The sequence below is a fragment of the Cervus elaphus genome, chromosome 22 (assembly GCF_910594005.1).
Source record: "Cervus elaphus chromosome 22, mCerEla1.1, whole genome shotgun sequence".
Taxonomy (NCBI): Eukaryota; Metazoa; Chordata; class Mammalia; order Artiodactyla; family Cervidae; genus Cervus; species Cervus elaphus.
Window position 1 is genome coordinate 20,486,202 of NC_057836.1, and position 72,089 is coordinate 20,558,290.

Here is a 72,089-nt window from a genome sequence, read left to right on the forward strand (position 1 = left end):
AAATTACTGAGGAAGTTTTAGAGTTTATTTGAAAACTAGTACCACACAATCCTACAATTTTCACCACTTTGCAAAAAAAAAACAATGGGGAAATAGCTTCAAAATTGCTCTCTTAGATATTCATATAGTTAAGATGGTTATCTATTAACACCCTCTGATGATCAACTAGCGTGTCTTAAATTGTCACCTACCACTTGATTGTGCCATGAAAAATGGATTCTGCTCTATAATCAATTGTCATGCAGATATTGGCAGAGGCCCATAAGATAAAGAACAAAAATGGGTCAGATTATAGGTCAATTAATAAAAAACATACCCTTGGAGAAGGAATGCAAAATTTTATAGTGGTGGTTAAGAAGAAAAAAAGATATCACAATTTCCAGACTCTCAACCCTGTTGATAAGAAGATAATTTAACTGCAATTGAATGGTTACTAGAGCCCATGCAGGGCAATTTTCAAAGTGGGGAAGTAGTTATTGAAAAGAATGATTCAGGTATAGATGACCTTATTTGCAAAGCAAAAGTAGAGAGACAGATGTAGAGAATAAGTGTATAATTATCAAGGAGGGAAGGGTAGTGGGAGGAATTGGGAGACTGGGATTGACATATTTAAACTACTGATACTATGTATAAAATAGATAACTAATGAAAACCAACTGCATAGCACAGAGAGCTCTGCTCAGTGCTCTGTGGTGACTGAGTGGGAAAGAAATCCAAACAAGGGGGATTTCTGTATAAATATAGCTGATTCATTTTGCTGTGTAGTAGAAATTAACACAACATTGTAAAGCAACCGCTTCCTGTGGAAGCAGATACATGACTCTATGCATTTGTCAAAGTCCATAAAACTGTGTATCACAAAGAGTGAATTTTGATGCAGACTAAAATAAACAAAAATCCATCAATCAAGATATCAAGGGATCCCAGAATGAGATGCAGCTGCTGCTGCTGCTGCTAAGTCACATCAGTTGTGTCCGACTCTGTGTGACCCCATAGATGGCAGCCCACCAGGCTCTGCCGTCCCTGGGATTCTCCAGGCAAAAACTTTGCAGTGGGTTGCGGTTTCCTTCTCTAATTCATGAAAGTGAAAAGTGAAAGTGAAGTCGCTCAGTCGTGTCCGACTCTTAGTGACCCCATGGACTGCAGCCTACCAGGCTCCTCCGTCCATGGGATTTTCCAGGCAAGAGTACTGGAGTGGGTTGCCATTGCCTTCTCCTAGAATGAGATGCAAATCATGACAAATGAATCTAACTATAATACAAATATACAAAACAACCTCACCGAAAGTGATGGGAAAAATAGGAGCTGATTTAAGTGGCTTTGGAAAATGGCATTTTGGTCAGAAATGATAAGGTTAGAAGCAAAAGGCACGTACATAGTGATCTAGTTGGTCAATTTGTTTCTCATGGTAGATGGGTTAACACTTCTGAACCTGATTTATGTGTACAGATGGAAGTTGGTAGGAGACAGATTTCACACTTTCTGAAAAGCAAATTACAGACCAAGCAGAAAAGGAAGGTTAGACTAAATATTTTGCCATTAGATTAGAGTCAGAAACATCTGTTTGAACTTTTGTTTCACCCAATGTATACAAAGATGATGAAATACACAAACAAATACACATATGTGTGTATACATGAGTTAATACAATGCCTTGCTCTGTCCACTTAAAAAGTCTAGAAGCAGTGAAACCCCAAAAGCAGCAAACATACCCAGTACCCAGATATTGGTTTTTAAATGTTATTCATCAGTAAAAGGAACTAGAGCTCTTTGGAGAAATGACTGATTCTAAAGTTGGCACAGAGAAAATGTATAATAAGCTGAGAGTATCTTACAAGGACAGAAAGTAGAAAGTGCTCAAAAATAAAAAGATTAGGGCAGATCAAATGCACAGAGGTGCTACCTAAAAGATCTCCCAATAGTCAAAAGTGGAACAATTTCTGCAACAAAATTAATAAAGTAGTATTGCATTATAACCCAAGAATAAAATTAATGTCAGTGAGCTCATGCTATTAAAAATAAGTGAATGAATAAGTAAATAAATGGGAGAGAAAAGACAAATCTTTACAGAAAAATTTCTGACATTCTCCTGCCAAAGAGGTGTAGTTTAACTCCACTGAGGGTGGACTGGCTTTGGTGACTTGCTTTCTTCCATAGAACAGAGCTTGGAAAGAAGAAAATGACAACTTCACAGTGGGAAAACCTGACAAACACAAATTAACCAAGTGATAGGTTAAGATTGGAGCAGGAGATGGCAACCCACTCCAGTGTTCTTGCCTGGAGAATCCTATGGACAGAGGAGCCTGGTGGGCTGCCGTCTATGGGGTCTCACAGAGTCGGACACCATTGAAGCGACTTACCAGCAGCAGCAAGGTTAAGATCACCATTGATACCTTGTGGATAAATGTATCCCTGATAAGATCTGATGATTAGGTTAGTTCACCTTTGTAGTAATTTTTCTGAAAATCCCATCTCTCTAGTCTAAACAAGAGAAAAACATCAGAAAAACAAGCTTAAGGGGCATTTGACATGAAACGTGACCGCAAGAAAAGTCTGGAAGTGTTATAGAACAAAGAAAACATTATGACTGAATGTCGGGTTATATCCTAAATTGAAACAACGCCATTTGCAGCAACATGGTGCTGTTCTATCAGTCCATCGTGTCTGACTCCTTACGACATGATGGACTGCAGCACGTCGGGCCTTCTTATCCTTGCAGCAACATGGATGAACTTAAAGATCAGTCGTTATACTGAGTAAAGTAAGTCAGACAGAGAAAGAGAAATATCATGACACTCCTTATATGCCGGAGCTAAAAAGAAATGATTTTTATGAACTGATTTACAAAGCAGAAACAGATTCTCAGACTTAGAGAACTATGTTTTCGGGAGCGGGAGGAAGGATGTGGGGAAAGAATAGCTAGGGAGTTTCAGATGGACATGTACACACTGCTCTATTTAAAGTGGATAACTAACAAGGATCTACTATATAGCACAGGGAACTCATGTGGCAGCCTGGATGGGAGAGGAGTTTGGGGAGAATGGATACATGTATGTTTATGGCTGAGTCCCTTTGCCGTCACCTGAAACTATCACAATACTGTTAGCTTACTCTAATACAGAGTAAAATTTTTTGAGAAAAATGAAAAATCAAAAGAAAAAAATTGAAAAGCACATTAATGGAAGAAGTGATGAAATCCCAAAAATGTTTCTCTTTGACTAATATTTAAATATATTTTTTAGCTTTTTAATTTCTTTACTTATTTTTTTATTGAAGGATAATTGCTTTACAGAATTTTGCTGTTTTGTTTCAAACCTCAACATGAATCAGACATAGGTTTACATATATCCCCTCCCTTTTGAACTTCCCTCCCATTTCCCTGAAGAATTTATTTATAGGGCAGCAATGGAGAAACAGATGTAAATAATAGACTTATGGACATGGGGAGAGGTGAGGAGAGGGTGAGGTATATGGAAAGAGTAACATGGAAACTTACATTACCACATGTAAAATAGATAGCCAACAGAAATTTGCTGTATGGCTCAGGAAACTCAAACAGGGGCTCTGACTAATATTTAAATATTTTTGAGCAATTATTGTCTTGTTAAAGTTTTGCTTGAACCCTGCTTACATGGTAAAAATATTTCTGAATACTAATAATTGTTACCTGTTAGCTCATATTATTCAAATACCAGGACAGAAAGCAAAATAAACTTCCAATGTGCTCTGTGTATAAAGAAAGTCAGAAAATACATATCGATTTTTAATTTCTATAATAGGAGAAATAGAGAATACATAATATTTTGAAAAATGTGATATCACCAAGATTATTTTCAAGAAGTATACTTCGCAGATGGCAAATACTAGTTTTCCAATGCTAACATTTTTTTAACATCATCCTCTTTTCTGTATTTTGAAATTTTGAGTTCTTTGAGCTTGTTTTTTTTGGTGCTAACTAAAAACTGAGGCTTATATGAAATAACAGGCTGTTCAATATTCCATCAGTTGTGAATGTGTTTGTGTTTTTCTACATGAGTGTGTTCTTGAAATTAAGACAAAAGAAAAGCCAACAAAAAGTTAACAATAGCTGTTAGGTTGTATTATCACCTCGTAAAAAAAAACTTGATATTTATTTTTCATAAACTTCAAATCCTTTCAGGACTAAATGAAGTAATATCTGCAAAGTGCTTAGCACAGTGCAGTAAAATATTCAGTAATCTAAGTAAATTAATTTTTAAATTTGGAGAAATCAATTTGTACGGTGAAGCGTAATCATAGTAAAGACCAAGAGAACTATGTTAAATATGAAAGATTAAAGAATTAGTGACATTTAGAAATAATGGGCACATTATATTGTTCGTTAAAAAAGAAATTTCTGTAGAGAGGTATAATATTATAAAGAAAAATGATCAAGAAGTGGGTGAGAGACTTGATTTTTTTGTTAAGTGGAGAAACTAGTGATCAGGAAGAAATGGAAATATTTGATGGACTTGCAAATGTGAGAAGCTAAGGCCTCCACAAATGTTTTCAGGTTCTAGTATTACAATTACATGGTGTTGAGTGTTGAGCTTACCAGATGGTTGTTTTAGATGAAGTCTATTGCAGTGGAGTAGGAAATGGCAACCCACTCCAATATTCTTGCCTGGGAAACCCCATTGACAGAGGAGCCTGGCTAGGTACAGTTCATTGGGTTGCAGAGTCAGACAGGACTGAGCAACTAACACACACACACACATAGCAATTGAAGAGAACAAGACAAAACTAAGAAGGGACTATTACAAAACCCCAAAGAACATATAACCAGAACATAAATAACATTCCTCTTTTACAGCCTACATAGAGTTACTTTTTAATTACACTCATTCTGTTTGAAAATTTTGTAACAAATTGTTTTTATATCAAAATAGTTTTCCTTTTATCATCATTTCTCCATACTGGAACTTAATGGAAAACTCTTACAAATGCACCACTCTCAAACATTTATATATATATATATATATATATGAATGAAATCCACAATTGAAATACATTTCTTATTGTGCTTTTCATTATTATTGAATGGTGACAACAGATAAAACTGTCTTTTTCTATCGAGTTAAAACTCATGTTCTTAAACTGCATTACCATCGTTATTCATTACACTATTGGAACTGCTACTTTATACTACTAAGAGGGTATGTGTGTGTGTGCGTGTGTGTGTGTGTGTGTGCTCAGTCGCATCCAACTCACTGTAACCTCATAGACTGTAGCCCGCCAGGCTCCTCTGTCCATGGAATGTTCCAGGCAACAATACTGAAGTGGTTGACATTTCCTTCTCCAGGGGATCTTCTCGATTCAGGGAAGATCAAACCCACATCTCTTGTGTCTCCTTTATTCTCAAGTTGATTCTTTACCACTAAGAGGGTAAGGTTTATCAGACGGTAAAGAATCTGCCTGCAATGCAGGAGACCAGGGATTGATCTCTGGGTTGGGAAGATCCCCTGGAGAAGGGAATAGCAACCCAATCTGGTATTCTTGCCTGGAGAATTCCATGGACAGAGGAGCCTGGCAGGCTGCAGTCCATGGACTTGCAAAGAGTTGGACACAACTGAACGAATAACACCCTTACTTAAGAGGGTAAGTCAATATAGTTCTACTCTTTATAATTAGAGTACAGACTGAAGGGGAATGAAATAAAAAAATCTCAAAACCTGAAGCTTGTATGTAGAGAATATATTTAGAGATTATAGTGTATACTTGTATTGGAATAAACTGAAAAGCAAACTATAAAAAAATTAATGTGCTGGAAAAAATGTTTAAAAAAATAAAGCAGTTGAATTTAGGTATATTTTAAGAGAATCAGGGGTTGACTGGCTCTCCGGCTAATAAATCTTAACATCTTAAAATGTATTATTTAAAATCCCCTTCAGAACAATGTGAAGAGAGATGGACTATTAGCATTCATATATTTTCACTGAGTTAACACTAGTGTAGTTTAGAAGATGAATTTAAATATATCATTATGTACAGTTGCTATTTAAAGCCCAAACTAGTGTCTGAAGCCTAAACTAGCATTTGATATAGGGATTATATTTAGAATCCTAGCATTTGGTGGTGGTCATAGTGGTGTTGATGACCCCCCCCCCCACTTTTTTTTAAACACGCAGTGTTTGCATTCTGTGCAAAATGGGTATGGCCCTTTAAATTATTTTTCTCAGTCATCTGCCCTGTTAAAATACCACCTTTCTCTATTTAAAAAAATGCAAATGGTAAAGCCTTAAGTTCAAATAGGAGCTGCTTTCTCACATCTTCACAAGGAGCTGGTAAATACTGAAGCTCCTTTGGAGCAAGAACCAGTCATATTTAGATCCCAGAAGAACTATCTTTTTTTTTTAACCTTTTTATTTTGTATTGGAGTACAGCTGATTGGACTTAGAAACTCATACTGAGTGAAGTAAGTCAGACAGAAGAGCCATCCTGAGTCCAGCTCACACATCTGTACCATTCGCCCACTGGGGTTTGCCTTTTCTCTTTGGACCAGACTTCAGCAGAAATCACCGAACTAACACAGGTATCACCAACTATACCTTTAGCTGTTGCTCTCAGTATATGTCATTATAGCCAGTGCTACTTGATTGCATATATGGAGCACAAAGAATAGAGATTTTAAAAAGTAATTCAGTAAATTTAACCTTGTAGGAAGAAGAGCTAAATCATTCACATTTAAAAATTACTTTACAAGGTAAATTACCTTATATTTTTCATGGTTTAGCATTGAATACAACCAATAGTGTTGTTAGCCAATATTTCAATATATCTCTTGGATTAACTGAGTGGATAGACCAAATGATCACATCAATGAAGGCAGGATATGAGTAATAAAATAATTATTTAATCAGTGATCAATTATTCTTGTCTGTATAACAGTGTGTATCTCTATTTCACACCTACATCCAGAATTTTCTTATATATGTGATGTTGCTTCCATATTCCTCATATATTCCAAATCTGGTAAAGAATTTTTAAAAGCATTATAAATCTATTTCTGTGCAATTGTGTTGTCTTATGAGAAATTAACTTTAGGAAATTTTAAATGCTATAAGTGAATATTATGAACACAGAGGCCTATATATTTTAATCATTTTGTAAAAGATAACAATGGAGCATAATTCTCTGAGGAAATTAAAATATATAAAAAGTATTTTATTTGATGATACATTGGCAAACTAGTGAACATAAGAATTTTTAATTTGCTTGTTATCAGAATTCTATTATATAGAACATTGTTGTTATCAAAATTATATTTAAACTATTTGAAGTAAATTAATTTTTCAAAAATTGCAAATAGTAATATTAATTTCATATAAATATATTAATATAAGTACTTATGTATAAATATTAATTTATTTCAAGGAAAATTAGTTGCTTTTAACCTATATTTTCAAATATTATGGACATAATGCCACACATCCTACAGGATTACTTGATTACAAATAAACCAATTCGAATCACAATTGTAGAACTTTCATTTTTAACAACTTGTTGGAAGAGGTTCTTTCAGAGATAATGGGAAGTGAACTACCTTTAATCATGAAAAAAGAATGAAGATAAAAAGATAGAAAAATATCAGGAGAACTGTGGAAAGAAATTTTAGAATATATTATGTTACACTATCTTTACAATGCAAAATGACTCATAAAAATTCTATTGGCATTTTTCTGGATAGAGAGAGTTTTTAAGTGTAATATGAATATTTCATGTATCATAGCACTGTTACCCTTTTAAAGTTGAAGTATATACAACATTTAGAGAACTCCAGGTAATAGGTGAAATGATATCTAAAGAGATGTTAACTGATAATTTTAAGAATGGGAAAGAAAATAATCTGAGATAAAAATCTTTCTTAAAAGAAAATTGCAAAATAAAATCATGCATCAGTAATTAAATAGCATGAAATCATGATGTCAGTAATACACAAAGAACCCAGAAAGATAGAACCTGAAAACTTAGTTTTAAAAAAAAAATGCAGATTTATGTGTCTTAGAATTGTTATTAAAATTTTTTAGAGATGAGTGGAAAAAATGCAACATATGCAACGGTGAAACACACTCCTTCCAAAAAGCCGACACGAAAAGAAAGTGAGTGTTTTTTTCTCCCAGTCCCTACTGAATTATGATATTATTCTTTCCCTTGGTAAATAATTTTTAGAATTTCATTTTAATTTAGCATATGACACCTTATGTCTAACTCATTCTCAAGATTTTGTCATTTAAAAGATTTACCTAGTGGACTTTACATAGTAAGAAAAAAAAAATTACATAAATCTCCTTTATTTGGAAAAAAACTTTGTCAACTCTATTCAAACATATTTATAACCTACTTGCTTTCTGAGAAATAGTGTGAGTATTAAAAGATTTCTCTTTTAATCTCCAGAGACAAAAGAGCAGCTAATTTACACAGAAGTGAAAACAGTCACTCCACAGTCCAACCAGACAAAGATAACAAGAACTGAATTACATAAAGAAAAAGGTAAAGTTTATGTAGAGGCCTAGATTGTTGTTGTTTAGTCACTAAGTCATGTAAGACTCTTTTGCGACCCCATGGACTGTAGCCCGCCAAGTTCCTCTGTCCATGGGATTTCCCAGGCAAGAGTACTGGAGTGGGCTGCCATTTCCTTCTCAAACCAGGAATCAAACCTGCGTCTCCTGCTTGGCAGGTGGATTCTTTACCACTGACCACGAGGGAAGCTAGCTTACATGTCCCCCAATTGCTCAGTTTATCATGGTACCAAATTATTAAGCCTGCCCAGTTTCATGAGGCTGCCTAAACTATATCCTATAACCTAAACAAAAAAAGTAGTATTGAAAATGAAATGTCCATATTTAGTATATTGCAGATAATTAATGTAGTTTGGGTGCTATATACATAAATTTGTAACTGAGCAATCAATAGGGAAAATTCATTCTTTTCAATTTGTTTGGAAACAATTGTGACTCTCCTGATGTCATTATCCACTTGTTCTATGAAGTTTCAAGAAACAATGCATGATTAACATTATCTGATACATGTCTGGAGTTATAATTTCTTCTACTGCTGAAACTATAGCAAAGTTCCAATGAGAAAATGATGGGTATTTATATATATATATACTTTGTATGCATGGAAGCACACACTATTTACAGAATTATAAATATACTCTGATCATGGGTCAATAAAATTGACTTATACAGATATGTTTTAGAAGTATGTTTGCATTTCAAAAACCAAATATCCATTTTTAATATTTACTTTGTATTCATAAATCATAGAGATGAATCACAGGATTATTTTGATAAAGTTAGAATAAGTGACTTTCCTAAGAGATACATGTTAACAGAACAGAATAACTCTCAGTTCACTGATGTTTCAAATTGCTCATTCTCCCTTTCAATTTATAATTTCAAGTTTGAAGACATTCAAGAGTTAGGGTCTTGAATTTATGGAACATGTCCCTCTAAGCCCTGCTCAGTAACTTAATCTTTCCTCTGCTGATCTCCTCAGCCTCTTTTTTTTTCCCCTCTGGACAGGGTCTTCAGTTCCATTTCCTTGGCTTTTCACGGTAGTGATTCTCGGAATCTTCTGTTTCCTTCTCCTTTTAACCACAGGAATCTTAGGATTTATGGGTAAGTTAAACAAGCCCTGTGCCCTGAACCAAATGTCTCCTCCCTTGGGAATTACTATTTTTACCAGTCTTCTTTTCCTAGTAGTTCCAAAGCTATGATCTCCAGTGTTACCCAAGAAACCTTTCCACCATTACCATTAATATAATCACATGGACAATTACCAAGTTCCTCAAAAGTTTCTAATGTCTTCTTTACTGACACAGTCTGGATCATATTCAGGACACTTCCAGGAAAGACTATATTTCAGATTTTATTGATAACTGATCATACTTTGTGAACATTAATTTCTCTGTACTCTCTGACCTTTCATAAATGGTCCAATCCTCCTGCAATCTCCATTCTGCAGTTCAAATTTACTTTTTTAAATTGTTTATTCTCACAAACACCTAATACAACCCAACAATGCTTTTTCTCCTATACTATTACAGTCACCTCCTAGAGTCAACAGACTTTCAAAACCCTATTGCAATTGCCAGATAAACTTCTCCAAGTATATCTATGATCATGTCACCAAAATGCCAAGAAACTGTCTCATCCTGTACTGAGTTATGTTAAAATCCCCCTACTTCTATTTGCTTTTGTGAATCACAGTTTTATTTCAACCAAATGATTTTGAGCTTTCCTCCCTATGTCCAAATTGGCTTCAGATAACTTTAGATCATTTGCTGGTCCCTACAGGTTCTCTAAGTCTCTCTGTCACAGCACGTTTGTTTATGCTCTTCTCTTCATCTGGACAGCCTTCCTCGTGTAGCCTGCCTCTGCCTATGGACATTTTAGACATCTCTCAAGGCCCATCCCATAGGACATGGATGACTTCTAAATCATCCATGATGTATTTTCTAATTCCCTAACTTGACATCAGTTCTCTGTCTAAAACTCATTTTGTGACTTTTATTATTATTTTCTATTGGAGTATAAATTGCTTTACAAAGTTGTTTTATGTTCTGCTATACAATGAAGTGAATCAGCTATATGTATAGATACATCCCCTCCCTCTTGGACCTCCATCCCACCCATCTGGGTCATCACAGAGCACCAGGCTTAGCTTGCTATGCTCTACGGCATGTTCTCACAGGCTATTTTATACATGGTAGTATATATTCTTCAGTCCTAATCTCCCAATTAGTCCAACTCCTCCCTTCTCCTCCATGTCCACACGTCCGTTCTCTACCTCTGCATCTCTATTCCTGCCCAGCAAATAAGTTTATCAGTACCATTTTTTTAAGATTCCATATATATGCATTAATATGCGATATTTGCTTTTCTCTTTCTGACTTACTTCACTCTGCATAACAGGCTCTACATTTGTCCACCTCAGTTTAACTGACTCAAATTCATTCCTTTTTATGGCTAAGTAATATTCTATGTTTATATGTACCACAACTTCTTTATCCACTCATCTGTCAATGGACACCTACATTGCTTGCATGTCCTGAATATTACAAATAATGCTGCAATGAACATTGGGGTACATGTGTCTTTTTGAATTATGGTTTTCTCAGGGTATATGCCCAGTAGTGGGATTGCTGTTTCATATGATAGTTTTATTCCTAGTTTTTTTAAGGACTTTCCATACTGTTCTCCATAGAGACTGTATCAATCTACATTCCTGCCAATAGTGCAAGAGGGTTCCCTTTTCTCCACATCCTCTGCAGCATTTATTGATAAACCAAACTCTTTGAATTGTATGCCTGTGTGTATACATATAATCATGTATATAACAGATATATATTACTTTTATTAACATACAATTCTCCGACCATATATTCCCACTTTTACTGAGTAAAATTCAGTGACTTCAAGCATATTCAGAGGTGTACAACCATGAAACAGACTGTTCATCATTCAGTTTTGTCTAATGCTTTTTGACCCCCATGAGCTGTGGGCAACCAGGGTCTTCTGTCCATGGGATTTCCCAGACAAGAATAATGGAGAGGGTTGCCGTTTCCTTCTCCAGGGGATCTTCCAGACCCAGGGATCAAACCCAGGTCTCCTGCATTGCAGGCAAATTCTTTACCATCTGAGCCACCAGGGAAGCCTAACTTTTGTCAACATTAGAGCACACTCATTAGCTATTGCTTCCCATTTCTCTCCAAATTTGCTAGCCTAAAGCAACCAATAACCTATTTTATGTCTCTCCAGATTTTCCTATTCTGGATATTTCTTAAACATGGAATCTATAATACATGGTCTTCTGTGACTGGCTTCTTTCACTTAATATGATGCTTCCAAGTGTCATTCGTGATAGGATATATCAACATAGCATTCCCTCTAATTGCCAAAAAATAATCCACTGTATGGATATAATTAATCTATATATTAATCTTTTATCAGATATATAATTTGTAAATATTTTTCCCATTATTTGTATTACTTTTCACTCTCATAGTAACTTTTCATGTGTAAAAGTTTTAATTTTGATGAAGCCCAGTATACTCTTACTTTGATGACTTGTGTTTTTGATATCATGTTCAAGAAACCATTGCCTAACCCAGGGTCACAACTTTCACCTATGTTATCTAATGTCATAGTTTTAACTTCTTCATGTGTGTGTTTGATCCATTTTGAGTTAATTTTCATATGTGATGTAAGGTGAATATGAGGTATCTTTCCATTTATTTAGGTCTTTAATTTTTAATGATTTTCTTTTTAAAGTACATGTTTTACACATGTTTGTTAAATGTATTCCTGAATATTTTACTATTTTTGATGCTACTATAAATGGAACATTTTTCTTAATGTTATTTTCAGATTAGCCATTGCTAGTGTTGAGATCACAAGCTTTACCTTAAAAATCCAAATATCTTAGCATTCCCAAAGGTTTTTCATGATGTAATTTTTTGTCTTCCTATATGGTGTTATCTCTCTAAAAAGCACAGGAATAAAACTCCTGAACATTAACTGACATATTAAAATTTGAATTATGCCTATTAGTCTGCCCCATGTTATGCTTTCCTAGAGCTAATGATGTATAGTAAAGTTTTCCAGGGTCGATTACCAGAGCCTCCACTGGTCAATGGAACACAAGAAAATTCCACATCTAAAACCATGACTCTCAAAGAGAAACCACTTAACACAGGTATGTAGACATAAAGACTGAAACAGACAAGTTTCTTCTCTGCCTCTCTCAATCACGTGATAACCTGCTCAAATTGGATTTTATTTTAGAATCAGTCAATTGTGGAGTCCAACTTTCATTTCACTTAATTGGGGGAAAAAAAAACTCAATCTTTCCCAGTAGTCAGATTCATCTGTATACATGATACATTCTTTTAAATCACTGTTTCACAAAATAATACTTTTTCTACCAAAAAGTTCTACCAAAAATTTATTCAGCACATTCTCTAATCATTATTATATGATCTCTGTGGATATGTAGATCAGATACTAGGTTTATGTACCTGATGTACATAAACAGTTACAATGTATCAATGCTAAGTTAAGATCAGCTCTGTACCTATAGAATTTACTTAGTCTAGAGAATGCTTCCCTTGTGGCTCAGCTGGTAAAGAATCCGACTGCAATATGGGAGACCTGGGTTCTATCCCTGGGTTGAGGAGATGGCCTGGAGAAGGGAAAGGCTATCCACTCCAGTATTCTGGCCTGGAGAATTCCACGGACTGTATAGTTCACAGGGTCGCAAAGAGTCAGACATGACTGAGCGACTTTCACTTTCTTTCTTTCAGAGAATACAAAGAAGTTTTTTTTTCCCCTGTGAACTTCTATCTGTAGAGATTGTGAGAAAAAACATCAATTTTCTAAGATATATTTCCTAGAGAATTTTAATAGTATTATGCATAGATTTGAAGGGATGTAAGTCATCTCCCTAAGGCCAGGAACTTAGAAATGAAGTCCATCCATCTCATGAAACCAGTGGTTTTACAAGGACTAGAAAGGATTCCTCAGTAGCTAAGTTCCAGAGCATTCCTTTCAAGATACACACTGAATGGTCGGACACAAAACACTCTTTTGTTTTCAAGGAAAGAAATGTAAAAGTAAATGGTCGTGTTGTGGACAGAAATGTTACTATTTTTCGGATGAATTGACGAGCTTTGAAGAAAGTAAAAAAATCTGCAAGGAAATGGGCTCCACACTTCTTAAGATAGAAGATGAGGAAGAACTGGTGATGTATTTCTGTTTTCCATATCACCCTGTATTCATCTGGCCATCTAGCCATTAGTTGTTGCCTAAATCTATTTTTTTTTTAAGCTGTGCTGGGTCTTCCTTGCTACCCTTGGGCTTTCTCTAGCTATGGTGACAGGGCTTCTTATTGAGGTGATTTCCCTTGTTGGGAATATGGGCTCTAAAGCTTGGGCTCAGCAGTTATAGTGCATAGGTTTAGTTATCTGTTGCATGTGGAATCTTCCTGGACTGGGGATCCAAGCTGTGTCCCCTGCAGTAGCAGACAGATTCTTAACAACTTGATCACCGGGGAAGTCCTGTTGGCTAAATCTTAATGCTTGGTAATATTTGAGTGTCCATAGTTTACAGTTGTAAGTTGATTCAGATCTAGACAGTTCTCATCTTAAGGTCAGAAATATAAGTAGAAATGAAATTAAAATTTCATTTAATTCATCCAATACATCCACAGTTAGAACTTTTCCAGTAGAGCAAATGTAAAGGGGAACATGAAACAATTTGGAAAAAAATTATACTTAAAATATATCATTTTATCCAAGATAATTGTATTTTCATACTGATAATTTCATGGAAATGTAGCTTCTCTCTGAAAAAAATGTCATTTTACCTTCAACAAAATCAAGAAATACGACAATACCACTGAGTTTAGGGTAAAAGGAAGAACTCAGTATGAATTTTAAATTGAAGATCAATTAATTCCAACTCATATTAAATTTTGACTCATACTAAGGCTGTGGTTTTTCCAGTGGTCATGTATGGATGTGACAGTTGGACTGTGAAGAAGGCTAAGCGCTGAAAAACTGATGCTTTTGAACTGTGATGTTGGAGAAGATTCTTGAGAGTCCCTTGGACTGTAAGGAGATCCAACCAGTCCATCCTAAAGGAGATCAGTCCTGGGTGTTCATTAGAAGGGCTGGTGCTGAAGCTGAAACTCCAGTACTTTGGCCACCTCATGCGAAGCGTTGACTCACTGGAAAAGACCCTGATGCTGGGAGGGATTGGGGGCAGGAGAAGAAGGGGACAACAGAGGATGAGATGGCTGGATGGCATCACCGACTTGATGGACATGGGTTTGAGTAAACTCCGGGGGTTTTGTGATGGACAGGGAGGCCTGGCGTGCTGTGATTCATGGGGTCGCAAAGAGTTGGACATGACTGAGCAACTGAACTGAACTGAACTGAACTTCGAAGAAAATTGAACTAAATATTTCATAATCTGTATCAATATCCTTGATTTGAATAGAGAAATAATTCACTATTATTCTTTCAAGAAATATGTATACTTACATTCAAAGTTAAGGAGTCTTTTAATATTCTCTCACAGATAAATAGACACTAAGACTCACTCAATTATTTGTAATAGTACAGTTACCCATATCCTTGGCTTTTAACAACTCATACATAACTATAAAAATATGAACTTGAAAACCATCAAGAAAATAAAGCAAATCTAAACCCATAAAGAAGACATTTGCAGATCCGAAGTAATCTCCTTTTTATTCCAAGGGGCTTCCCTGGTGACTCAGACAATAAATAGTATGCCTGCAATGCAGAAGATATGGGTTCGATCCCTGGGTCGACAAGATCCCCGGAGAAGGGAATGGCAACCCACTCCAGTATTCTTTTTTTTTTTCCTCTCCAGTATTCTTGCCTGGAGGATTCCATGGACAGAGGAGCCTGGTGGGCTCAGAAATTAGCATTAGAGTCTAGAAGCCCTAATCTTTCATGTAGGATATCTTCATCAAGAAATAACAGCATCTATGGAAACCATGAAACTGAATGTCAAATCTTATAAATAGATGATATATATGTAATTTTTTTCTGGGTAGAGAGACTAAGTTTTTGCCATATTCTCTATGGTAAAAGAAACAAAGGAAATTAAAAACAAACTAAGGGTAAAAATTAAAGCAGAATAGGGAAATACGAAATTTATAGTCATAAACTCTCTTTAGTTCCCTTTCACACATTACTTTGCTTGTAATAAAACTGGTTATATTTTCTTTCTAACATATTTTAGGAAGATCACATGAGGTAATATATGTGCATTGTTGTTGTTTAGTTGGTAGTTGTTTAGTTGCTAAGTCATGTTGACTGCTTTGTGAACCCTGCCAGTCTCCTCTATCCTTGGGATTTCCCAGGCAAGAGTACTTGGGTGGGTGGCCATTTCCTTCTCCAAGGAATCTTCCAGAACCAGGGATCAAACCCCCATCTCCTTCATTAGCAAGCAGGTTCTTTATCCCTGAGCCACCAAGGAAGCCCCAATATATGTGCATACATGTAAAAATTAAGTTACAAGATGAACTTCAGTTACATTTGTACTTACAACTAATTTTAAGATACCTGTGTAAACATCTCATCTGGTAGAAAAAGGACCACTTCTTCAAGATGCTTACTTCAAAAAAATAAGCACAGTAATTGTGAAACAAAAATTTAAGTGACATTGGTAAAAACCTCACATCCATCACACCTGGACCTCAAAATACAAACCAGTTTTGTTCTTGAGCTACAAGTGTCAGCTTTAAAAGTAAATTAAGATATTTTAGTCTGAGGATTAAATAAGATAGGTACAGGACTTCCCTAGTGGCCCAATGGTTAAGACTTTGCCTTCCAACACACGAGGTATGGATATGATCCCTGGTCAGGGAGCTTAGAGCCCACATGCCTCTTGGCTAAAAATCCAAAGCACAAGACAGAAGCAATTTTGCAACACATTCAAAAAGAGCTTTAAAAAAATGACCCACATCCAAAAAATCTAAAAAAAAAAACAGATAGGTAAGCTAAGAGAGTGTTACTTTTTGTCTCATTTATGCCACTATATTTAACAAATATAACTAAGATTCAATTATTTTATCATTTGAACAGAATCAGGATGAAGCTGATCTTTATACTTTTTGTTACTCAAAATAATAAAAATATTAAAAAGATTATTATTTCATTACAGAATTATGAAACTACTTTTTTCCTAATAGAATATATTTCTTTTTATTGCAGAATTTCATTCAGAGCCAACTATCCTATTTCTACTGGATTGGATTATCTCGTAAAGGAACCGGAAATCAATGGACATGGGAAGATAAGTCAAGGCCTTTTCTCAAATTGTAAGTCTCTAGAATAGATAGTAAATAATAAGTTCCATATTCTAGTTTACATTTCGAAAAGTATTTAGGGAAATGCACACTTTCAATATAGAGACAAATATGCATATATATATGGGCGTATACAGGTGGCTCAGTGGTAAAGAATCCATTGGTAATGCAGGAGACACAGGTTTGTTCCCTGGATCAGGAAGATCCCCTGGAGAATGGCAACCCACTGCAATATTCTTGCCTGGGAAATCCCATGAACAGAGGAGGCTGGCAGGATACTGTCCATGGGGTTGTAAACAATCGGACATGACTTACGACTGAGCACACACATTAGCATTGCATGTACATAGACACACACATACAAAGAATTTAAGTTCAGAAAATGAGTATATATAGAGACGGAGGCTTTTCAGCTTGACTGCTATAATCCTCAAAAGTATGCCTTAGGAAAGGTTTGTAGCTCAGTTGGTAAAGAATCTGCCTGCAGTGTAGGAAACCCAGGTTTGATCCCTGGATTGGGAAGATCCTCTGGAGAAGGAAATGGCAACACACTCCAGTATCCTTGCCTGGAAAATCTCATGGACAGAGGAGCCTGGCGGGCTGCAGTCCATGGGGTTGCAAAGAGTTGGGCATGACAGTGACTAACACTTAGGGCACCAAGGGATAGTTTCTTGTAAGGAAAGAAAAAAATATATATGCCTTAAATTTGAACCAATATTTCTTATGTTTGCATTAGTGAATGTCTATTTTACATTATTTATATGCTTTTATTTTATGTTAAGTGATTGGAAAGAGTCAGACAAAGGACACTGTGCAAGTATTAAAGCAACGAAGATATCTGCTTCCAACTGTTCCAGACTCATGCACTTCATTTGTGAGAAGTGGATAGCTTGTCTTGCTACCTAATGAAACAACAACCAAAGACACATACAACAACTTTTCCTTACAAAAACTCAGACCCTTGGAAGTCCAGTCTGTATATATCTCATTTCAGAATGCTTTGTTATGGGCTGCACCTGTATTCTAGCTTGATAGAGATACATTGTGGACCCTCCACTTCTGCCTCTTTCAAATGTAGATCTCAGATCACACTGGTTATGAGCACAGGTTGGCACAGTGAGACAGTAGCAGTGCTTCTCATGAACCTTAGGACTGTGTAGTCAATTTCTGCAACTCACACAGATTTAGTAAGTAATCTTGCAAACTGTTGTCACTGTCATGTTCATTTTACCTGGGATTTAATGCCAAGAATAAGTGAAGTCATTATATTGTATCAATTGTATATGCATTTGTTTGATTCCTTACTTTTTAGCAGAAAGACAGCATAGTAACAGAAAGAAAATAAATAGATCTGTGTTTGTGACCTATACCACAACTAATAGCTTGAATGCCCTGGCAAGTCCAGACTTCTGGGTATAATTCCATATTGCAAAGTGGCTGTACCATTGTGCATTCTATTAGCAGTGTATGAAAATTCCATTTGCTAGTGTCCTACTAACTTTAATATTGAAAACATTTTAATCCATTTTTAATAAAGGTGTGGTATAATAAAGGTATATTTGTATATCTCTAATGAATAAATGATGTGCACCATCCTTTCATATGATCTCCTATGGTAAAGATTGATTAAATATTTTGCCTATTTTTAATTGGTTGTTCATTTTCTTATTATTGAGCTCTGAGAGTTCTCTCTTTATATATTTTGGATGTTAATATTTTTACAAACATATGTTTTATAAATACTGACTTCCAGTATACCTTGTATTCTCTTAACATTCTTTTTAGAAGTTTAGATGAGCAGAGTTTAACTTGAAGAAATGCAGTAAATAATTTTTAAACATATGTTTTTATATTTAAGAAGTTTTTAATTAAGAAATCTTAATTAACCTGAACTTGAAAAAATTTCTCCTATGCCTTCTACTAGAAGCTCTAAGTTTACATTGAATTCTATATTTCATTGCATTAATTTTTGCATATAGTGCAAAGTATGGATTGAATTCTTTTTAAAAATGTTTTGCAAAAAGATGTCTAGTTATTTCAGCCCATTTTTTGAAAATTGTTCTCTTCTGTTGAATTATCATGGCACTTTTGTCAAAAATCAATTTGCCACTTATACTTGTATCTATTTCTAAACTCTCTATCTTATTTCATTGATCTGAATATCTGCCATCTTTCACCAATAACTTGATTATTGTGAATTTATAAGAAGTTGTGAAGTGATGTGAGTTCTCCTGCACTGTCTTTTTCAAAATTGTTTTAACTTATTTTTTGCAAAGAAGAAAAAAACTACTTAGTGGCCATTTTTTTATTATAATTCCATTACTTAGTAAATAAAATCTTAGCTACTTGAAAGAAATGGCTGATTCTAAAATAGGGTAGAAAATACATAAGAAATACATAAGGGGTAGGAAATACATAAGTAGAGCCTGGAGATTTTTTGTAGTTCTAGAAAATGGAGAAGTGCTTAAAACTGTAGGGGTATGTCAACTAGGTAAAGGAATTACCAATGGCCAAAGATGGAACAATTTAAGCAGCAAAAATCACAAAAAAGAAATAGTATTAATTATAACCCCAATATAAAATATCCATGAGTCCACAGTAGTATAATATGATTGAATACTTAAGCAAATGAGGGAGATGAAACAATCTCCTGTGCAGAAAAATTCTAAATAAATAATGTAGATGCTCTTGCCTAAAAGTGATGGACTCCTTACTCCTTAAGTACTTACTGCACATAATGATTTCCTTCCAAAGAAATTATTACAGAGATATATGGAAGAGGGAAAATAAGAGTAACCTTAGAGTGGAAAACCTGACAAACACCACCTCAGTGAGCAAAGGTAACATCGACAGTGAGGTCATGCTCGCAGTTTGTTCTCTTGATGTGATGTGATAAAATTTGCACTCTGTCATCCTCCCCAAATTTACAACTCCAATCTCCTCATGAGAAAAATGTCAGACATATCTCAATGAAGGCTATTCTAAAATATACCTACCTAGTACTTTTCAAAACTATCAAGATCATCAAACACAAGGAAAGTCTGTAATAGCCAGGGGAAGCCTAAAGAGACATGACATCTAAATGTCATGTGGTAACCTGGATGGGATCCTGGAATAGAGAAAGGATATAGGTAAAAACAATTATGAAGCATGAATAAACTATGGATTTTAGTTACTAAAAATACATTGATGTTGGTTTATTAATTACAACAAAAGCGCAATACCAATATAAAATGAATTAAAGAGGAACTGATTTCAAAATATATGGAATTCTATACTATCTTCAAACTTTTTCTGTAAATGTCTATTGTTCTAAAAAATAAAATTCATTAAAAAATTAAAATTAATATGCAACTTTCTACAAAATAAAAGCTTAATATGTTTCTTATTTTTTAACTTTTTTTTTAATTGGAAGAAAATTGCTTTACAATGTTGTGCTGGATTCTATTATACAACAAGGTGAGTCAGCCATAAGTATACATATGTCCCCTTCCACATGAAGCTTCCTCCCACTCCATCCAGCCCCTCTCGGTTGTCACAGAGAAGCAGGATGTGTGTTTCTGATTTTGACTGACTTAAATTTATAGAGCAATTAAGGCAGAAAAGGAATCATCATAATGTTTAGACTTCCAGTTTAGGACTATAGTTTATTTATCAATTTGTCTTTTTCAACCACTTCTCACTAGTATTTTATAATTTTCAGCATACAAATGGTGCAAATATTTGGTATATTTATACTATCAACTTAAAGTTTTTGACCCCATGGATTGTAGACTACCAGGTTCCTCCATCCATGAGATTTTCCAGGCAAGAATACTGGAATGGGTTGCCATTTCCTACTCCAGGAGATCTTCCCAACCCAGGGATTGAACCCGGGTCTCTTGCATTGTAGGCAGACTCTTTATCGTCTGAGCCACCAAGGAAGTCCATTATAAATGACACTTTTTGTTTTTCTCAATTTCTAATAATTTATATAGAAATATAACTGATTTTAATATTCTGTTCTATCTGAAACCATGTTTCAGTTCAATTCAGTTCAGTCACTCAGTTGTGTCCGACTCTTTGCGACCCCATGGACTGCAGCACGCCAGGCTTCCCTGTCCATCACCAACTCACAAAACTTGCTCAAACTCAAGTCCATCAAGTCAGTGATGCTATCCAACCATCTCATCTTCTGTCGTCCCCTTCTCCACCTTCCTTCAATCTTTCCCAGCATCAGGGTCTTTTCCAATGAGTCAGTTCTTCGCATCAAGTGGCCAAAGTATTGGACTTTCAGCCTCAGCCTCAGTCCTTCCAATGAATATTCAGGATTGATTTCCTTTAGGATTGACTGGTTGAATATCCTTGCAGTCCAGGGACTCCACTTACTGATTAGTTTTAGGAGGATTTTGGAGATACTTCGGAATTTTCTGTGCAGACAATTATGTCATTTCACAAATAAACAGTTTTGTTTCTCTTTCCAATCTATATGACATTTTATGATAGAGAAGTAGAGTCAACAGATGTAGTAAATAAATTTATGGTTACCACCTAGACAGCAAATTAAAAAGCAGAGACATTACATTGCCAACAAAGATCCCTATAGTTAAAGCTATGACTTTTCCAGTAGTCATGTATACTATGAGAGTTGGACTATAAAGAAGGCTGAGCATCGAAGAATTGATGCTTTTGAATAGTGGTGCTGGGGAAGACTCCTGAGATTCCCTTGGACTACAAGGAGATCAAACAAGTCTGTCCTAAAGAAAATCAAGTCTTAATATTCATTGGAAGGACTGATGCTGAAGCTGAAGCTCCAATATTTTGGCCAACTGATGCAAAGAACTGACTCATTTGAAAAGACCCTGATATATATATATACATACATATATATATATATTCACATATATATTCATTTATTTATATTAGTTGGAGGCTAATTACTTTACAATATTATAGTAGACCCTGATGCTGGGAAAGATTGACAGCAGGAGGAGAAGGGGATGACAGAGGATGAGATGGTTGGACAGCATCACCAACTCAGTGGACATGAGTTTGAGCAAGCTCTGGGAGATGGTGATGGACAGGGAAACCTGGTGTGCTGCAGTCCATGGAGTTGCAAAGAGTCGGACATGACTGAGCAACTGAAAACCAACAGGTGATGGGGAGGGCAGGGACACACTGGGAGATTAGCACTGACATATACATATTACTGTATATAAAACAGATAACTAATAAGAACGTGCTGTGTAGCACAGGGAACTCTACTTAATATTCTGTAATGGCCCATATGGGAAAAGAGTCTAAAAACAGAGTAGATACAGGCATGTGTATAACAGAATTGCTCTGCCGTACACCTGAAACTATCACACACTGTAAATCAGCTAGAATCCAATAAAAAAAGTTTAAAGAAAAAACTATGTGTGTCTTCCTTATTCATTTGTGTGTTTCTTAAATATTTGCTTTTGCACTAAAACAAAACATAACAAACCATGTCCTCCCACATATATGTTCATGAAGTAAGGGCCTGTTTGCCTTGCAATGCCTTTTCATCACATAGTAGACTTCAAAGTGCACGTCAATATTCAGTGAAGACTGTGGAGTCAGTGATACTCCTCTATTTTTCACATGTTATACTATGAATGTATATTAATTGCTGACCTATGAAAATATTTTAAATAAATGAATACAGAATTGATGTCAGTGAATCTCATAGTCTCAACACAGAAATATTTTATAAATTTTAAATGAGTTTATAGATGATTAATGCAAAATAAATTACTGAGAAAATTTGAAGTACTAGTAAATAAAGAAATAAAAACCCATATATTTCCTGAAAAATATTTTTATGACTTGTAAAAATTGCCAGAACTTTGTTTCTTATAGGTTAGGATTGTTTCTTGGGTTTTTAAAATGTCTTAATATTTCGCCATTTAGTTACTTTGTAATTTGAGAAATCTGGATTTGAACAATCAGTAAATAATGATAAAATAGATATACTACCATTTAATTTTCAACAAATATTCTCCCTCATACAATGCCAAATTATAGAGTAAATCTTATAATAGGCAAAATAACATCCAGACAAACTATTTTTCATTTAGCTTTATTCACCATTAAATACTTGTACTATATACACTAAAAAGCAAATTTATAAATACAAAAATGGATTTCTTTTTATAGAAAAAGAATCATAATACCAAGCCTTTTAAACTTTCAGATTGCATTGAATTTGAAGATGAGGGAATTTGAACATTGGAAAATTTATTGCTAATGAGGCAGGTTAACACCAACAGCTGTGGAGAAATCCCCCACAAAATTTAACATCAAAAACTGAATTAAATATTTCCCCAAACTGGAGACAAAAAGATTATATTCTGCATAATAAATATTTTTGACCCACTTTCATTTTGATTCATTCTTGCCTTCACCTGTAGAATAACATGAACATTGCTGCTGCTGCTGCTGCTAAGTTGCTTCAGTCATGTCGGACTCTGTGCGACCCCATAGATGGCAGCCCACCAGGCTTCCCCATCCCTGGGAGTCTCCAGGCAAGAACACTGGAGTGGGTAACGTGAATATTAGATATTAATGTACCCCAAAGTAAATTATTTCCTGAAACAATCCAGAACCTCCCAAATTCTACATAGCTCACCCATACCAAGTTCCCCTGTATCCCTCTTTGTTCAACATCGTGACAGCAGAAGCATGGATTACATGCCCACACTGCCTGATAACACCTGGGTCTGCACCTTGAGATTTCACCAATTGGAGGACAAGCTTGGTCAGAAACACAGCTAGGATGAGCTCTCTCAGCTGGCCTTTCACCTCTGCTTTTAGAGTAGGAGGTCCATGTTGATATGTATGACTGGTTTCAGAAACATAATATCAGAAAAAGATAGCCAATGATCAAATAGCATTCAATATTCCCACACAGAATGTTTCCACTGGTTTCAGTATTTCATTTACTTCACACCCTTCAGACAAGAATCATAGATAACTAAAATGCCAAATTTTATGAAGATTTCATAGATCAAACAATTTGTGAACTTTAGCAGCCAACATAAACTTGAAAAATAAAGGCCATCTTTCAGACTCTCATGCGGGTGGGAAATAGCTAAATTCAAAAACCCTAAAAATAAATTACCTGAAATGATTTCTAGATAAAAATTAAAAATATAAAACTGTGAGTAAATATCAGCCTATGTTTTTAAGAAGCATCCTAAGGATATCCAACCTGATTGATACAGTACAGTAAATATATCCAATATTGGGTTGACTGATTTTAATAATGGCATATTTCCATTTCTTTCTTGTGTTCTCTTTAAATTATCTGAAGAAACAGATATTGGCATTCAATAAAATATGACATCTGTAATTGAAAATCTTAAAATGTTGAATGGTTTGAAAGCTTCTCTTTAAATGCATCAAAATCAAAATGATCTATTCTGTTAGCCATAGCAACAATTATAAAAGCATTGTTTAAAAATCATTACATGTTTAAATATAATGAGAATGTCTGAGCCCTATTTTACCCCAGAAATAAGTGCTAGTTAGGCAGAAACAACAACAACAACAAAGGATTGCATTTTGGCTCTTGTTTTGTTTTTGTTTTTTTTTTTCCTCTTATGAACTACATAGATCTGTGCACCTAAAGGGCCACCAGTGCTCCAGTGTTTAATAATTTTTCTTCAAAATGCATAGCAATAACAATTGAAATTACTTCTATGTCAGCTACACAATTTGTAGTCTTTTCAAAAGCACTTTTCCATGGCTTGGGATTCCTTCTTCTATGAATCTCTATGCAAAACTGTTTTCCTCCTTTTAAATAAAGGTAGCACATTTTTGGGGGCTTCCCTGATAGCTCAGCTGGTAAGCAGCTAAAGAATCCACCAGCAGTGCAGAAGATCCTGGTTGGGTTCCTGGGTCAGGAAGATGATGTGAAGAAGGGATAGGCTACCCACTGCAGTATTCTTAGGCTGGTGGTTCAGATGGTAAAGAATCGGCCTGCAGTGCGGGAGACCTGGGTTTGATAGCTGTGTTGGGAAGATCCCTTAGAGGAGGGCATGGCAACCTACTCCAGTATTCTTGCATGGAGAATCCTCATGGACAGAGGAGCCTGGCAGGCTACAGTCTTTACGCTTTAACCTCTGAGCCACAGGGAAGCCTTGGGGTTGCAAAGAGTTGGACACAATTGAGTAACTAAGCACAGTTTTTAGATCTTCTAGTGTGTCAGATCAGGTCAGTTCAGTTCCGTTGCTCACTCACGTCTGACTCTTCGTGATCTCATGGACTGCAGCACGCCAGGCCTCCCTGTCCATCACCAATTCCCAGAGTTTACTCAAACTCATGTCCATTGAGTCAGTGATGCCATCCAACCATCTCACCCTCTCTTGCCCCCTTCTCCTCCCACCTTCAATCTTTCCCAGCATCGGGGTCTTTTCAAATGAGTCTGTTCTTCACATCAGGTGGCCAAAGTATTGGAGTTTCAGCTTCAGCATCAGTCCTTCCAATGAATATTCATGACTGGTTTCCTTTAGGATGGACTGATTGGATCTCCTTGCTATCCAAAGGACTCTCAAGAGTCTTCTCCAACAGCACAGTTCAAAAGCATCAATTCTTTGGCTCTCAGCTTTCTTTATAGTCCAAATCTCACATCCATACAGGACTCTTAGAAAAACCATACCTTTGACTAGATGGACCTTTGTTAGCAAAGTAATGCCTCTGCTCTTTAATATGCTGTCTAGGTTGGTCATAACTTTTCTTCCAAGGAGCAAGCAACTTTTAATTTCATGGCTGCAGTCACCATCTGCAGTGATTTTGGAGCCCCCCCCAAAAAAAGTCTGTCACTGTTTCCATTGTTTCCCCATCTGTTTGCCATGACACGATGGGACCAGATGCCATGGTCTTAGTTTTCTGAATGTTGAGTTTTAAGCCAACATTTTCATGCTCCTCTTTCACTTTCATCAAGAGACTCTTTAGTTCTTCAATTTATGCCATAAGTGTGGTGCCATCTGCATATCTGAGGTTATTGATATTTCTCCTGGCAATCTTGATTCCACCTTGTGCTTCATTCAGCCCAGCGTTTCTCATGATGTACTCTGCATATAAGCTCAATAAGTAGGGTGACAATATACAGCCTGACATGCTCCTTTCCTGATTTGGAACCAGTCTGTTTTTCCATGTCCAGTTCTAAATGCTGCTTCTTGACCTGCATACAGATTTCTCAGGAGGCAGGTTGCATGGTCTGGTGTTCCCATCTCTTTCTGAATTTTCCACAGTTTATTGTGATCCACACAGTCAAAGGCTTTGGCATAGTCAATAAAGCAGAAGTAGATGCTTTTCTGGAAGTCTCCTGTTTTTTTGATGATCCAATGGATGTTGGAAACTTGATCTCTGTTTCCTCTGCCTTTCCTAAATCCAGCTTGGACATCTGGAAGTTCTCAGTTCACATACTGTTGAAGCCTCACTTGGAGAATTTTGAGCATTACTTTGCTAGCAAGTGAAATGAGTGCAATTGTGCGGTAGTTTGAACAGTCCTTGGCATTGCCTTTCTTTGGGATTGAAATGAAAACTGATCTTTTCTAGTCCTGTGGCCACTGCTGAGCTTTCCAAATTTGCTGGCATATTGAGTGCAGCACTTGCACAGCATCATCTCTTAGGATTTGAAATAGCTCAACCAGAATTTCATCACCTCCATTATCTATGTTCATAGTGATGCTTCCTAAGGCCCACTTGACTTCCCATTCCAGGATATCTGGCTCTAGGCAAGTGATCTTGGTGCTTATCTGGGTCATGAAGATCTTTTTTGTATAGTTCTTCTATGTATTCTTGCCACCTCTTCTTAATATCTTCTGCTTCTGTTAGGCCCATACCATTTCTGTCCTTTATTGTGCCTGTCTTTGCATGAAATGTTCCCTTGGTATCTCTGATCTTCTTGAAGAGTTTCCCATTCTATTGTTCACCTCTATTTCTTTGCACTGGTCACCGAGGAAGGCTTTCTTATCTCTCTTTGCTATTCTTTGGAACTCTGCATTTAGATGAATATATCTTTCCTTTTCTCCTTTGCCTTTAGCTTCTCGTCTTTTCTCAGCTATTTGTAAGGCCTCCTCAGACAACCATCTTGCCTTTTTGCATTTCTTTTTCTTGAGTATGATCTTGATCACTGCCTCCTATACAGTGTCACAAACCTCCATCCATAGTTCTTCAAACACTCTTTTTATCAGATCTAATGGATCTTATAGTATATGGAGAAGGCAATGGCAACTCACTCCAGTACTCTTGCCTGGAAAATCCCATGGATGGAGGAGCCTGGTAGGCTGCAGTCCATTGGGTTGTGAAGAGTCAGACACGACTGAGTGACTTTACCTTCACTTTTCACTTTCATGCATTGGAAAAGGAAATGGCAACCCACTCTAGTGTTCTTGCCTGCAGAATCCCAGGGACAGGGGAGCCTGGTGGGCTGCTGTCTATGGGGTCGCACAGGGTTGGACACGACTGAAGTGACTTAGCAGCAGCAGCAGCAGCAACAATTTCTCAGAGGCATTTAAAAATGGAAAATTTAAATAACACTCTTAGAGGTCCATTTGTCCTTTTAATTAGAGTCTAAAGTCTCCTATTTTTTGAAGATGTGTGATAAGCTAAACTCTCTTCAACTAGCGTAAGTGTGAGGATTTCCTGTTCAAACCTAAAGTGACACATTGATGAAAATCAATATTTTCCATTCTTGCTTCACTCTGAGCCTTCACAGAGCAGTGTGTGAAGGTCACAGACATTGCTTATTCTTGTCTGGTTTTAAGTTTTTAAATTTTTCCTTTTGTTACCAGCTATAGCAGGTCTCTTTTAAGAGACAACCTGATCTGCACACTAAAGGATGCACAACTTCCTGGCCAACAGAAGGTATGTGTCCCTCCTCTCCTGTCTCTCTACTAGACCATCTCACTTAGTGGGAACTAACAAATGTTAGAGGTGATGCAACTGAGGTATAGTAAATATACAACAAAATCAAAGTAGAATATTGTTGTTGTTATTTTTAATAATTTGGTATAAAAAGCAACCATAAAATACCAAATATTGAATGATTTCTCCAAGTATTCAAATTATTGTCTGTAGAATGCTAGTCAAGTGAATACACACATGCCTATTTGGGTGTGTATATAATATTAAATGAAACTTATTGACCTCATGATAGGGAACAATTAGTTTTGGATTTTATAATCAGTACACGGTAAGTTTTTTTGTATAATAATGTGTTTATACATATTTTGCTCAACATCTACAAGTAGATTCTTGGAAAGGAATTCATTATATAGCAAAAGCCAAACATAATTCCTCCTATATGTATTAGATTGAGCAAAAGAACCCTAATTTTTTAATAAAATTAAAGATGAAGTAACTTCCTAAAGGCTAATTTAAACTTAGTTGTCATAATTAAAGTATTTTTTAAAAAATCAAACATTGCATTAATGATATGTTATACTAATTAAAGGTACTTACTGATATAAATCAGAAATAGTACCATAGAAATGATGACTAAAATAATAATTAAAACTGATAATTACTGAGAACTTGTAAGTTCCAGGTTGAATGCTCAGTGTTACATACATTATATTTTGCATAAACTTATTTCCATTTTATGTTAACAGTATAGGTTACCAGATATTAAATAACTTTTTGAAGGTCACATTTTATAAATTTCAGTCATAAATTAATTTTCAGATATTTCTGACTACCACAGCAATTGTCTGAATTATTAAGTTATGTTATCTGGATTTTTTATAAGTAATTACCATCACTTATACAGCTAAGATGACCTTTACTAACTTTGACATCTATCAGATCTTTCTGGAAGTTTGAACCAACAGTATTCTTCCATAAATGACCTACACTTGTTTATCATTTTGTGGGTTCAGATATTAGCCTTTAAATCAATTATCAAATACTTTTGTAAAATAAGTATTTTTTTTGTCTTTTCCAATTGTTTTATTTTTCATACTACTTTGTTATATATGTTTAATGTGTCATGTAACATTTTCCATTTTGCGTGTAACATGGAAACATATATTACATGTAATATATGAAGCATTTCCTCAGTTTTTAATGCTTTCTCAGAACTCCTCAACCATTTGAAATAAAGACCATTTGGTATCCCTTTTCATCAATAAACGTAAGTCACCAAATAATGTAATTTAGTGTAGGAAATTATTGTATATGCCAACATTACTCTCTCCTCATCTTTAAAGAACTGTTTTTAACCATTATTAAATTTCAAAATTATCATAAATATGGGTGAATCTCTCTTGTTAACAGAACATTTTAATTTTAATAAAAGCACTATGATGGTTTTAAAATATTTCCGTGGAATCTGACTTAATAAGGATATTATTGTTCATGAGCTTCTTATTCTTCCCTAATTTATTGCTTTTCATTGTTTCAATCAATAATATATGTGTCAAATATAGAATATCTTTTTCAAAAAATCATTCTATCGTGAAAAACTTGTTTAAAGTTCTAAGGAATTTAGAACCAGGCTTTAAGTTTGTTCAGCTGCAAAGTGAGCACTAAGCTCTTTGCCCCGCCCATGTCATTGTACCAGGGTTCTTATCTCAGAAACACCACTCAACCTCTGTTCACTTAAAGCACAGTCCTTGATCTCACTCAGCTGAAGAGATGAATAACCAAGGAGCAATCTATGCAGAATTGAAGGGAGTCAAGAACTCAACGAGGCAGGAAATAAAACCTAAGGTTTCTAAAAGTTCCATTTCAATGACTGAGCAGGAATTAACATATATAGAATTAAATCTTCAAAATTCTTCTCAGAATCTTCATGGGAATGACAAGAATTACCACTCCAAAGGTAAACACTTACTAGATACACAATGGAACTGTTCTAGGATGTGCAGTTGGGGTGCAGAGGTGTGGAGAAAGAGTAGGGGATAAGCTCACATATTTTTCACTTTGAGGAACAGAACTAAAGCTGGGTATGGGATTCTGATGTGAAATCAGAGGACTACTTTTATTCTGCCATTACTATAATTTGAAGTCTTTGATCAACGACTCATGTAGTCTTATATTTGCTGAAAATGCAATGGTATATTCTGAGAGAAAGACTACAGTGGTCAAAATGGGTTGGGGTCCAAGTTTATATCCATTACTCTGTGTTCGTGTGGGTTCTCGTGTATGTAAACTCTAAGCAACTGTACCCATCACTCCTTTCTCAGTTTCCTTTTCTCTCCCTGCAGGTTCACCATCACCTCCAGAGAAGTTCATTGTTGGGATCCTGGGACTCATCTGCCTTGTCTTGGCGTCCATTCTGTTGACAGTGATCATTGTTACTCCCTGTAAGTACATTTTTGAAAAAATCTAAGGGAACTTATCACTTTACTGATGGTCAGTGCCGCTAAACATTTCATAATATTATAGAATGTGCCTGTCATTAAACTACATGCATTTAGAATAAATACAGTATGTTATTCTGAATTTGTGAGAAATATACAACACAGGATAATTACAGAGAGCATGTATATGTATATTCTGATTTCATAACTCAAAAGCATGCTTTAGGAGATTTAAAGATCTTATTGAGAAATACAAATTAATTCTTGAGATTGGTTAAAGCAAATACTGTAAGATGTGGTAAAGTTTGTTCCGTTAGGTTTTTGAAATATTTTTTCCATCAAGTCTTCATTACCTAATTAATTTTTCTTGGTAAATCAGTTTTATTTCAGATTACTCTAATTCTAAACAATAAACTGAATTTCAAGCTCATAAACTAAAATCATTATGATTTTTTAAAGCAATATTAACTTTTTAATGATTAATTTTGTAGCTACTCTAATACAGGAACAGAATTACTAATGTCTCATAACGAGGCTCCAGAAAGGTACATAATGATTTTCAAAGTTCTGATATGAATACAATTCATTTTTGTCTCTATCTTAGGCTAGTGAAAATAAGAATAGATTTGGGGATAGAACATAATTTATAAAATCAGGCAATAAACATTCATAAATAAATGATTACAGGAGAGTTCTTTTCCCTATGCAATAATATGATCACCATATCCATTTTTGGCAATTGGCTATAATTTCCTCCTGCTATAATATGACAGGAGGACTGTCATATTATATATATGTGTATATATATATATATATACACAAATATATATATATTTGTCTGTCAAATAACAGACAAATAATTTTGCTATTCTAAAATAGAAGTTTCATTTCTTGATTTTCAGGACATGTAAAGAGAAGATATTTCTATGTGTTTGCTTTATATGGGGACATATATTAGAGACAGACCCTCTCCATGAATATATGAATGAGATTTGTTTTATATGTACTAGCCTTGAGGATGCATAGATACATTATTTTATTTATATATGTATATACATACATATGTTTATATCTATGCATATATGTAAGTTAATTTTTTATTTTTCAAATTCAAATTGTTTTTTAATAGTAATCCATAATCGTTCTTCAGAATGTCATTGTGGTCATTGTCCAAGAGACTGGCTTACATATTCCAACAACTGCTATTATACTAGTTTGGAAAAAAAATCATGGAATGAGAGTGTGAGATCCTGTGCTACTAAGAATTCTACTCTGCTTTATATAGATAATGAAGAGGAAACGGTAAGATATCAAATGTTTCCAACATTTAGCTAAAGGCTTGATTCAGTGAACATTACATTTGTTAGGATTCACTTCTGCTTTCGTATATATTTGTAGCTTGTTTATTTTAAGGTCTCCTAGTATTCCATTAAACAATGGAATATAACTTTATGATACTTTCTTTACGTTTTTATACCATTAATCCATGTGTGGTAATTTCTGGTTCTTGCTTTTCATAGAAAACAATGTTTCTACAAATGCTATTAAATTCTAAAATACAGGTGTGCTATCTAATTTTACCATACATCAAGGAAAATAAACATATGATTTTGCCTATCAGTTCAGTTCAGTTCAGTCACTCAGTCATGCCCTACTCTCTGCGACCCCATGAATCACAGCACGCCAGGCCTCCCTGTCCATCACCAACTCCCGGAGTTTACTCAGCTCATGTCCATAGAGGCGGTGATGCCAACCAGCCATCTCATCCTCTGTCCTCCACTTCTCCTCCTGCCCCCAATCCCTCTCAGCATCAGGGTCTTTTCCAATGAGTCAACTCTTCGCATGAGGTGGCCAAAGTATTGGAGTTTCAGCTTCAACATCAGCCCTTCAAATGAACACTCAGGACTGATCTCCTTTAGGATGGACTGGTTGGATCTCTTTGCAGTCCAAGGGACTCTCAAGAGTCTTTTCCAACACCACAGTTCAAAAGCAGCAATTTTTCGGTGCTCAACTTTCTTCATAGTCCAACTCTTACATCCACACATGACCACTGGAACAACCATAGCCTTGACTAGACTCACCTTTGTTGGCAAAGTAATGTGTCTGCTTTTTAATATGCTATCTAGGTTGGTCATAACTTTCCTTCCAAGGAGTAAGCATCTTTTAATTTCATGGCTACAATCGCCATGTAATTGCACATCAGATCATGGAATAGAAGTTTCAGCTTCCCATTAGGCCCACCCCTCTGTAATATCTTATCACTTCTCCATCACCTTATTTACTCACTGTCCTGACTTTTGATACTATAGAATCTCTTTGATTGCTTTTGAATCATATACATGGAATCACGTGTTTGTGCTTCATCGTTCAATCATGTCTGACTCTTTGCAACCTCATTAACTTCAGCCTGTCAGGCTCCTGTGTCCTCGGAATTTTCCAGCCAAGAATACTGAAGTGTCTTGCCATTTCCTACTCCAGGACATGGAATCAGACAGGTTGTCCCTGTCTCATCACTGCCATATGATACTTTGCAGTTCCTCCAAATTTTTGCATTTATGTGAAGTTTGTAAATTTCCACAGCTCATTGTGTGAATTCAACATTTAAGATCCATTCTTTCAATGCCTCTGTGTGGAGATGGAGTCTTACACCCTCAGGGATAAAGAGGCTTCCTAGCTTCAGTAGCTTTAGTCAAGACATCCCCTTTGCTGGTCCCACGCCCACCCCTATCCCCCAGCCCTAGTGTCTCTCAGTGGAGGAAACAGAGGCGATTTCTCTGCCTGCTCCTTGTTCATAAGTGTCCTGATGGACCACCTTGTAAGGCTCACCTGGTGTTGCCCACACGATTCCCTCAACACACAGGAGGAAAGGCTAACCTGTGCCACCCCCAACAGCCAGGTTAGGCATTGGGTGTTTGGGAAGTAAGAGGCCCAGGTCACTTTCACCTGGTTGGTGGGGAGATATAAGATGCCCCTAATAATCATTCCCTCACCTCCCACCTTGTTCTCTCATCACGGAGAAGTGATTAGAGATTACAGAGGAGTGGGGCTGCTGGGAAGTCTCAAGCCACATCACCCTTCTCTTTCCACCTTTCAGAGTTCTCCGTTCGTGTGTCTTTCATTAGTTCCCATGTTTACAGTTGAACTTAGCAGGGAGGAGCAAAGAGAAATGAGTCTCTGACCCCTGTCTGGTCCACTGGATTCCACCAATACCGAAACAGATGGCTTTGGGGTTTATCTAGTCAAAGAATGGTGTCAGGCTCAGATAACCAAATCTTCGGCTCTCATGTCACTTATTTTCTCAATTTCATTTCCTTAATTTCCCTCTAAAACTGAAATTCTAAGACACATATAATAGTAGAGAAATCCATTGATACTGTCACAATACCCAGAAAAATGAGTGTCATGGAATCTAAAAACTTATTTAAGCATTGCTATGTGAGTTTTGACATGAGGAAAAATAAAATTATATGAATCAGAATTTTCCTCATTGCACATATTCAATTTCTCCACTTTCTTTTCCCTTACGCTTAATGTTAGATGTAGTTCACAGCTGTATCCCCAAGTTGTTATGCAAGCTGTATTCTTTTGTGGGATCTCTATAACTAATTCATGTCTTTGTAAATATTCCCTTTATTAAATGGCTGTCGGAAAAATAAGGAATTTTCCTCATTAACATTAGAACATAGTGAAACTGATAAGTATAAATGTTGAGTTAATTTTGAATCAAAAGTACAGAAATTGGTTAATATTTATGGCACTATTACAACTTCGAACTTTCAACTCTTATGTTTTTTAGCGTTAGATTAGAATCTAACATGCTCAATTTGTTCAAAGAATGAAAGATCCTATGAAAGAGCACATCCTTTGAATTGCATTTTTAAAATTAACAAAAACATTTCATAATGACTATTTAAGTGAAAATTCTTTATTTTGGGCTAGAAATTTCTGATGTCCCTATCAATTACATCATGGATTCCAGTCTCTCGTGAAGGCCGCGGTCATTCGTGGATGTGGCTCAATGGTTCAACTTGCAAACTACAGTAAGTTTGTAAACAGAATGCTATCTAGAGGAGGAAAAATACAAAAGAGTAATATTTTAAAAATAATATAAATATGTTTGTTTTAGTCGAATTATAGAAACCTGAAGGAAGATATCGAAAGTTAATAGAATGTTGATACCAATGTTGAAAAATAGGCTACTCTGTAGCCCAATTTCCTAGTAACAAGCTCTTACTGAAATTTTATTAAAGACTTCATTATCTATTTTCAAACTATCTTCTATTACAGTTACATGGAAAATGCTATTGTTTCATGAGTCGTCTTCATAGACTATAACAGAATTATGCATTTTCCCATAACAGGATAAGAGACTATTTACCTGGTGAACGTAACTGTGCTGTACAAGATTTATGGAACATAAGATCAGAAGACTGTCAGGCTCCAAATGCATATAATTGTAAGCCTAAGCTTGAGAATTAAAATACAAGTATGGATGCTTTTTGATAACTTGATCTTTTATAAAATGGATATAATATTCTGATTGCATAAATTTTAAAATGAATTATTTTATTTTTTCTGATAATGAATGTTTTTCAAAAACAGTTGAAATATAATAGTGTGTGCTCATTCGTTCAGTTGTGTCTGACTCTTTGAGACCCATGAACTATAGGCTGTCAGGCTTCTCTGTCCAAGGAATTCTCAAGTCAAAATAATAGAGTGGTTCTAATCCCAGATTTTTAGGGAATTTCCACACTGTTCTCCATAGTGGCTGTACCAGTTTGCATTCCCACCAATAGTGAAAGAGGGTTTCCTTTTCTCCACATCCTCTCCAGCTATTGTTGTTTGTCGACCTTTTTATGGTGGCCATTCTGACCGGCAGAGACGATACCTCATTGTATTTTTAATTTGCCTTTCTCTAATAATGAGTGATGCTGTGATATGAGAAAACTACATATGTTTTCATGTATTTTATTAGCCCTCTGTATACCTTCTTTGGAGAAATGTCTGTTTAGTTCTTTGACCCACTTTTTGGGTTGTTCATTTTTTTGGTATTGAGCTGCATGAACTGCTTGTATATTTTGGAGCTGAATTCTTTGTCAGTCGTTTCATTTGCTGTTACTGTCTTCCATTCTGAAGGCTGCCTTTCCACTTCACTTATAGTTTCCTTCCTTGTGCAAAAGCTTTTAAGTTTCACTAGGTCCCATTTGTATTTTTGTTTTTATTTCCATTCCTCTGCAAGGTGGGTCTTGCTGTGATTTATGTCAGAGGGTGTTATGCCTCTGTTTTCCTCTAAGAGTTTTAATAGTTTCTGGTGTTAAATTTAGAACTTAAATCCATTTTGAGTTTATCTTTGTTTATCGTGTTAGAAAGTGTTCTAGTTTCATTCTTTAACATATGGTTGACCGGTTTTCCCAGCATTTGAATCAGTTCTAATGAGGTGGATGAAACTGCAGCCTATTATACAGAGGAAACTAAATCAGAAAGAGAACCATCAATACACTATGTTTACAAAGATGGTAACAACAATCCTATATGCAAGGCAACAAAAGAGACACAGATATAAAGAACAGATTTTTGGAGTATGTGGGAGAAGGCGAGGGTGGGATGATTTGAGAGAATAGCATTGAAACATGTATATTACCATATATAAAATAGATGACCAGTGCAAGATGGATACATGAAGCAGGACACTCAGAGCTGGTGCTCTGGGACAACGCAGAGGGATGGGGCAGGAAGGAAGGTGGGAGGGGTGGTTCTTGGATGGGGTAACACATGTGCACCCATGGCTGATTCATGTTGATATATGAGAAAAATACCACAATATTTTAAAGTAATTATCCTCCAATTAAAATTAATTAATTGATTTTTAAGAAAGACTACTGGAGAGGGCTAGTATTTCATATTCCCTGGAGGATCTTCCTGACCCAGGGATCAAACCCTCATCTCCTGCATTGGCAGGCAGTTTCTTTACCACGAGGGCCACCTGGGAAACCCCATTGAAATATCATACACACATTTAAAGATATAGGTATCATTTCTTTTGTGTCTCACTTTTTTTGCTCAAGAGTATGTTTATGGCATTCAAACTTCTAAAAGATTGCATATTGTTGAGCCCATTTCCATGTAATATCAAAAACAGGAGTAGAGGGACCAAAAGTAGATTAGTGATTACTAAGGGTTGTGAAGAGATGGGAATAGGAAAAGACTGCAAACTGATTAGTGATGAATGCTTTCTAGATTTTTGATAGTAGTGATGGCTGTAAACTGTGAATAAATTTACAATCATGGATTTATATATTTTAAATGGATAAATTTTATGCTCTGTAAATTACACCTCAATAAAGTTTTTAAAAACTAACTGCTTTGGGACTGCATTTAAACTTTAAAATAATTTCTGAAATAATCGTCTTTCAATATTGACTCTTCCAGTCAATATCATGCTTTATCCTTCCAACCAATTAGGTTTTCTTTAAATTCTCCCTATTTTATTGATCAATTTTTATTATTTGTTTATTTGTGTGACCCTGTTCACATTGTGGTATCTTGGTTCAGTGACCAGGGATCGAATGCCCAATCCCCGCACTGGGAAGCAGGTAATCCGAACCACTGGACCACCAGCGAAATCCCCCTATAATATTTTATAGTTTCCAATATTGAAATTTCACACAAATATGGACACTTCATAGCCATGCTTTTCTAAATAGCAATTTCGTTTTTAAATTTGTAGCAGTTGTTGCTGCTGCAAATACAGTTGTGCCCAATGACTTCTCTGATTGTATGTATTAATTTTATCATTTCAAATATATATTCCTCTGGATTTTTATATGAATAGATAGTGCCTCTCTGAATAATCACGTTTTATTTCTTCCCTCCAGGTGCAATAACTTTTTCTTGTTATTCTTTTCTTTTTTCCTGTTTTTCTTGATTTTGACTTATTTTTACCCAATTGGCTTTTATTTCCAATGTTGAACAGATGGTGCAGTAAAGGTCTTATAAGTATCCTTCCTATACTGGGGGAAAATATTTCAATATTTCATGCTCAAATAGGAGGTGTTTTTTGGGGTTTTTTCATATACCTTTCTAACATGAAAGCAATTCCATATTATTCATAATTTTCCTGTAAGTTTTATATGCAATCAGTCATGTTACCATTTTACTATTTTCCTTTCAATAGAATGAGAAAATTTTTAAATGTTTTTGAAATATCTCTTTCCTTCATTGTTGACCAATTGTACATTCCTGAAATAAAACAACAAAAATCATTCTGTATTTTCCTCCTTTGAAAAATCACTGCAAATATCATATTTAGACTAGGATAGTTTTCTTCATCCATTATCACAAAGAGTTTGGACTGAATCCATTAATATTGTATAACTTGACATGTTTTGTTATCAAGGCTCTATGGAAGTCTCTGTTTTATGGTGGAAGACCTGGCATAGTTTAAGTGTTATTATTCACTACTGTTACCATTAGAGCTCCTAGAATTTTTTGCAGGAAGGTTTACACAGTGAACTTAATATATTTAACACATGTTAAGGTTATACAGGTTTATAGTTGTTGTACTACATTTGGTAATTTGCATTTTCTAGACATTCTATTTCATATAGATAGTAAAATGGCTTCGTAATACAGCTTTACTGTCTGTTTAACATCCGTAAAAACCATGATGGTTTTGTCACGTTTCAGTTCAGTTCAGTCACTCAGTCATGTCCAACTCTTTGCAACCCCATGGACCACAGCATGCCAGGCTTCCCTGTCCATCACCAACTCCCAGAGCTTGGTCAAACTCGTGTCCATCGACTCGGTGACACTATCCAACCATCTCATCCTCTGTTGTCCCCTTCTCCTGCCTTCAATCTTTCCCAGCATCACTGTCTTTTCCAATGAGTCAGTTCCTCCCATCAGGTGGCCAAAGTATTGGAGTTTCAGCTGCAGGATCAGTCCTTCCAGTGAATATTCAGGACTGATTTTCCCCAGGATGGACTGGTTTGATCTCCTCCAGTCCAAGGGACTCTCAAGAATTTTCTCCAACACCACGGTTCAAAAGCATCAATTCTTCAGTGCTCAGCTCTCTATATGGTCCAACTCTCACATCCATACATGACTAGTGAAAAACCAAGCTTTGACTAGACAGATCCTTGTCAGCAAAGTAATGTCTCTGATTTTAGTATGCCGTCTAGGTTGGTCATAGCTTTCCTTCCAAGGAGTAAGCGTCTTTCAATTTCATGGCTGCAGTCAAATCTGCAATGATTTTGGAGTCCAAAAAAATAAAGTCTCTCTCTGTTTCCATTGTTTCCCCATCTTTTTGCCGTGAAGTGATGGGACTGGATGCCATGATCTTCACTTTTTGAATGTTAGGTTTTAAGCTAGTGTTTTCATTCTCCTATTTCATTTTCATCAAGAGGCTGTTTAGTTCTTCGCTTTCTGCCATACAGGTGGTATCATCTGCGTATCTGAGGTTATTGATATTTCTCCCAGCAATTGTGATTCCAGCTTGTGCTTCATCTAGCCCAGTATTTCTCATGATGTACTCTGCGTATAAGTAAAATAAGCAGGGTGACTATATACAGCCTTGATGTACTCCTTTCCCAATTAGGAACTAGTCTGTTGTTCCTTGTTGTTCCTTCAGTTCTAACTGTTGCTTCTTGACCTGCATACAGATTTCTCAGGAGGCAGGCCAGGTGGTCTGGAAGTCCTGTCTCTTGAAGAATTTTCCACAGTTTGTTGTGATCTACACAGTCTAAGGCTTTGGTGTAGTCAAGAGAGCAGAAGAAGATGTTTTTCTGGAAGTCTCTTGCTCTTCTGATGTTCCAATAGATGTTGGCAATTTTATCAAGAACAAAGAATCAAATTGCTAACATCTATTGGATTGTCATGTTTATATAGATATAAAAGATTCATGTTTTCTCTATTCTCCAAGTGTCATTTATTGATTTTATTGTCTTTCAAACAAAAATAACTTTGACCCTTTTTTTCTCCTCTACTGTAATTTTTTTCTTTGCCATGATATTTCATATTTGCTATTTTCTTCCTTTGTCTTTATGTCAATTACCTTAATTTCACCAAAATTGCTTTTTCATGTCAACTTTCTTGTCAAGCGTGCTCAAATTTCTTCTTTCTTTAATTTTGTTTTTAATGTATGCATTTAAGGCAATTAATATGTTCCAAGACAGAATCTTGCTGTTACATTTTCCTTTGAATTCACATAAAATTATGAAATTTGACTTTGGATTTTTCCTTGGTTCATATGTTATTTAGAAATAGATTACTGAATATAAAACCCAATAAAGATTTTCATAATTTTGGTTATTGACTTTTATTTTAGGCAAACTAGTTGGAGAATTTTCATGAGAGTGATAATACTCTGCATGTCTATTACATATGGCTGATGTAACTATGAATTCAATCTGAAATGTTTATTTCTTCTAATTAATTAAAAATTAAATTGGAATATTCACCTTTCAAGCGCCCACTTGCCAAACTTGGCTGGGGGCTAGTGCAGTGACACCATAGTTCTGTAGCTTTTTTAGTAATGTAACTGGACTTAGGAGTATATAGAAAATTTTTGGAAAATGTTCATTTTTGGAAAATGAACTTAAAAGATAAGAATATTCTATGTTAGTGTATGTGTATGTGTTCATATATGTACTGGTTAATTGTCTAGTTTATATGTACTGCTTAATTGTCTAGTTTAGATATTTCTATTGTCTACTACTATATCTGCTTGCTTGATAAGCAGTGGTGATAAATTGTTTAAATCTCCATTATGATTGTTTACTTATGCATGATTTTCAAACGATGTTGAACTTGTACTATTCAGTATGTACATTTTTTAAGTGATAATAGCTTAGATACTCAATGTATAATTATTAAACAGGCTCCATCTTTTGTAACGTGGTTCTTGGTTTATACTATGAGAGTACATTAACCAGAGCAGTTTATGTTCTTTTTCTGTACTTTCCTGTTCATGGCTTTTAATAAAATAACATGGCTCACTAAGCTAACAGTTATTAAAATAAGTGTTTTACATATATAACTGTGTTAAACAAAATATTTTAAAATATAAACATCCTTAGAATTTAAATGGAAAGCTATTCCATATATATTTAATATAAATTAAGATTATCACATGTTCTATTTACACATATTATTTATATATAAGTACATATAGTTAATACTTAAGTATAATATATTGTTACTTTGAATTCTACATTATCTTGCTTTCTTATCTTTCACAATAAATATTTTGAACTTTCCTTTATAAGAATTTATAAATTTAATATGTCTTAGTTCTATAAGTGCCCTACATTTTACAGCATGCATTCTTTACTTAATAGTCTAGTAAGTTCATATTTTTTTACTTTTTACAAACAATGAAAAGATACAATTTCTCTCTACTGTTTTCACTGCTCACGCCATTTTTGCTCCCTTGAATTCTAACACAAACATATATTCACATTTTGATACTTTACCATTACTATTTTACCTGTCAATATCTATTTGGATATACCACATAAGTTATTTTCTTCAGTTTGTCTTTCCTTTCTGCATATCCAAATTTTCAACTAGAATAAGAGTTTCTTCCTTATAAGACCTTAAAATGCTTCCCTTACATAAAGTCATTTGGTGGTTTTGGCAATCTCCCTCCATTTGAAAAACGTCCTTGAAAACGAATCCATCTAGCCATCATGTTAAAAGGATATTTTCACTTAGTATGGACATCCAATTTATCTATCTCTGTTAGGTCACTAGGTACTGCCATTTTAGATATAGTCACAAACACGTATTTATGCAAGAAAGAGTAAATTCAAAATACTCTTAGTATTTTGAGTATTTATCTTGGCTCTGTGTGGATTAACCATAGATTTTATTACAGTTAAACACCAGAAGAGTCAACATATTTGGGCAGGTAACCAAGGACATGATGTGTACAAAATTATTTAATTGAAACCAGCAAAGAGTATGATAACATGATATTAAAGCTTCTTTCGTAGTTCAGCTGGTAAAGAATCTGCCTGCATTACAAGAGACTTTGGTTCGATCTCTGGGTTGGGCAGACCACCTGAAGAAGGGAATGGCTACCCACTCCAGAATTCTTGCCTGGAGAATTCCATGGACAGAGGAGCCTGGAGTGCTACATACAGTTCATGGATTCGCAAAGAGTTGGACACAACTGAGTGACTTTCATTTTTCCCTTCAAATTTTAAAAGTGAATATTACTGAATTTTATGTTATTTGGCATCACTAAGGAATGCTTCACTTGTGATAATTCAATGAAGTGGGTAATAGAATATTGTTTATTTAGTTGATTAATATAAAATATAATAAAGATCATCACCATACAGGTAGCCATTAGCAATTGTGATAAAAATTTAAAATATTAGTATATATTATTAGGACATAATATAGCTTGAAAATAGCTTACAAACAGCTTACAAACACCTTGAAAAGAAGAGAAGTTAAAGACAGAGGAGCAAGAAAAGATATACCCTACTGAATGCAGAGTTCCAGAGATTAGCAAGGAGAGATAAAGTCTTCTTAAGTGAACAATACAATGAAATCGAGGAAAACAATAGAATAGGAAAGACTAGAGATCTCTTCAAGAAAATTGGAGACACCAAGGGAATATTTCATGCAAAGATAGGCACAAGGGAGGACAAAAATGGCAAGGACCTAACAGAAGCAGAAGAGATTAAGGAAAGGTGGCAAGAATACCCAAAATACCTGTAGAGAAAAGCTCTTAATGACCCAGATAACCACAATGGTGTGGTCACTCACCTAGCGCCAGACATCCTGAAGTGTGAAATCAAATGGGACTTAGGAAGCCTTACTAAAAACAAAGCTAGTGGATGTGGTGTAATTCCAGCTGCAGTATTTCAAATCCCAAAGGATGATGCTGTTGGCAATCAAATTGCCAACATCCATTGGATCATAAAGAAAACAAAGGAATTCCAGAAAAACATCTACTTCTGCCTCATTGACTACGCTAGAGCCTTTGATTGTGTGGATCACAACCACTATGGAATATTCTTAAAGACATGGAAATACCAAACCACCTTACCTGCCTCCTGAGAAACCTATATACAGGTCAAGAAGCAACAGTTAGAACCGGACTTGAAATATCGGACTGGTTCCAAATTGGGAAAGGAGTACATCAAAGATGTATATTGTCACCCTGTTTATTTAACTATTATGCAAAGTACATCATATGAAATGCTGGGCTGGATGACTCACAAGCTGGAATTAAGATTGCAGGGAGAGTTGTCAACAATCTCAGATAGCAGGTGATACCACTTTAATGGCAGAAAGTGAAGAGGAACTAAAGAGCCTCTTGATGCAGGTGAAACAGGAGAATGAAAAAGATGGCTTGAAATTCAACAAGCAGAAAACAGAGATCATGGCATCCAGTCCCATCACTTCATGGCAAATAGCTGCAGAAAAAGTGGAAACAGTGTCAAACTTCATTTTCTTGGACTCCAAAATCACTGTGGACAATGACTGCAGCCATGAAATTAAAAAGCCCTTGTTCTTGGAAGTAAAGCTATGACAAAATTAGATAGCATGTTAAAAAGCAGAGACATCACTTTACCGACAAAGGTCCATGTAATCAAAGCTATGGTTTTTCCAGTAGTCATGTATAGATGTGAGAGATGGACCATAAAGGCTGAGAGCCAAAGACTTGATATTTTCCAGCTATGGTGCTGGAGAGAGTCTCTTGGACAGCTAGGAGATCAAGCCAGTCAATCCTAAAAGAAATAAACCCTGAGTATTCATGTGAAGGACTGAGGCTGAAACCAAAGCTCCAATACTTTGGCTGCCTGATGCAAAGTGCTGACTCACTGGAAAAGACCCTGATGCTGGAAAAGATTCCATGCAAAAGGAGAATAGACCCACAGAGGAGTAGAAGGCTGGATGACATCACTGACTCAATGGACATGTAGTCATGTGTGTGCTCAGTCTCTTTAGTCATTTCTGACTCTGTGACCCCATGGATGGTAGCCTGCTAGGCTCCTCTCTCCATGGAATTTTCCAGGCAAGAATACTGGAGGAGGTTGCCATTTCTTTCTCCAGGGGATCTTCCTTAGCCAGGGATTGAACCCGGGTCTGTTGCATCACAGGCAGATTCTTTACCGTCTGAGCCAGGGAAGCCCCTCAATGGACATGAAATTGAGCAAACTCAGGGCGATAGTGAAGGACAGGGCAGCTTTGCCTGCTGCAGTCCACAGGGTCACAAAGAGTCAGACACGGCTTCATGACTGAACAACAACAATAAACTGGTATATAACTACAGATTTACATTCCACTTTTCTAGATTTTAGAAAGCTAAAAATTAGATGACAGTTAAAATAAAGTTTAAAATGTAGTAACTCAGACAGGAGCTAAGATGGCGGAGGAATAGGATGGGGAGACCACTTTCTCCCCCACAAATTCATCGAAAGATCATTTGAACGCTGAGAAAACTCCACAAAACAACTTCTGATCACTAGCAGAGAATATCAGGCACCCAGAAAAGCAGCCCATTGTCTTCGAAAGGAGGTAGGACAAAATATAAAAGATAAAAAGAGAGACAATAGAGTTAGGGAAGGAGATCCATCCCAGGAAGGGAGTCTTAATAGAGGAAGTTTCCACACACCAGGAAACCCTCTCACTGGTGGGTCTGGGGGAAGTTTTTGAATCTCGGAGGGAACCTAACTGGGAGGAAAAATAAATAAAACCCACAGATTACATGCCTAAAAACAACTCCCAGAGAAAGGTACCCCAGATGCTCGCATCTGCCACCAGCAAGTGGGGGCTGAACGGAAGGAGCGGGCAGCATTGCTTAGGGTAAGGACTGGGCCTGAGTGCCCTGAGGGCAATTGGAGGGAGATAACAAGAGATAGCAACTCAAACTGTGGGATAGCAAGAGAGAGAGAGAGAAAATTAACCGGCGAAAAACACACTAACCGAACACACTGCAGAACAAATGAAGGACTGAGCAATTCCAGAGAAGAGCTAGCTGGCTGTGGACCGGCCCATCATCCCCCGCCAGAGGCAGGAGACAGGGGGGAGGGGAAAGGGGCAAACTCGGCCCCAGAGACAGCATCCCCAACCAAACTGCAAACAGGCTTCCAGTCTCTAACCAAAGACTTCTGGAGATTCTGGATGGTTGACATCTGCCGGGAGGGTCACAGCCAGAAATCAGCTCCCCAGAAGAGACACAAGGCGCACCCGACCAGCGTGTCTGGAAACTGAGGCCAAGACCGCGGAGCGGAGAAGGCTCACCACACCTGGGGAGAGTGCGCTCGTCAAGCTCCTGGTTGCCTGAGTTGCTCGATGGGGAAGGCGCAAAACGCAGGCCCAACTGAGTCTGCGCCTTTGTGGAGTACCCGAAAACTGGAACCTGAGCGGCTTAGGCCTGGGAAGTGCATGTAACTCAAGGCCCGCCACTCCCTGTAGAGCAACCTGGAGCCTGAGCAGTGTAGACGGGGAAAGCACACACGCCCTGAGCGGGGCAAACCCAGTGTGGCCGGAACACTGCGAGTGCTCCCCACACAGGCCAGTGACATTTGTCTGCAGCTCCCCTCCCTCCCTGCAGCACGACTGAAAAAGCGAACCTAAACAAGGGACCACCTCCACCTACTTGTGTCAGGGCGGAAATTAGACACTGAAGAGACCTGCAAACAGAAGCCAAATAAACAAAGGGAACCGCTTTAGAAGTGACAGGTGCAACAGAATAAAATCTCTGTAGTTAACACCAACTACACTGGAAGGGGCCTATAGATATTGAGATGTGTCAGCTGGAACAAGGAGCTATCTGAAACTAAACTGAACCCACACTGCCCGCAACAGCTCCAGAAAATTCCTAGATATATTTTTACTATTATTATTATGTTTTTAATTAAAATTTTTTTCTTTCTTTTTTTTTTTAAAGTCCCCTATTCCTCCATAATTTTAATTTTTATAACCCACTATAACCTGGCCAAAAAAGAAAAAAAGACCCTATTTTTAAGGCAAACTTCATATATATTTCTTAAATTTTTTGTGTTTTTGTTTTTTTTAATAATATTGTATTTTTAAGAGTCTAACCTCTACTCTAGATTTTTAATCTTTGTTTTTCAGTATTTGATAATGATTTTGGACATTTAAGAATCCAAGCTTCAGTACCCATTTTTATTCAGGAGTGTGATTACTGGGTTGCTCACTCTCTCCCCCTTTTGACTCTCCTTCTTCTCCCCCAGATCACCTCTATTTCCTCCCTTCCCCTTTTCAATCCAATTCTGTGAATCTCTGTGGGTGTTCTGGGCTCTGGAGAACACTTAGTGGACAGAGTACTGCCTAGATCTGTCTCTCCTCTCTTGAATTCCCCCTTTTCTCCTCCTGCTCACCTCTATCTCCTTCCTCCCTCTCCTCTTCTTCATGTAACTCTGTGAACCTCTCTGGGTGTCCCTCACTGTGGAGAATACTTTCACCATTAACCTAGAAGTTTTATTATCAGTGCTGTATGGATGGAGAAGTCTTGAGGCTACTGGAAGAATAATACTGAAATCCAGAGGCAAGAGGCTTAAGCCCAAAACCTAGAACACCAGAGAACTCCTGACTATAGGGAACATTAATTAATAAGAGACCATCCAAAAGCCTCCATACCTACACAGAAACCAACCACCACCCAAGAGCCAATAAGTTCCAGAGCAAGACATACCATGCAAATTCTCTAGCAATGCAGGAACATAGCCCTGAGCGTCAATATACAGGCTGCCCAGAGTCACACTAAACCCAGAGACCCATCTCAAAACTCACTACTGGACACTCCATTGCACTCCAGAGAGAAGAAATCCAGCTCCACCCACCAGAACACCAACGCAAGCTTCCCTAACCAGCAAACCTTGACAAGCCAAACGTCCAGCCCCACCCACTGAGAGAAACCTCCACAATAAAAAGGAACCTCAGACTACCAGAATACAGAAAGGCCACCCCAAACACAACAATCTAAATTAGATGAAAAGGCAGAGAAATACCCAGCAGGTAAAGGAACATGAAAATGCCCACCAAGCCAAACAAAAGAGGAGGAGACAGGGAATCTACCAGAAAAAGAATATAGAATAATGTTAACAAAAATGATCCAAAATCTTGAAAAAAAAATAGAGTTACAGATAAATAACCTGGAGACAAGGATTGAGAAGATGCAAGAAATGTTTAACAAGGACCTAGAAGAAATTAAAAAGTGTCAGGTAAAAGTGAATAATGCAATAAATCAGATAAAAAACACTCTGGAGGGAACCAACAGTAGATAATGGAGGCTGAAGATGGGTTAAGTAAAGTAGACGATAAAATGTTGGAAATAAATGAGCAGAGAGGAAAAAGAAAAAAAGAATAAAAGAAATGAAGACAACCTCAGGAACCTCTGGGACAATGTGAAACGCCCCAACATTCGAATCATAGGAGTCCCAGAAGAAGAAGACAAAAAGAAAGGCCATGAGAAAATACTCGAGGAGATGATAGCTGAAAACTTCCCCCAAATGGGGAAGGAAATAGTGACACAATTCCAAGAAACCCAGAGAGTCCCAAACAGGATAAACCCAAGGTGAAACACCCCAAGACACATATTACCAAATTAACAAAGATCAAACACAAAGAACAAATATTAAAAGCAGCAAGGGAGAAACAACAAATAACACACAAGGGGATTCCCATAAGGATAACAGCTGATCTTTCAATAAAAACTCTTCAGGCCAGAAGGGAATGGCAGGACATACTTAAAGCAATGAAAGAGAATAACTTACAACCCAGATTACTGTACCCAGCAAGGATCTCATTCAGATATAAAGGAGAATTCAAAAGCTTTACAGACAAGCAAAGCTGAGAGAATTCAGCACCACCAAACCAGCTCTTCAACAAATGCTAAAGGATCTTTTCTAAACAGGAAACACAGAAAGGTTGTATGAACACGAACCCAAAACAACAAAACAAATGGCAATGGGACCATTCTTATCAATAATTACCTTAAATGTAAATGGGTTGAATGCCCAACCAAAAGACAAAGACTGGCTGAATGGATACAAAAGCAAGAGCCCTATATAGGCTGTCTACAAGAGACCCACCTCAAAACAAGGGACACATACAGACTGAAAGTGAAGGGCTGGAAAAAATATTTCACACAAACGGAGACCAAAAGAAAGCAGGAGTCTCAATACTCATATCAGACAAAATAGACTTTAAAATAAAGGCTGTGAAAAGAGACAAAGAAGGACACTACAGAATGATCAAAGGATCAATCCAAGAAGAAGATATAACAATTATAAATATATATGCACCTAACATAGAAGCACCACAATATGGAAGGCAAATGCTAACAAGAGTGAAAGGGGAAATTAACAGTAATACAATAATAGTGGGAGACATTTTTAATACCCCACTCACACCTATGGATAGATCAACTAAACAGAAAATTAACAAGGAAGCACAAACTTTACATGACACAATTGTCCAGCTAGACCTAACTGATATCTATAGGACGTTTCACCCCAAAATAATCAATTTCACATTTTTCTCAAGTGCACATGGAACCTTCTCCAGGATAGATCACAACCTGGGTCATAAATTTAGCCTTGGTAAATAAAAAAAAAAAAAAATTGAAATCATTCCAGTCACCTTTTCTGACCACAATGCAGTAAGATTAGATCTCAATTACAGGAAAAAAAAAAAAAAAAAAACTATTAAAAATTCCAACATATGGAGGCTAAGTAACACGCTTCTGAATAATCAACAAATCATAGAAGAAATCAAAAAAGAAATAAAAATATGCATAGAAATGAATGAAAATGAAAACACAACAACCCAAAACCTATGGGACACTGTAAAAGCAGTGCTACGGGGAAGGTTCATAGCATTACAGGCTTACCTCAAGAAACAAGAAAAAAGTCTAATAAATAACCTAACTCTACACCTAAAGCAACTAGAGAAGGAAGAAGTGAAGATTCCCAGGGTTAGTAGACGGAAAGAAATCTTAAAAATTAGGGCAGAAATAAATGCAAAAAATGAGACCATAGCAAAAATCAACAAAGCTAAAAGCTGGTTTTTTGAAAAGGTAAATAAAATTGACAAACCATTAGCCAGACTCATCAAGAAACCAAGGGAGAAGAACCAAATCAACAAAATTAGAAATGAAAATGGAGAGATCACAACAGACAACTCTGAAATACAAAGGATCATAAGAGACTACTACCGGCAGTTATCTGCCAATAAAAGGAACAACTTGGAAGAAACGGACAAATTCTTAGAAAAGTATAACTTTCCAAAACTGAACCAGGAAGAAATAGAAGATCTTAACAGACCCATCACAAGCACAGAAATCAAAACTGTAATCAGAAATCTTCCAGCAAACAAAAGCCCAGGACCAGATGGCTTCACAGCTGAATTCTACCAAAAATTTAGAGAAGAGCTAACACCTATCTTATTCAAACTCTTCCAGAAAATTGCAGAAGAAGACAAACTTCCTAACTCATTCTATGAAGCCACCAACACCCTAATTTTAAAACCAGACAAAGATGCCACAAAAAAGAAAACTACAGGCCAATATCACTGATGAACATAGATGCAAAAATTCTTAACAAATTTCTAGCAAGCAGAATCCAACAACATATAAAAAAGATCATATATTATGACCAAGTGGGCTTTACCCCAAGAATGCAAGGATTCTTTAATATCCACAAATCAATCAATGTAATACAGCACATTAACAAATTGAAAGATAAAAACGATATGATTATCTCAATAGATGCAGAAAAAGCCTTTGACAAAATTCACACCCATTTATGATAAAAACTCTCCAGAAAGCAGGCATAGAAGGAACATACCTCAACATAATAAAAGCTATATATGACAAACCCACAGCAAACATTATCCTCAATGTGAAAAATTTAAAGCATTTCCCTTAAAGTCAGGAACAAGCCAAGAGTGCCCACTCTCACCACTACTATTGAACATAGTTTTGGAAGTGTTGGCCACAGCATCAGAGCAGCAAAAGAAATAAAAGCAATCCAGATAGGAAAAGAATAAGTAAAACTCTAACTGCTTGCAGACGACATGACGCTCTACATAGAAAACCCTAAAGACTCTACCAGAAAATTACTAGGGCCAATCAATGAATACAGTAATGTTGCAGGATATAAAATTAACACAAAGAAATCCCTTGCATTCCTATACACTAACAATAAGAAAACAGAAAGAGAAATTAAGGAAACAATACCATTCACCATTGCAACAAAAAGAATAAAATACTTAGGAGTATATCTACATAAAGAAATGAAAGACCTATATAGAGAAAACTATAAAACACTGATGAAAGAAATCAAAGAGGACACAAATAGGTGAAGAAATATACCGTGTTCATGGATTGGAAGAATCAATATTGTGAAAATGACTATACTACCCAAAGCAATCTATAGATCCAATGCAATCCTTATCAAGCTACCAACGGTATTTTTCACAGAACAAATAATTTCACAATTTGTATGGAAATACAAAAACCTTGAATAGCCAAAGCAATCTTGAGAAAGAAGAATGGAACTGTAGGAATCAACCTGCCTGACTTCAGACTCTACTACAAAGCCACAATTATCAAGACAGTATGCTACTGGCACAAAGACAGAAATATAGATCAATGGAACAAAATAGAAAGCCCAGAGACAAATCCGCGTATCTATGGACACCTTATATTCGACAAAGGGGGCAAGGATATACAATGGAAAAAAGACAACCTCTTTAACAAGTGGTGCTGGGAAAACTGGTCAACCACTTGTAAAACTAGAACACTTTCTAACACCATACACAAAAATAAACTCAAAATGGATTAAAGATCTAAATGTAAGACCAGAAGCTATAAAATTCCTGAGGAGAACATAGGCAAAACACTATCCGTCATAAATCACAGCAGGATCCTCTATGATACACTTCCCAAAATGTTGGAAATAAAAGCAAAACTAAACAAATGGGACCTAATGAAACTTAAAAGCTTTTGCACAACAAAGGAAACTATAGGCAAGGTGAAAAGACAGCCTTCAGAATGGAGGAAAATAATAGCAAACGAAGCAACAGACAAAGGATTAATCTCAAAAATATACAAGCAACTCCTGCAGCTCAATTCCAGAAAAATAAATGACCCAATCAAAAAATGGGCCAAAGAACTAAACAGACATTTCTCTGAAGAAGACATACAGATGGCTAACAAACACATGAAAAGATGCTAAACATCACTCATTATCAGAGAAATGCAAACCAAAACCACAACGAGGTACCATTACACACCAGTCAGGATGGCTGCTATCCAAAAGTCTACAAGCAATAAATGCTGGAGAGGGTGTGGAGAAAAGGGAACCCTCTTACACTGCTGGTGGGAATGCAAACTAGGGCAGCCACTATGGAGAACAGTGTGGAGATTCCTTAAAAAACTGGAAATAGAACTGCCACATGACCCAGCAATCCCACTCCTGGGCATACACACCAAGGAAACCAGATCTGAAAGAGACACGTGCACCCCAATGTTCATCGCAGCATTGTTTATAATAGCCAGGACATGGAAGCAACCTAGATGCCCATCAGCAGACAAATGGATAAGAAAGCTGTGGTACATATACACAATGGAATATTACTCAGCCGTTAAAAAGAATTCATTTGAACCAGTCCTAATGAGATGGATGAAACTGGAGCCCATCATACAGAGTGAAGTAAGCCAGAAAGATAAACACCAATACAGTATACTATTGCATATATATGGATTTTAAAAAGATGGTAATGATAACCCTATATGCAAAACAGAAAAAGAAACACAGATGTACACAACAGACTTTTGGACTCTGTGGGAGAAGGCGAAAGTGGGATGTTCTGAGAGAATAGCACTGAAACAAGTATACTATCAAGGGTGAAACAGATCACCAGGCCAGGTTGGATGCATGGAACAAGTGCTCAGGGCTGGTGCACTGGGAAGACCCAGAGGGATGGGATGGAGAGGGAGGCAGGAGGGGAGATCAGGATGGGGAACACATGTAAATCCATGGCTGATTCATGTCAATGTATGGCAAAAACCACTACTATATTATAAAGTAATTAGCCTCCAACTAATAAAAATAAATGAAAAAAAAAAAAAAGAAAGAAAAATAAATAAATAAAATATAGTAACTCTTCTGAATTAGGGACAAGTATCCTTAAATTGGAGAAGGCAATGGCAACCCACTCCAGTACTCTTGCCTGGAAAATCCCATGGACGGAGGAGCCTGGTAGGCTGCAGTCCATGGGGTCACTAAGAGTCGGACAGGACTGAGCGACTTCACTTTCACTTTTCACTTTCATGAACTGGAGAAGGAAATGGCAACCCACTCCAGTGTTCTTGCCTGGAGAATCCCAGGGACGGCAGAACCTGGTGGGCTGCCGTCTATGGGGTCGCACAGAGTCAGACACAACTCAATCGACTTAGCAGCAGCAGTAGCAGCAGCCTTAAATATGAAATTAATGGAATTATGATTTTCTCCATTGTAATAGAAAAGACACAGTGAGAGTATAAGGAAAACAAATAAATAATGCCTAGATTTAGCAAACTTACCTAAAAGTAAAACTTAAACATTGAAGTTACTCTTGACAAGGCGTAAATGTTCAGCATTGTTGAATGAAATGAAAGCTAGTTAACAGCATGGTGGTCATGTCCTTTGCCCCCACCCCCCCCCGATATCTTTTAAAAAGTGAAATTAATTCTCAGAGGTACTTGCTAAAGGACAGACTAACTGATACACTACATATCCAAAGGCTCCTATATTCTGGAGATGTGTGATGAAATAAACTCTCTTCAAAATACCCAAGTTTAGAATTTCCTGTTTCAGTGACATGGTGATGAGAAATGTACTTTTGCCACTATTGCTTCACTCTGGGCCTTCACAGGGCAGTCTGTGAAGACCACAGACATTGTTTGATTATCACAGTAACGGGCCACTCTCGAGAAGAGGCAGGACTCTGGCATGTAGAAGGTATGTGTTTCCTTCTCCTTCCTAATTCCTCGTCTCATTTATCAGGAGATTACAAATGCTAATGTGGTTCAACTTAGGGACAATTGCTAAGCAAACAAATTAAAAAGATATTGGTATCTGTATTTGATATTTTGGCATTTTAATTTTGGGGAAAAGTAAGAATAAAATATGAAGTATTTGGAAGATTTCTTAAAATGTTCAAATTCTTGCCTGCAGACATTATTCAGGGGAATACATACATGTATAACTGCGTTTGTTAATCAATGCAATTTAAAGTGAAGTATCATGAGCATCAGCACAAGGAACAGTTCACATGGTATTTTGTCATCAATAGACATATAATTAGATATATTATTAAATATTTAACTCAGCCCTTAAAAATAGATTCTTAAAATGGATTCATAGAACTGTTAATGGCTAATAGAATTCTTCACAGATCTAGTTAAAAAAAAATCAGAATATGGTACCTACAGTAAAATGCTGGATTAATTCAATTATATACACTCAAATGCTTTATAAAACCTCGATCATAATATTGAAAAAAGATAAATCACACTCACAGAGATTTCTGTCTTATAAATTATATTGCCTGATATGAATAATACCATGGCAATTTCATTAAAATAAGAAATAAAATAAAAGTCAAATTTAATATTAGGTGTTTTACATGCTTTATATCATACACATTTATATTCTCATTTTAGATTAGTAAACTCATTTGCTAAATGCTAAACAATTTCTGAAGGTCATACATTGTAAATTTCAAAGCCAGAATTAATTGTAGATTGCACTGACTACAGAATCCATTGACTGAATTATTAAGGCACATTATTGACATATTATAATTGCTGACACAACTAAAGTTACCCTCATTGACTTAACAGCCTCAGGATCTTCCTGGAAGATTGTACCAACATTGTTCTTCCATAAATGATGTATGCCTTTTCTTATCATTTTATGATTTCATATCTTAGCCATTGTCAATTGTCAATTACTCATGCAAAATAAGTGTTTATTTAATGACATTTAAACATTGTTTTGTCTTTATATGATACAAAGTTTTGGAGAATTTAATATGTCATGTACCATTTTTACATGTAAAATATGTATTTGATTTTTTAATGATTTCTTAGAGCTCCACAATCACTCAAAATAGAAGAATTATTTGATAGCATATCATTCCCTTTTCATAAATGAATGTCCCAATTAACATAATTTAGTGGAGTGTACGATATATGCCAATACTATTATTCCCTCATCTGTAGAAAGCTGTCTTTAACTTTTAATGAATTTTAAACTTACCAATATAATTGGTGCATTTTTTCACAATATGGACGTTTAATTTGAACAAAGTTATTATAACAGTTTTAAAGTGTTTCTGTGAAATTTGACTTTCAATTGATCAGGATATGACTATTCATGAACTTTTTCAGTAATCTACTAATTTTCATTGTTCAAATAAAGAAGTAACATTATGTCAAACAGAGAATATTCTTTTAAATATTTATTTGTTTTTAACTGATTGATGATTGGTTTACAATATTGGTTTTATTTCTGTCATACATCAGCATAAATTAACCATAGGTGTACATATGTCCCCTCCTTCTTGAATCTCCTTCTCACCTCCTGCCCTTTACCACCACTCTTGGTTATTAAACACCAAATACTAATTTTAAAACTACTTACTCTATCCTGAAACAGTTGTCTAATGGTCTACTGAAATGAGAACCAAACTTGGATTTGCTCAGCTGCTAAATGAGTGCTCTTAACTGATCTCACACATCACCCAGTTTAACCCTTCAAGGCTTCTTGTGATTTTATACCCCATTTATTAACTACTTATGTAAAGTTTCCATAGAGCACCATCCTTGACATTAAACAGCCACAGAGATGAAGAACCAAAAGGAAAACTACTCAGAACCGAGTCTGGTTAAGGACAGCAGGAGACAGCAAATGAGAGGTAAGATGGTGAAAAGATCAATTTTAGCAGCTGGGCAGGAGAAAACCTATGTGGAATTAAACTTTCAAAATGCCTTTCATTATGTCAATGGAATGACAGGAACTACTACTGCAAGTAGTAGTTTTACCCGCTTACATGATTTTATTAGTTAGGCTTACAGCTGGAGTTTGAAATACAGTATTCTAAAATGACATATGTGCTGTGCTGTGCTTAGTCGCTCAGTTGTGTCCGACTCTGCAACCCGGTGGACTGTAGCCCGCGGGGCTCCTCTGTCTGTGGGGATTCTCTAGGCATGGATACTGGAGAAGGTTGCCATGCCCTCCTCCAGGACTACCTACCCAGACATTGCTGTAATTTGGAGTCTTTGATCCAGAAATTGTGAAGCCTTATATTCACTGCAAAGGAATGGTATATTCTGAGAGGAGGATTGCAGTGGTAGATATTGTTTTGGGGTCCAAGTTGATGTCTTTGAATTCTCATGGATGTGGGGTCTTTTGTTGTTCTAAAATAACTGTTGCCATCACTCCTCTCTCAGTGTTTCCTTTTCTCTCCCTGTAGATTCACCATCAGCTCGAGAGAAGTTCATTGCTGTGATCCTGGGAATCATCTGTTTTGTCTTGATGTATACTATAGTGAGAGTGACAACTTTTATACCATGTAAGTCAAGTTTTGAAAGATTATGATTGAACCTTTCATTTTAATGATTGTCAGTGCCTCTCAAATTTCATATTGTTATGGAATAGAACTCTTAATGTGTGCATTTAGCCTAAGTATTGAATGGTCATTCTGAGATTGTGCAAAGTATAAATTACAGAATGATTGTAGGGAAAATTAAATATATACATAGATATTTTCTGATTTCATATCTCAAAGATATACTTCAGGAAACTGAAGCACCTTATTGAGAAAAACAAATTAATTCTTGAGATTTCTTAAACCAAGTATTGTAAGAGGTGGTGGAGTCTCTTCTCTAGGGTTTTTGAAATATACACCAGTCTTCAGTACCTCATTAGTTATTCTTAAAGCACTTTTTTCCAGATCATCCTAAATCCTAAAAACACCATGTTTAAACTAAAAACTAAAATTATTATGATTTATTTAGATCAATGTTAACATTTTAAAAGATTACTTCCATTTTTTTCTAGGTACCCAAATATCAGAACAGAGTAAGTCCTCTCCGGTAACAAAGCTCCAGAAAGGTACATAAAGATTTCAAACTTCTATTATAAAAATAGTTTGCATTTTGTCTCTCTCTTTGGCTAGTGAAGATAGAAACAGATTTGGGGGTAGAACATAAATGATAAAATCAGGCAACAATATTCCTAAATAATGATTATAGGAGAGTCTTTCTCCGTATGCAACAATATGATCACCATATCCATTGTTGGCAATTGGCTATAATTTCCTCCTGCTATAATATGATAACAGACAAATAATTTTGCTATACTAAAATAGAAGTTTCATTTCTTGATTTCCAGGACATGTAAAGAGTAGATATTTCTATGTGTTTGTTTATATGGGGACATATATTAGAGACAGACCCTCTCCATGAATATATGAATGAGATTTGTTTTATATGTACTAGCCTTGAGGATGCATAGATATGTTATTTTATTTATATATGTATATACATACATATGTTTATATCTATGCATATATGTAAGTTAATTTTTTATTTTTCAAATTAAAATTGTTTTTTAATAGTAATCCATAATCTTTCTTCAGAATGTCATTGTGGTCATTGTCCAAGAGACTGGCTTACATATTCCAACAACTGCTATTATACTAGTTTGGAAAAAAAATCATGGAATGAGAGTGTGAGATCCTGTGCTACTAAGAATTCTACTCTGCTTTATATAGATAATGAAGAGGAAACGGTAAGATATCAAATGTTTCCAACCTTTAGCTAAAGGCTTGATTCAGTCAACATTACATTTGTTAGGATTCACTTGTGCTTTCGTACATATTTGTAGCTTGTTTATTTTAAGGTCTGCTAGTATTCTATTAAACAATGGAATAGAACTTTATGATACTTTCTTTATGTTTTTATACCATTAATCCATGTGTGGTAATTTCTGGTTCTTGCTTTTCATAGAAAACCATGCTTCTACAAATGCTATTAAATTCTAAAATACAGGTGTACTATCTAATTTTACCATACATCAAGGAAAATAAACATATGATTTTGCCTATCAGTTCAGTTCAGTTCAGTCACTCAGTCATGCCCTACTCTCTGCGACCCCATGAATCACAGCACGCCAGGCCTCCCTGTCCATCACCAACTCCCGGAGTTTACTCAGCTCATGTCCATAGAGGCGGTGATGCCAACCAGCCATCTCATCCTCTGTCCTCCACTTCTCCTCCTGCCCCCAATCCCTCTCAGCATCAGGGTCTTTTCCAATGAGTCAACTCTTTGCATGAGGTGGCCAAAGTATTGGAGTTTCAGCTTCAACATCAGCCCTTCAAATGAACATGGACTGGTTGGATTTCCTTGCAGTCCAAGGGACTCTCAAGAGTCTTTTCCAACACCACAGTTCAAAAGCATCAATTTTTCGGTGCTCAACTTTCTTCATAGTCTAACTCTCACATCCATACATGACCACTGGAACAACCATAGCCTTGACTAGACTCACCTTTGTTGGCAAAGTAATGTGTCTGCTTTTGAATATGCTATCTAGGTTGGTCATCACTTTCCTTCCAAGGAGTAAGCATCTTTTAATTTCATGGCTGCAATCACCATGTAATTGCACATCAGATCATGGAATAGAAGTTTCAGCTTCCCATCAGACCCACCCCTCTGTAATATCTTATCACTTCTCCATCGCCTTATTTACTCACTGTCCTGACTTTTGATACTATAGAATCTCTTTGATTGCTTTTGAATCATATACATGGAATCACGTGTTTGTGCTTCGCCGTTCAATCATGTCTGACTCTTTGCAACCTCATTAACTTCAGCCTGTCAGGCTCCTGTGTCCTCGGAATTTTCCAGCCAAAAATACTGAAGTGTCTTGCCATTTCCTACTCCAGGACATGGAATCAGACAGGTTGTCCCTGTCTCATCACTGCCATATGATATTTTGCAGTTCCTCCAAATTTTTGCATTTATGTGAAGTTTGTAAATTTCCACAGCTCATTGTGTGAATTCAACATTTAAGATCCATTCTTTCAATGCCTCTGTGTGGAGATGGAGTCTTACACCCTCAGGGATAAAGAGGCTTCCTAGCTTCAGTAGCTTTAGTCAAGACATCCCCTTTGCTGGTCCCACGCCCACCCCTATCCCCCAGCCCTAGTGTCTCTCAGTGGAGGAAACAGAGGCGATTTCTCTGCCTGCTCCTTGTTCATAAGTGTCCTGATGGACCACCTTGTAAGGCTCACCTGGTGTTGCCCACACGATTCCCTCAACACACAGGAGGAAAGGCTAACCTGTGCCACCCCCAACAGCCAGGTTAGGCATTGGGTGTTTGGGAAGTAAGAGGCCCAGGTCACTTTCACCTGGTTGGTGGGGAGATATAAGATGCCCCTAATAATCATTCCCTCACCTCCCACCTTGTTCTCTCATCACGGAGAAGTGATTAGAGATTACAGAGGAGTGGGGCTGCTGGGAAGTCTCAAGCCACATCACCCTTCTCTTTCCACCTTTCAGAGTTCTCCGTTCGTGTGTCTTTCATTAGTTCCCATGTTTACAGTTGAACTTAGCAGGGAGGAGCAAAGAGAAATGAGTCTCTGACCCCTGTCTGGTCCACTGGATTCCACCAATACCGAAACAGATGGCTTTGGGGTTTATCTAGTCAAAGAATGGTGTCAGGCTCAGATAACCAAATCTTCGGCTCTCATGTCACTTATTTTCTCAATTTCATTTCCTTAATTTCCCTCTAAAACTGAAATTCTAAGACACATATAATAGTAGAGAAATCCACTGATACTGTCACAATATCCAGAAAAATGAGGGTCATGGAATCTAAAAACTTATTTAAGCATTGCTATGTGAGTTTTGACATGAGGAAAAATAAAATTATATGAATCAGAATTTTCCTCATTGCACATATTCAATTTCTCCACTTTCTTATCCCTTACGCTTAATGTTAGATGTAGTTCACAGCTGTATCCCCAAGTTGTTATGCAAGCTGTATTCTTTTGTGGGATCTCTATAACTAATTCATGTCTTTGTAAATATTCCCTTTATTTAGTGGCTGTCAGAAAAATAAGGAATTTTCCTCATTAACATTAGAACACAGAGAAACTGATAAGTATAAATGTTGAGTTAATTTTGAATCAAAAGTACAGAAATTGGTTAATATTTATGGCACTATTACAACTTCGAACTTTCAACTCTTATGTTTTTTAGCGTTAGATTAGAATCTAACATGCTCAATTTGTTCAAAGAATGAAAGATCCTATGAAAGAGCACATCCTTTGAATTGCATTTTTAAAATTAACAAAAACATTTCATAATGACTATTTAAGTGAAAATTCTTTATTTTGGGCTAGAAATTTCTGATGTCCCTATCAATTACATCATGGATTCCAGTCTCTCGTGAAGGCCGCGGTCATTCGTGGATGTGGCTCAATGGTTCAACTTGCAAACTACAGTAAGTTTGTAAACAGAATGCTATCTAGAGGAGGAAAAATACAAAAGAGTAATATTTTAAAAATAATATAAATATGTTTGTTTTAGTCGAATTATAAAAACCTGAAGGAAGATATCGAAAGTTAATAGAATGTTGATACCAATGTTGAAAAATAGGCTACTCTATAGCCCAATTTCCTAGTAACAAGCTCTTACTGAAATTTTATTAAAGACTTCATTATCCATTTTCAAACTATCTTCTATTATAGTTACATGGAAAATGCTATTGTTTCATGAGTCGTCTTCATAGACTATAACAGAATTATGCATTTTTCCATAACAGGATAAGAGACTATTTACCTGGTGAACGTAACTGTGCTGTACAAGATTTATGGAACATAAGATCAGAAGACTGTCAGGCTCCAAATGCATATAATTGTAAGCTTAAGCTTTAGAATTAAAATACAAGTATGGATGCTGTTTGATAACTTGATCTTTTATAAAGTGGAAATAATATTCTGATTGCATAAATTTTAAAATGAATTATTTTATTTTTTCTGATAATGAATGTTTTTCAAAAACAGTTGAAATATAATAGTGTGTGCTCATTCGTTCAGTTGTGTCTGACTCTTTGAGACCCATGAACTATAGGCTGTCAGGCTTCTCTGTCCAAGGAATTCTCAAGTCAAGAATGATGGAGTGGTTCTAATCCCAGATTTTTAAGGAATTTCCACACTGTTCTCCATAGTGGCTGTACAGGTTGCATTCCCACCAATAGTGAAAGAGGGTTTCCTTTTCTCCACATCCTCTCCAGCTATTGTTGTTTGTCGACCTTTTTATGGTGGCCATTCTGACCGGCAGAGACGATACCTCATTGTATTTTTAATTTGCCTTTCTCTAATAATGAGTGATGCTGTGATATGAGAAAACTACATATGTTTTCATGTATTTTATTAGCCCTCTGTATACCTTCTTTGGAGAAATCTCTGTTTAGTTCTTTGACCCACTTTTTGATTGGGTTGTTCATTTTTCTGGTATTGAGCTGCATGAACTGCTTGTATATTTTGGAGCTGAATTCTTTGTCAGTCGTTTCATTTGCTGTTACTGTCTTCCATTCTGAAGGCTGCCTTTCCACTTCACTTATAGTTTCCTTCCTTGTGCAAAAGCTTTTAAGTTTCACTAGGTCCCATTTGTATTTTTGTTTTTATTTCCATTTCTCTGCGAGGTGGGTCTTGCTGTGATTTATGTCAGAGGGTGTTATGCCTCTGTTTTCCCCTAAGAGTTTTAATAGTTTCTGGTGTTAAATTTAGATCTTAAATCCATTTTGAGTTTATCTTTGTTTATCGTGTTAGAAAGTGTTCTAGTTTCATTCTTTAACATATGGTTGACCGGTTTTCCCAGCATTTGAATCAGTTCTAATGAGGTGGATGAAACCACAGCTTATTATACAGAGGGAACTAAACCAGAAAAAGAACCATCAATACACTATGTTAATGCATATATATGGACTTTAGAAAGAAGGTAACAGCGATCCTATATGCAAGGCAACAAAAGAGACACAGATATAAAGAACAGACTTTTGGAGTATATGGGAGAAGGCGAGGGTGGGATGATTTGAGAGAATAGCATTGAAACATGTATATTACCATATATAAAATAGATGACCAGTGCAAGTTGGATGCATGAAGCAGGACACTCAGAGCTGGAGCTCTGGGACAACCCAGAGGGATGGGGCAGGAAGGAAGGTGGGAGGGGTGGTTCTTGGATGGGGTAACACACGTGCACCCATGGCTGATTCATGTTGATATATGAGAAAAATACCACAATATTTTAAAGTAATTATCCTCCAATTAAAATAAATTAATTAATTTTTAAAAAAGATATTGGAGTGGGCTAGCATTTCATATTCCCTGGAGGATCTTCCTGACCCAGGGATCAAACCCTCATCTCCTGCATTGGCAGGCAGTTTCTTTACCACGAGGGCCACCTGGGAAACCCCATTGAAATATCATACACACATTTAAAGATTTAGGTATCATTTCATTTGTGTCTCACTTTTTTTGCTCAAGAGTATGTTTATGGCATTCAAACTTCTAAAAGATTGCATATTGTGTGAGCCCATTTCCATGTAATATCAAAAACAGGAGTAGAGAGACCAAAAGTAGATTAGTGATTACTAAGGGTTGTGAAGAGATGGGAATAGGAAAAGACTGCATATTGATTAGTGATGAATGCTTTCTAGATTTTGATAGTAGTGATGGCTGTAAACTGTGAATAATTTTAAAATCATGGATTTGTATGTTTTCAATGGATAAATTTTATGCTCTGTAAATTACACCTCAATAAAGTTTTTAAAAACTAACTGCTTTGGGACTGCATTTAATCTTTAAAATAATTTCTGAAATAATTGCCTTACAATATTGACTCTTCCAGTCAATATCATGCTTTATCCTTCCAATAAATTAGGTTTTCTTTAAATTCTCCCTATTTTATTGATCAGTTTTTATTTTTTCTTTATTTGTGTGACCCTGTTCAGCATGTGGTATCTTGGATCAGTGACCAGGGATCAAATGCCCAATCCCTGCACTGGGAAGCAGCCAATCCGAACCACTGGTCCACCAGCGAAATCCCCCTATAATATTTTATAGTTTCCAATATTGAAATTTCACACAAATATGGACACTTCATAGCCATGCTTTTCTAAAGAGCAATTTTGTTTTTAAATTTGTAGCCGTGGTTGCTGCTGCAAAGAGAATTGTGCCCAATCATTTCTCTGATTATATGTATTAATTTTATCATTTCAAATATATATTCCTCTGGATTTTTTATATAAATAGATAGTGCATCTCTGAATAATCACGTTTTATTTCTTCCCTCCAGGTGCAATAACTTTTTCTTGTTATTCTTTTCTTTTTTCCTGTTGTTCTTGATTTTGACTTATTTTTACCCAATTGGCTTTTATTTCCAATGTTGAACAGATGATGCAGTAAAGGTCTTATAAGTATCCTTCCTATACTGGGGGAAAATATTTCAATATTTCATGCTCAAATAAGAGGTGTTTTTTGGGGTTTTTTCATATACCTTTCTAACATGAAAGCAATTCCATATTATTCATAATTTTCCTGTAGGTTTTATATGCAATCAGTCATGTTACCATTTTACTATTTTCCTTTCAATAGAATGAGAAAATTTTTAAATGTTTTTGAAATATCTCTTTCCTTCATTGTTGACCAATTGTACATTCCTGAAATAAAACAACAAAAATCATTCTGTATTTTCCTCCTTTGAAAAATCACTGCATATATCATATTTAGATTAAGATGATTTTCTTCATCCATTATCACAAAGAGTTTGGACTGAATCCATTAATATTGTGTAACTTGACATGTTTTGTTATCAAGGCTCTATGGAAGTCTCTGTTTTATGGTGGAAGACCTGGCATAGTTTTAAGTTGTTATTATTCACTACTGTTACCATTAGAGCTCCTAGAATTTTTTGCAGGAAGGTTTACACAGTGAACTTAATATATTTAACACATGTTAAGGTTATACAGGTTTATAGTTGTTGTACTACATTTGGTAATTTGCATTTTCTAGACATTCTATTTCATATAGATAGTAAAATGGCTTCGTAATACAGCTTTACTGTCTGTTTAACATCCGTAAAAACCGTAATGGTTTTGTCACGTTTCACTTCAGTTCAGTCACTCAGTCATGTCCAACTCTTTGCAACCCCATGGACCACAGCATGCCAGACTTCCCTGTCCATCACCAACTCCTGGAGTTTGCTCAAACTCATGTCCATCGACTCGGTGACACCGTCCAACCATCTCATCCTCTGTTGTCCACTTCTCCCACCTTCAATCTTTCCCAGCATCACTGTCTTTTCCAATGAGTCAGTTCCTCCCATCAGGTGGCCAAAGTATTGGAGTTTCAGCAGCAGCATCAGACCTTCCAATGAATATTCAGGACTGATTTTCCCCAAGATGGACTGGTTTGATCTCCTCCAGTCCAAGGGACTCTCAAGAATCTTCTCCAACACCACAGTTCAAAATCATAATTATCCAGTGCTCAGCTTTCTATATGGTCCACCTCTCACATCCATACATGACTAGTGAAAAACCAAGCTTTGACTAGACGGATCTTTATTGGCAAAGTAATGTCTCTGATTTTAGTATGTCGTCTAGGTTGGTCATAACTTTCCTTCCAAGGAGTAAGCGTCTTTCAATTTCATGGCTGCAGTCAAATCTGCAATGATTTTGGAGTCCAAAAAAATAAAGTCTCTCTCTGTTTCCATTGTTTCCCCATCTTTTTGCCGTGAAGTGATGGGACTGGATGCCATGATCTTCACTTTTTGAATGTTAGGTTTTAAGCTAGTGTTTTCATTCTCCTATTTCATTTTCATCAAGAGGCTCTTTAGGTCTTGTCTTTCTGTCATAAGGGTGGTGTCATCTGCGTATCTGAGGTTATTGATATTTCTCCCAGCAATTGTGATCCCAGCTTGTGCTTCATCTAGCCCAGTATTTCTCATGATGTACTCTGCATACAAGTAAAATAAGCAGGGTGACTATATACAGCCTTGATGTACTCCTTTCCCAATGAGGAACTAGTCTGTTGTTCCTTGTTCAGTTCTAACTGTTGCTTCTTGACCTGCATACAGATTTCTCAGGAGACAGGCCAGGTGGTCTGGAAGTCCTGCCTGTTGAAGAATTTTCCACAGTTTGTTGTGATCTACACAGTCAAAGGCTTTGGTGTAGTCAACAAAGCAGAAGATGTTTTTCTGGAAGTCTCTTGCTTTTCTGATGATCCAATAGATGTTGGCAATTTTATCAAGAACAAACAATCAAACTGCTAACATCTATTGGATTGTCATGTTTATATAGATACAAAAGATTCATGTTTTCTCTATTCTCCAAGTGTCATTTATTGATTTTATTGTCTTTCAAATAAAAATAACTTTGACTCTTTTATTCTCTACTGTAATTTTTTCTTTTTCATGATATTTCATATTTGCTATTTTCTTCCTTTGTCCTTATGTCAATTACCTTAATTTCACCAAAATTGCTTTTTCATTTCACGTTTCTTGTCAAGCGTGCTCAATTTTCTTCTTTCTTTAATTTTGTTTTTAATGTATGCATTTAAGGCAATTAATATGTTCCAAGACAGAATCTTGCTGTTACATTTTCCTTTGAATTCACATAAAATTATGAAATTTGACTTTGGATTTTTCCTTGGTTCATATGTTATTTAGAAATAGATTACTGAATATAAAAACTGATAAAAATTTCTAAGTTTTGGTTATTGACTTTTATTTTAGGCAAACTAGTTGGAGAATTTTCATGAGAGTGAAAATACTCTGTATGTCTATTACATATGACTGATGTAACTATGAATTCAATCTGAAATGTTTATTTCTTCTAATTAATTAAAAATTAAATTTGAATATTCACATTTCAAGTGCCCACTTGCCAAACTGGCTTCGGGCTAGTGTAGTGACACTATAGTTCTGTAGCCTTTTTAGTAATGTAACTGGACTTAGGAGTATATAGAAAATTTTTGGAAAATGTTCATTTTTGGAAAATGAACTTAAAAGATAAGAATATTCTATGTTAGTGTATGTGTTCATATTTGTACTGGTTAATTGTCTAGTTTATATGAACTGCTTAATTGTCTAGTTTAGATATTTCTATTGCCTACTACTATATCTGCTTGCTTGATAAGCAGTGGTGATAAATTGTTTAAATCTCCATTATGATTGTTTACTTATGCATTATTTTCAAATCTGTGTTGAACTTGTACTATTCAGTATGTACATTTTTTAATTGCTAATAGCCTAGATACTCAATGTATAATTATTAAACAGGCTCCATCTTTTGTAATGTGGTTCTTGCTTTTACTGTGAGAGTACCTTAACTAAAGCAGTTTATGTTCTTTTTCTGTACTTTCTTGTTCATGGCTTTTGATAAAATAACATGGCTCACTAAGCTAACAGTTATTAAAATAAGTGTTTTACATACATAGCTGTGTTAAACAAAATATTTTAAAATATAAACATCCTTAGAATTTAAATGGAAAGCTATTCCATATATATTTCGTATAAATTAAGATTATCATATGTTCTATTTACATATATTATTTTTTTACATATATTATTTATATATAATTACATATAGTTAACACTTAAGTATAATATACTGTTACTTTGAATTCTATATTATCTTGCTTTCTTATCTTTCACAATAAATATTTTGAACTTTCCTTTATAAGAATTTATAAATTTAATATGTCTTAGTTCTATAAGTGCCCTACATTTTACAGCATGCATTCTTTACTTAATAGTCTAGTAAGTTCATACTTTTGTACTTTTCTCAAACAATGAAAAGATACAATTTCTCTCTACTGTTCACTGCTCATGCCATTTTTGCTCCCTTGAATTCTAATATAAACATATTTTCACAATTTGATACTTTATCATTACTATTTTACCTGTCAATATCTATTTGGATATACCACATAAGTTATTTTCTTCAGTTTGTCTTTCCTTTCTGCATATCCAAATTTTCAACTAGAATAAGAGTTTCTTCCTTATAAGACCTTAAAATGTTTCCCTTACATAGAGTCATTTGGTAATTTTGGCAATCTCCCTCCATTTGAAAAACGTCCTTGAAAATGAATCCATCTAGCCATCATGTTATAAGGATATTTTCACTTAGTATGGACATCCAATTTATCTATCTCTCTTAGGTCACTAGGAACTGCTATTTTAGATATAGTCACAAACACGTATTTATGCAAGAAACAGTAAATTCAAAATACTCTTAGTATTTTGAGTATTTATCTTGGCTCTATGTGGATTAACCATAGATTTTATTACAGTTAAATGCCAGAAGAGTCAACATATTTGGGCATATAACAAGGGACATGATGTGTACAAAATTATTTAATTGAAACCAGCAAAGTGTATGATAACATGATATTAAAGCTTATCTCACAGTTCAGCTGTTAAAGAATCCGCCTGCATTAAAAGAGACTTTGGTTCAACCTCTGGGCTTGGCAGACCCCCTGAAGAAGCGAATGGCTACCCACTCCAGAATTCTCACCTGGAGAATCCCATGGACAGAGAGCCTGGAGGGCTACATACAGTTCATGGATTCGCAAAGAGTTGGACACAACTGAGTGACTTTCATTTTTCCTCTCAAATTTTAAAAGTGAATATTACTGAATTTTATGTTATCTGGCATCACTAAGGAATGCTTCACTTGTGATAATTCAATGAAGTGGGTAATAGAATATTGTTTATTTAGTTTATTAATATAAAATATAATAAAGATCATCACCATATAGGTAGCCATTAGCAATTGCTATAGAAATTTCAAATATTAGTCTATATTATTAGGACATAATATAGCTTGCAAATAGCTTACAAACAGCTTACAACACCTTGAAAAGAGGAGAAGTTAAAGGCAGAGGAGCAAGAAAAGATATACCCTACTGAATGCAGAGTTCCAGAGATTAGCAAGGAGAGATAAAGTCTTCTTAAGTGAACAATACAATGAAATCGAGGAAAACAATAGAATGGGAAAGACTAGAGATCTCTTCAAGAAAATTGGAGACACCAAGGGAATATTTCATGCAAAGATAGGCACAAGGGAGGACAAAAAGGGCAAGGACCTAACAGAAGCAGAAGAGATTAAGGAAAGGTGGCAAGAATACCCAAAATACCTGTAGAGAAAAGCTCTTAATGACCCAGATAACCACAATGGTGTGGTCACTCACCTAGCGCCAGACATCCTGAAGTGTGAAATCAAATGGGACTTAGGAAGCCTTACTAAAAACAAAGCTAGTGGATGTGGTGTAATTCCAGCTGCAGTATTTCAAATCCTAAAGGATGATGCTGTTGGCACTCAAATTGTCAATATCCACTGGATCATAAAGAAAACGAAGGAATTCCAGAAAAACATCTACTTCTGCCTCATTGACTACGCTAGAGCCTTTGATTGTGTGGATCACAACCAATGTGCAATATTCTTAAAGACATGGAAATACCAAATCACCTTACCTGCCTCCTGAGAAACCTATATACAGGTCAAGAAGCAACAGTTAGAACCAGACATGGAATATCAGATGGTTCCAAATGGGAAAGAGTACATCAAAGATGTATATTGTCACCCTGTTTATTTAACTATTATGCAAAGTACATCATATGAAATGCTGGGCTGGATGACTCACAAGCTGGAATTAAGAGTGCAGGGAGAGATGTCAACAGTCTCAGATAGCAGGTGATACCACTTTAATGGCAGAGAGTGAAGAGGAACTAAAGAGCCTCTTGATGCAGGTGAAACAGGAGAATGAAAAAGATGGCTTAAAATTCAACGATCAGAAACAGATCATGGCATCCAGTCCCATCACTTCACGGCAAATAGCTGCAGAAAAAGTGGAAACAGTGTCAAACTTCATTTTCTTGGACTCCAAAATCACTGTGGATGACTGCAGCCATGAAATTAAAAAGCCCTTGTTCTTGGAAGTAAAGCTATGACAAAATTAGATAGCATGTTAAAAAGCAGAGACATCACTTTGCCGAAAAAGGTCCATATAATCAAAGCTATGCTTTTTCCAGTAGTCATGTATGGATGTGAGAGATGGACCATAAAGGCTGAGAGCCAAAGACTTGATATTTTCCAGCTATGGTGCTGGAGAGAGTCTCTTGGACAGCTAGGAGATCAAGCCAGTCAATCCTAAAAGAAATAAACCCTGAGTATTCATGTGAAGGACTGAGGCTGAAACCAAAGCTCCAATACTTTGGCCGCCTGATGCAAAGTGCCAACGCATTGGAAAAGACCCTGATGCTGGTAAAGATTCCATGCAAAAGGAGAAGAGACCCACAGAGGAGTAGAAAGCTGGATGACATCACTGACTCAATGGACATGTAGTCGTGTGTGTGCTCAGTCTCTTCAGTCATATCCAACTCTGTGACCCCATGGATGATAGCCCACTAGGCTCCTCTCTCCATGGAATTTTCCAGGCAAGAATACTGGAGGAGGTTGCCATTTCTTTCTCCAGGGGATCTTCCTCAGCCAGGGATTGTTGCAGACTTCCTCCGGGTCTGTTGCATCACAGGCAGATTCTTTACCGTCTGAGCCAGGGAAGCCCATCAATGGACATGAAATTGAGCAAACTCAGGGCGATAGTGAAGGACAGGGCAGCTTTTCCTGCTGCAGTCCACAGGGTCACAAAGAGTCAGACACGGCTTCATGACTGAACAACAACAATAAACTGGTATATAACTACAGATTTACATTCCACTTTTTTAGATTTTAGAAAGCTAAAAGTTAGATGACAGTTAAAATAGAGTTTAAAATATAGTAACTCAGAGAAGAGCTAAGATGGTGGAGGAATAGGATGGGGAGACCACTTTCTCCCCCACAAATTCATCGAAAGATCATTTGAATGCTGAGAAAACTCCACAAAACAACTTCTGATCACTAACAGAGGACATCAGACACCCAGAAAAGCAGCCCATTGTCTTCAAAAGGAGGTAGGACAAAATATAAAAGATAAAAAGAGAGACAATAGAGTTAGGGAAGGAGATCCGTCCCAGGAAGGGAGTCTTAATAGAGGAAGTTTCCAAACACCAGGAAACCCTCTCACTGGCGGGTCTGGGGGAACTTTTTGAATCTCGGAGGGAACCTAACTGGGAGGAAAAATAAATAAAACCCACAGATTACATGCCTAAAAACAACTCCCAGAGAAAGGTACCCCAGATGCTCGCATCTGCCACCAGCAAGTGGGGGCTGAACGGAAGGAGCGGGCATCATTGCTTAGGGTAAGGACTGGGCCTGAGTGCCCTGAGGGCAATTGGAGGGAGATAACAAGAGATAGCAACTCAAACTGTGGGATAGCAAGAGAGAGAGAGAGAAAATTAACCAGCGAAAAACACGCTAACCGAACACACTGCAGAACAAATGAAGGACTGAGCAATTCCAGAGAAGAGCTAGCTGGCTGTGGACCGGCCCATCATCCCCCGCCAGAGGCAGGAGACAGGGGGGAGGGGAAAGGGGCAAACTCGGCCCCAGAGACAACATCCCCGACCAAACTGCAAACATGCTTCCAGTCTCTAACCAAAGACTTCCGGAGATTCTGGATGGTTCACATCCACCGGGAGGGTCACAGCCAGAAATCAGCTCCCCAGAAGAGACACAAGGCGCACCCGACCAGCGCGTCTGGAAACTGAGGCCAAGACCGCGGAGCGGAGAAGGCTCACCACACCTGGGGAGAGTGCGCTCGTCAAGCTCCTGGTTGCCTGAGTTGATCGATGGGGAGGCACAAAACGAAGGCCCAACTGAGTCTGCACCTTTGTGGAGTACCCGAAAACTGGAACCTGAGCGGCTTAGGCCTGGGAAGTGCATGTAACTCAAGGCCCACGACTCCCTGTAGAGCAACCTGGAGCCTGAGCAGTGTAGACAGGGAAAGCACACACGCCGTGAGCGGGGACAAACCCAGTGTGGCCGGAACACTGCGAGTGCTCCCCACACAGGCCAGTGACATTTGTCTGCAGCGCCCCTCCCTCCCCACAGCACGACTGAACAAGTGAACCTAAACAAGAGACCACCTCCGCCCACTTGTGTCAGGGCGGAAATTAGACACTGAAGAGACCAACAAACAGAAGCCAAATAAACAAAGGGAACCGCTTTAGAAGTGACAGGTGCAACAGATTAAAATCTCTGTAGTTAACACCAACTACACTGGAAGGGGCCTATAGATATTGAGAAGTGTCAGCTGGAACAAGGAGCTATCTGAAACTAAACTGAACCCACACTGCCCGCAACAGCTCCAGAAAATTCCTAGATATATTTTTACTATTATTATTATGTTTTTAATTAATTTTTTCTTTTTTTTTTAAACTCCTCTATCACTCCGTAATTTTAATTTTTATAACCCACTATAACCTGGCCCCACCAGCAAAAAAAAGACCCTATGTTTAAGGCAAACTTCATATATATTTCTTAATTTTTTTGTGTTTTTGTTTTTTAAATAATATTGTATTTCTAAGAGTCTAACCTCTACTCTAGACTTTTAATCTTTGTTATTCAGTATTTGATATCAACTCTGGACATTTAAGAATCCAAGCTTCAGAACCCATTTTTACTCAGGAGGGTGATTACTGTTTTGCTCACTCTCTCCCCCTTTTGATGCTCCTTTTTCTCCCCCAGATCACCTCTATTTCCTCCCTTCCCCTTTTCAATCCAATTCTGTGAATCTCTGTGGGTGTTCTGGGCTGTGGAGAACACTTAGGGAACAAAGTACTGCCTAGATCTGTCTCTCTTCTCTTGAATTCCCCCTTTTCTCCTCCTGCTCACCTCTATCTCCTTCCTCCCTCTCCTCTTCTTCATGTAACTCTGTGAACCTCTCTGGGTGTCCCTCACTGTGGAGAATCCTTTCACTATTAACCTAGAAGATTTATTATCAGTGCTGTATGGATGGAGAAGTCTTCAGGCTACTGGAAGAATAAGACTCAAATCCAGAGGCAAGAGGCTTAAGCCCAAAACCTAGAACACCAGAGAACTCCTGACTACAGGGAACATTAATTAATAAGAGACCATCCAAAAGCCTCCATACCTACACAGAAACCAACCACCACCCAAGAGCCAATAAGTTCCAGAGCAAGACATACCACGCAAATTCTCCAGCAATGCAGGAACATAGCCCTGAGCGTCAATATACAGGCTGCCCAGAGTCACACTAAACCCAGAGACCCATCTCAAAACTCACTACTGGACACTCCATTGCACTCCAGAGAGAAGAAATCCAGCTCCACCCACCAGAACACCGACACAAGCTTCCCTAACCAGCAAACCTCGACAAGCCAAACGTCCAGCCCCACCCACTGGGAGAAACCTCCAAAATAAAAAGGAACCTCAGACTACCAGAATACAGAAAGGCCACCCCAAACACAGCAATGTAAATAAGATTAAAAAGCAGAGAAATACCCAGCAGGTAAAGGAACATGAAAATGCCCCCCAAGACAAACAAAAGAGGAGGAGATAGGGAATCTACCTGAGAAAGAATATAGAATAGTGATAACAAAAATGATCCAAAATCTTGAAAACAAAATAGAGTTACAGATAAATAACCTGGAGACAAGGATTGAGAAGATGCAAGAAATGTTTAACAAGGACCTAGAAGAAATTAAAAAGTGTCAGGTAAAAGTGAATAATGCAATAAATCAGATCAAAAACACTCTGGAGGGAACCAACAGTAGAATAACGGAGGCAGAAGATAGGATAAGTGAAGTAGGAGATAAAATGGTGGAAATAAATGAAGCAGAGAGGAAAAAAGAAAAAAAGAATTAAAAGAAATGAAGACAACCTCAGGAACCTCTGGGACAATGTGAAACGCCCCAACATTCGAATCATAGGAGTCCCAGAAGAAGAAGACAAAAAGAAAGCCATGAGAAAATACACAAGGAGATAATAGCTGAAAACTTCCCCCAAATGGGGAAGGAAATAGTGACACAAGTCCAAGAAACCCAGAGAGTCCCAAACAGGATAAACCCAAGGTGAAACACCCCAAGACACATATTCATCAAGTTAACAAAGATCAAACACAAAGAACAAATATTAAAAGCAGCAAGGGAGAAACAACAAATAACACACAAGGGGATTCCCATAAGGATAACAGCTGACCTTTCAATAAAAACTCTTCAGGCCAGAAGGGAATGGCAGGACATGCTTAAAGTAATGAAAGAGAATAACTTACAACCCAGATTACTGTACCCAGCAAGGATCTCATTCAGATATAAAGGAGAATTCAAAGCTTTACAGACAAGCAAAAGCTGAGAGAATTCAGCACCACCAAACCAGCTCTTCAACAAATGCTAAAGGATCTTCTCTAGACAGGAAACACAGCAATGTTGCATGAACACGAACCCAAAACAACAAAGCAAATGGCAATGGGACCATTCTTATCAATAATTACCTTAAATGTAAATGGGTTGAATGCCCAACCAAAAGACAAACACTGGCTGAATGGATACAAAACAAGAGCCCTATATAGGCTGTCTACAAGAGACCCACCTCAAAACAAGGGACACATACAGACTGAAAGTGAAGAGCTGGAAAAAAAATATTTCACACAAACAGAGACCAAAAGAAAGCAGGAGTCTCAATACTCATATCAGATAAAGTAGACTTCAAAATAAAGGCTGTGAAAAGAGACAAAGAAGGACACTACAGAATGATCAAAGGATCAATTCAAGAACAAGATATAACAATTATAAATATATATGCACCCAACATAGAAGCACCACAATATGGAAGGCAAATGCTAACAAGAATGAAAGGGGAAATTAACAGTAATACAATAATAGTGGGAGACATTTTTAATACCCCA

At 36.5% G+C, this 72,089-nt stretch overlaps 2 protein-coding genes and 1 pseudogene across 4 annotated transcripts; all 3 read left to right on the forward strand.

Annotated features, from left to right (window-relative positions):
• The first annotated feature begins 6,309 nt into the window (after nucleotides 1–6,309).
• On the forward strand, nucleotides 6,310–18,418 carry LOC122680497 (C-type lectin domain family 9 member A-like). Of its 3 annotated transcripts, none has more exons than XM_043881954.1 (8): nucleotides 6,310–6,550; nucleotides 8,046–8,117; nucleotides 8,413–8,508; nucleotides 9,546–9,641; nucleotides 12,601–12,720; nucleotides 13,622–13,764; nucleotides 16,772–16,878; nucleotides 17,649–18,418. In XM_043881954.1, the coding sequence occupies exons 2-8, from the start codon at nucleotides 8,048–8,050 to the stop codon at nucleotides 17,770–17,772; spliced, it is 756 nt and encodes a 251-aa protein (XP_043737889.1). In that variant the 5' UTR covers nucleotides 6,310–6,550; nucleotides 8,046–8,047; the 3' UTR covers nucleotides 17,773–18,418. The 3 variants fall into 3 exon arrangements, with proteins under 3 accessions (XP_043737889.1, XP_043737890.1, XP_043737891.1); XM_043881955.1 differs by having other exon boundaries at nucleotides 12,622–12,720; XM_043881956.1 differs by lacking the exon at nucleotides 12,601–12,720.
• An 11,071-nt stretch (nucleotides 18,419–29,489) lies between these two features.
• Nucleotides 29,490–34,780, forward strand: LOC122680501 (NKG2-A/NKG2-B type II integral membrane protein-like). Its single transcript, XM_043881962.1, has 5 exons — nucleotides 29,490–29,698; nucleotides 30,084–30,182; nucleotides 31,309–31,481; nucleotides 34,119–34,219; nucleotides 34,541–34,780. Exons 1-5 carry the CDS (start codon nucleotides 29,512–29,514, stop codon nucleotides 34,656–34,658), a joined length of 678 nt encoding a protein of 225 aa, XP_043737897.1. The 5' UTR covers nucleotides 29,490–29,511; the 3' UTR covers nucleotides 34,659–34,780.
• Nucleotides 34,781–52,101: 17,321 nt separating this feature from the next.
• On the forward strand, nucleotides 52,102–59,925 carry LOC122679948 (annotated as a pseudogene).
• The last annotated feature ends 12,164 nt before the right edge of the window (nucleotides 59,926–72,089 follow it).

What these genes read in the sequence shown, in the direction of transcription:
- LOC122680497 (XM_043881954.1), top strand. Translation starts at nt 8,048, where the DNA reads ATGAGTGGAAAAAATGCAACATATGCAACGGTGAAACACACTCCTTCC. An exon ending in AGGAATCTTAGGATTTATGG is followed by an intron (nt 9,642 to 12,600) that starts GTAAGTTAAACA and finishes ATGCTTTCCTAG; the next exon opens with AGCTAATGATGTATAGTAAA. An exon ending in AGAGAAACCACTTAACACAG is followed by an intron (nt 12,721 to 13,621) that starts GTATGTAGACAT and finishes TTTGTTTTCAAG; the next exon opens with GAAAGAAATGTAAAAGTAAA.
- LOC122680501 (XM_043881962.1), top strand. Translation starts at nt 29,512, where the DNA reads ATGAATAACCAAGGAGCAATCTATGCAGAATTGAAGGGAGTCAAGAAC. An exon ending in AGTGATCATTGTTACTCCCT is followed by an intron (nt 30,183 to 31,308) that starts GTAAGTACATTT and finishes GTTTTTTAATAG; the next exon opens with TAATCCATAATCGTTCTTCA. An exon ending in GGTTCAACTTGCAAACTACA is followed by an intron (nt 34,220 to 34,540) that starts GTAAGTTTGTAA and finishes TTCCCATAACAG; the next exon opens with GATAAGAGACTATTTACCTG.